Here is a 72,089-nt window from a genome sequence, read left to right on the forward strand (position 1 = left end):
AAACACGTTACATAGGGCTGTTGGATCCGCCCACAACCGGTCGTCACTTCACACCAAAGCTGCTATTCTGCTAGTAGGATTAATCTATAACTATTATTTTATATTGAACGATCTAGTTAAGAGCAATTCTTAGATAGGAACTTAACACATAATATTTTCATGGTGGTAAATATTTTATCTTTGATCCTAGGGTTTACTCTTGTGCATATCAGTATGTCGTACAATTATATCGTTTGCACATTTACTTTATCACACTCCAGCTTTTAATGATTTTAAATATAATTTAAGTTAACTAACCCCACCTATCGTCGAGGCGAGGAGCATCTATAGACTAGAGTGATGACTAAAAGTTGAGGCTACTATAGCAAAAAGTATAATCGCAATAGTCGCAAAGCTTCAAACACAGGGGGGCAAGCATTCCGCCGGCGCGCGACACGCACGGCGCACGCGTGCGGCCACCCTTTGTTTACGATCTCACGTCACTCGCAACCTCTTGTTAGGAATGAACACGCAAATCCTTTTCCTAGCATTTTCAATAATAATGTGAATTGTTACCTAAATAATTTATTGGTGCAGTGTTTAGTGTTAACTGGTTAAAGGATTAAACCCTAAACGGCGGTAAGTTTGTATTAATTGTTATTTAATTAAACTTGCATGATTATTTAGTTTGAATTTATGCAAATCGGTTGGTCAAGGGAAGGGTAATGGACTCTGGTAATTAATTTTATTCAATAAAGTTAATAATAGTGTTAAGATAGCTAAGAACGATTATGTTTATTACGACGTACTTATATTTAATAGTAACGTTTTAGTTAATTCTTGCAAATTTTTAAAATATTTCATATTGTTAAGTTGGGCGATATAATACTCGTACCTCAATGAAGGTACGAGTAGAACCATAGAAATTTATTTGTTTGTACCTATTTTTTTATCTCAAATATTTTAATTTTAACAATACAATACCCAATTATAAATAAATGATAAGGAAGTTAAATTTGTCGCAAGTCAGTAGTAAACTTTTCGTACGATAGAGATAGCGACAATATAGATAGCCTTAAGTTTTAAATAAGTAAACCATATTGCGAGCCTTCAACATACCTATACAAATCGTGATGGTACCAAAAAATATTTACTTAAGTAATTCCTTAATTTTTAATCCCGGCATACTCTATGTAGCGTTGTAAAATTGTTAAAAAAATGTAAGAAATCTTTAATAACTAATAATAACTGGTCCGCGGGTGGTAGGTGGTAGTGACCACTTATTGCTACTTCAATTTTACAAGGAAACATATTTTTTATTAACATCATCAACCCATTATTGTCCCACTGCTGGGCACGGGTCTCCTCTAAGAGTGTGAAGGATTGGGCCGTAGGTCCTGGCCAAGTATTGACAGACTTCGCATACCTTTGATTTTTTTTAAATCTCTCAGGTATGCATGCAGGTCTGTTGATATGACTTGTCCAGTTGTCCACAAATTTGGACTAGATGCGATGTACTGAGTAAAATACCTAGAATTACCTGTCATATAGCCCAATAATTTGAATACAATACGTTACATAATTGATTATTCATCGACAAACGTGATTATATTCACGCGTTGAGGACAAAATACAACTCCCTAGGGACTAGGAAAATGCATTAAACTGTTTTGCTAATGTAGCAATTTTGAATTGGAAGATTATTATTTTATAAGTATTAATTTATTACGAATCAAAATAAGGTATTTGGTGTATGTGTCGATTGTTCCCATATGCAAATATATCGTAAAATGATCCTCTACGAAGTGACATAAAATGCTATATTTTCAGCTTGTCCCTTCTTTTCAAAATTGTTTACTTTACGTACCTACGTTTGAAAGGAATCTCTTGTATTTCGTCACGCAATTCTTTTCAACATCAATCCTTAACAAATCGTACCAATGCACAAGACTCGATTTATTCCAATTCGTCTCTATTTGATAATTTTTAGTGATGAAGTGATTGGTTGGGTTGGAACCCGTCGAAAATAAATTTTCGTGTGATAATTTTTGCGGGGCACACTACATTAAGAACATAAATTAGGTGAATCTATTTACATATCCTTCCCGCCATTACCACCCTATTACGTAAATGTTGAGACCTCAATCTACTTTTATTAGACAATGTCGAATGAGTAATCAGAAAATCAAGTGTTTCAGATTACAGGGCACGCTCTGGTAGCCACAGAGGACAGCTGATCGTTCAGATACTTTATTAAAGAACACTATAATAATATCTAATTTACACAACAATTATTGACACATACAAAAGCATAATTATTCGTTTGCGCTACCGAGGTGAAACCTAGGATTAATATAAAAAAGGTCTAAATGGAGTAACTTTCGTTTGTTTTAATTGGCAAACAAGTTAATGCTCATAATACTTGAATAGCTACGTAGATTTGCACTTATGATTTGAGGGCTCTACATAAGCAGATAAAGCTAAATTCTATAAAATAAGTTTATAGAACCTAACGTTAATGGGACCGAATCAGTTACTTAATATTTTGTTATATTTATTAAATTTCATGGTTGTTTATTTTTGATAGTATTGTTTGTACTTAAAATTCACAAGCCAAATTTAATTGTTTAATTCATATCGCGCGCATAATAATGATACTTAAATAATTATATTATTGTTATTTAAATTGGTACTAAATTATTTCGTTACCTTGAGTGTTTATCTGAGTAATTTTGTTCCTGCTTCTTATATAACTCACATTTAACAAATTATATAATTATCAAAGTAGTTATTGAAGGTAACTATGTATTAGCGGTAGCTAATTTTTTTATTAGTACCTATTATTTCTGTCATAATTAGTTACTAATAATAAAATAATTATTTTGTTTAATCATGGATTCTATAATTTAAAATCAAGTCAGTTATTATCACTTCTAGTACCCACTTATAGGCACAGAAACAGACGATTTTAACATTCAGATAGAGTGCATAATTTTCGAGGCTTGCTTCAATTTGGTAGAGACCCGTGAAAGTGGAAAAAAGGGTTGAAGTCCAATCGCGCTACCCAAATGGGGATTTGTCAACTCTACGCTTTGAGAATATTATAAGCCAGTAGTCTACGTTAGGACAAAACAGTTACCAGTAGTCCGGTGCTAAGTACCTATGTTTATAACTATATTCAAAACTTATTTCCAAAACTGTTTAGCCGCTCCTCGTGTTACAGTGTAAATCATTCAGTCACGAATATCAACAATAGTTGATCGTAACGGACTTTAAGGTCAACATGTTAGCCAAGTAACTTATACTTACAACTCAGGTAAGTAGAATTGAACTTGAAGGTTCACCTATGGGTATGATTAACAAAGTATTATTTTTTTTGTCACGTTTATGATTTTCAGGTATCTCTATCTACACGAGAATATTTTTATATACGTAGGTAATTAATAAATATGTACCTTCATAATTATTTGTTTTATATGTTAAGCAATTTAGACATATATAAATGTAGTTAAATACATTCCTTTGGTTGATTACTTAAAACTTAGTTTTAAATGTAAAGTTGAATTCAAATTTTTAGGTAAATTATGTAGCGCAATGCATACAATTTCTTAGAAGTTATTTAAATGAAGTAGTTACTTTCAGAAAACCACTTAAATCAGTATCGTTCAACCCAAACGACTTTGAGCGGTACGACAACAAATTAAAGAAAATCGATGCCTTTCGTGCCTAGATTACCCGATTACCGTCCACAGACGTCAGTTATTACAAATATGCATAATTTGATGTTAGGAACAGTTTACATTTGACAAGAAAAAATCATACAATACCATTTATTTTCACAGCGATAAATGAAAACGTAATACATAATGTCTCAATGTACTTATAGAAAATGAAAATAAATGCCTATAACCGAATTTAAGGAAAAGTAAATTAAGAGATAATAAAAAGATTTATAAATCTTATAGAAGTATACAGGGCGCGAATATTTAATTTCAAAATTATAAGAGCGTTGCAATCGAGAGTTCAGAAAAAATAGTATTTAGGTAATAAAAAATTATACTTTACAGGTTTTTCCAAAAAACACGTTCACGCGTAGACGGAGTAAAGCGTAGACCTTGTAGGTGCCTATAGGCGGATATCGGTATTCGCGGGAATAAAATAACATATCTAAACACAAAATATAGATACACATTTTTTTATAATATTGAATTAGCAAACAAGTATGCAGTTTGAGGACAAAGTTGTAACGCCTCGCATAAGTACCTATGCCTTCCTTACCACACCCTTCAAGCCGGAACAAGCAGCACTGCTGTTATTAGATAGGAATAAGTGTGGCGGTAGTACAAAGTTGAACCACAAAGAGTCTTCAAGCTTCAATACTGGATGGATTCAAACGAAACATCGAGAGTCTAGTTTTATAAATCTTTTAAAGTGTTTTGGTCCCTCGATCTCGACCATGTGGAAAAGTCTACATTTTATAATAAATTATGTACTTCTGCTATAATTATAGTCCTCTACATTACCTAGCGATAATTGTAACATTTTTCTCATTGACATTGTAATGTATCGCGGCTGGGGACATGTCGCCACGTTTTCAATTACAAATTAGCTTAATTAATGCATAAAAGAATAATTTATTCAGTTGAAACAATACGTGTGAGTAAGGTGTCGTGAATGGTAGTCGATTTTACTTTTTCGTTTGAATTACGTACAGTGGTTTTAAAGGAACGTATTCTATTAATATTCATAGTTTTATCTGCAATAATCTATCAATTGCGTGATGCGTTGTACATGACTAAATGATTGCCATTTTGGGCTGAGATGCAGAAAGTTTCAGGTAGGATTCCTGGCCGGTTACACATTTAAAGATGAATTTAGATTATTGCTTATCTAGTTAATCGTTTATTACCTTTCTATATTAGTGAAATATTAATTTATTTAAATATCAAAATATGGCAAACATAACGAGCATTCGCCTTTCGTAAGTAATATGTAAATTTTCATCTTTACGCATAGAAAAGATTTCGCGAATTTTATCATCATGTATTTTTTCAATAAGTATGGATTGGATAACAGTAAAGCTTTATACCATTTTCTAAGGCGCCGGTCACTGTCGACTTGAAATCTTTCTTGAGATTTATAACTCTTATCATTTTCCTTATTTCCGTAACATTTGTAAATAGAGCGAGGTTGTCCAAGTCGCTAGCAGCTATCTTCGCGTGTCACAATAATCCGCTTGCCACCGTTTCACAATCTAGCACACTTCAATTAGACAATTTACAGCGTATTGAGTCGTGACGTCAATCTATAGCCGAAACTTCTGTGTATGACGTAGACATTATGAGTAAGAGGTTTTTATTTCAAAAGTGCTTTTTTTAAAACAGACAATTGGAAAACTGAAACTAGTGCTGAGTAATCGTATGCAATATATAATGAATGCAATATAGTAAAACAGTTTGATACTAAAATAAGATTTTCCTGCTAGGTTTTTCATGTAGCAAATAGACATGTAGCTCATTTTATATTAACTAAGTGGTCACAGGAAAGGAAATTACATATAAGCAATTAGATATATGGTCAGGTCATATTTGAAGTCGATTACCTATCTACAAATGTAGAGGAGAGGTAGTAATAATTTTCATAAAATGACCGCCTTGCCACACTCTTCCAACCAGAATGCAAAAGGGCTTAAGACTGCTCTTAGAAGACAAAAAGATGCGATGGTGCTGTCGCCGCCATCTCACCACGAAGGCATCGATAAAATTACATAGTATGTTATTAATAGGTATAATGTGTACCGTTGATTGCAGGTGCTAGTACAAGTGCTCATTAGCACACAATGCGCAGAAAGGTGTTAGGCAATACCAGACGAGGCTCTCTCACGGTGTTGTACGCTGTGACAAACGTACGGATAACGTAATGTAGTTATGATAAGGACAGGTGAATAGATATCGGTTTTTTTATTTCTCACACCTAGATTCAGAAAAAGTGTAGGCGGCGTCTCGAACAAATCTTATAGCAAACCAAATTGTGTCGTTTCCACTGCAGTAGGTACATGAATTATGCATAGGTATACATTTAAATACTAAACGTAGAGTACGTTAAGCGAAAGGCAAGTCTCGAAGGAACCGCTACGTCGTGAAAAACGCCATTTTATTATTATTTGGTGTGAATACATTCGACATGATTTCAAGATTATAATTGGAACAATCGTGAATTTTACCATAACGCTCAATGACACGCACATATTTACACACTCAGTTAATTAATTTAGTTCTAATCGAACCTATTTTAGTTTCCCTACGTATATTATGTCTTTAATTTAGAAAACGCTACTATGTATTTAGAAAAGCAGCGTGTGGCTCTAAAAACGGATACTTAAGTGCTACAAACAACCATTGTCAATCTGGTAGGCACGTGTCCAGCAGTGGTAATTAACTGATGGTAGAATAATAAGATGTGCTCATATCAGTCATATCACACGACGAACACATTTGGACTCATTTTGCGGTAAAAAGGATATCCTCTTCGCCGCCACTTATCCAGATCACGCTAAGATTCCGCAATTTGCGTGCTTCTGGCGTTAAAGTTGTGATGAGCTACTTATGTAGCGTTTATGTGGATTGAACAATTGCTACTGATATGGCTTCAAGTGAGTAAATCCCGGTTAAATTGCTGCCATTTGCTTAGAATAGACCTGACCTTTTTTTTTCTCGAGGGGGAAACCTTCAAAAGGTACCGCACGACGTGGGAGCGACGCCGAGTTATGTGGGATTTTTACCGCACTAAAACACCCCCGGTGGCCGTCCTCAACACTTGTTGGAGAACTCCGGGATCTCCGACGGAACACAACCGGAGCCCTCCAAGCGCGATGCCCCGATCGGGCTCTACCCTGTGGGAGCAGTTTTTCGCTCCTCCCACACCATGTAGTGTTTACGACGTTATGCGACCACACATACCGCCGTCCTTCCCGGGGTCGCTTGCTGGACGGTTCGAGCTCCCACTCTTGCCGCCCGCAACCCCGGAAGCCCCCATTTAGTCGCCTCCTACGACAGGCAGGGGATACCGTAGCCCTATTCTAGTCCCGGAACTACAGGGACAAGAATAGACCTGACCTAGGATAACTTCTCTCTCATATGCCTATGATTTACGTGATAATTGGATGCGTTCGAGATTTCGAGTGACTCCACTCTACATTGGAGCAGCAAGATAGGAGTAGGGTCCTCGTCTCTCATTGTTGCGAAGATAGTTTCGAACTTACCAATGGCCCCAAAATGGGTCCTCGGGGTCGTTTGCAGCGCTCTCTGGTGGCTTTCTTTTCCTAAATATTGTATTCATCTTACACTTAAATAAAGTCAAAATACACAGCCGACCTGAATAAAAGAGAAGATCCTGTGTTTTCATAAGCACCGGGTTGCCTCGTGGTTGATTATTTCATGCTTTTATTTATAAGGTTTATGCAAATCATGCATGAATAATTTTGTATTAAAATTATTTCATTTCACCGAGTTGCCGTTAACAATTATCCAGACGTACGGAACCCACGCTACCGAGTGACAGCCTGTCATGATACTACAGTGGAACCCAGCGAATTGAAAAATAACTTGAACTGACGATATAATTAAGTAGGTTATGAAGTAGCTAGAGTTATGTATCTTGTATTATAAATAGTTTTAAAAGCGGTAAGACTATGTATTTGTGGTCCGACTGCGGTGGCACGTGTTCAACTAAAATACTATATTATGTGCTAGAATGTATTTTTTGCCTCAATCATAAACAAAGGCTTTATTTGAATGAGGCGCTTCAACTTAGTTTCCATTAGCTTTAGATAGGACTATTTGTGACGTCAAGAAAGGAACCATTAAGCAGTTCTAACACCATGAAAGGTAGATTAGCATCAAATGACTACAGGAAGATGTGAAAAAGTAGTAGTTATTTTTTATTAATCGATGTACCTAGGCTCTGATTTGAAAAATAAGTAAAAATCGACTACAAATCACTACAATTATACAAAGGTTATATGTAGTGAGTTAATAATTGTAGTAAACAAGTAAAGAGAAGATAAATAGATAACACATAGTAAATGTACACATTGCACACCTTTATGGACAAGTAATGCATCAACGCTAGCAACAGTAAGATGTACGTGTTTGAAATAAAATCATCTTAAACATAATAGTCTTACTTGATTTATAGGTAGGTACTATCATTTACAATGCCTCTTATGCAAATAAAAGCTTTGTTAATGGTGTTACTTGTTTTACCAACTAGGTTAAATAATATTGTGTATCTACATACTATAAGATGTGTACTTTTATAAAGGGCTTTGTAAGGGGAGTATGGGGTGGAGACCGCGTCTAGGCAAACGTATTGTGGGACGCCCTCCTGCAAGGTGGCGCGTCGATCTGCGCCGGGTGGCGGAAACTAGTTGGATGAGTAGAGCTGAAGATCGGGCTCAGTGGCGTACCTTGGGAGAGGCCTATGTCCAGCAGTGGATTGATGTGGTCTAAATATAGATAGATAGATTTGTAAGGAGGCTCTACGGGATATATTTATGTTTTAAATCTTGTTTTTCTTGCCGTAACCTGTTTTCAATTACTTTTTAAGTGATTTTTACGAAAGCACAACCATCTTTACATTTTAACAATTTAGACAATTCGTGCTAATGGGTGAGAAATAGAATATGAGTTATAAATATTATTATGAGGTATAAAATTTTGATACGACATTAGTAGCTACCACGTACCTACTTGATGCATGAGACATATTCTTTTCACGCTAACGTTAGCGATATAGGTCGTCTATAGAAACCAGGCGGCTACTATACAATCGTTATCGGCGGGGTTTTGAATGGCGCTTCCATACCTTGTAGGTGTCAGCCGCCGGAAGTGACATAGGTGTTTTTATATTATGGAAGTTTATTTTAAAGTAGCAGAACTGCTAGACATCTCCGATACTTATACTCAGCAGGACTCATGATCTACATGCAATTATGTACTTACTTATTCTTCATAATCGTTTGCAATTTTCATATGATAAAAAATAAAAACAACTCATCGGGTTACATTTTCATTTTTTCTGATGTTAACGGTTAATTTTGACTTGTATAACAGATGCTGTGGTCTGGATTGAAGGTGTAGTAAGGCAGAGATACCAATATCAGGCGATCCAATTTCGTTCTGAAGGGTTGCAACGTATTTGTGATCGACCGCAGATAGTACGACTTCCCTGCTCGGGGTCGGTTATCAGATAGCTATTCGAACTAATAATAATAATTTACCAGTAGGTCTACATGAGCATTTATTGCGTTCATTACATAAAAAGAGTTGTAATTTTGGTGCCTTTAATGATTTTGAAAAGAGAATTAAGCAGGTATTGTCTAATACAGGAAATCATACGAAAGAACATGATGTACAAATCGGTTGGTTTATTTAAATGTGTGACCTAAATTTGCGAAATAAAGGGGAGACTGCACCTGCCGGCTCCCCACAAGACAGGGGTGCCCGAGGTCGATGACTTGTCTGAAGGTCAATGTTCGATATCAGTGTTAAAAGAAAGAATACAGATAATAAATATACTTATGATAAGTTTTGCGTGTTATTAGTATGGAAGGGTTTGGACTATGGAGTCGGTACCCGGTCACTGCGCTTGCCTTGCGTACAGGCGGCAAGTGACCGTAGATGGAAATCTTCACAGAAAGAATGACGATCACCTAGACTGAATCACTCAGTTACCTTCTCCACATAAAGAAATATCGGCAATAAAAATATTGAAAAATGTGTACTTACCGTAGCCGTTACATAGTTAAAGACTGCCACACACAGTCGTACACACGATAATTTAATATCTATTGATATCTTATAGTCTATCAATAAATATCTGGTTATGTCTTTATAACGAGGTATTCAACGCAGTTCACTTTGAAATTTGACACCCAGGACGCTTCAGTTCCGCTTCCTTATGCTCCATACCAGATGAGTTATATTGCAGCAAATGCAAATATTATTTATTATTCACATTATTTAAAGGAATTCTTGCTTTAATTTTGGCTTGCAAGTTGTCGCTAAAATGTAATTGATAAATTCGAACTTCTTTAATGCTAAATATGTAATTTGTTTAATAATACCTAAAGTAATTTTTAACGCGATTATTTTATTTCGTAATAAAATGTTATTGTACCATTTAAACAATAATTGCATGACACAATTACCATCATCATTTAAAAACTTTAAAACTGTTGTTTTTACCATACTAAACATAAGTACAATACAATAGTAGGTATTACTTAGGTATATATATGTATTATATTTTATTAGCCGCCGCGGCAATCTTTGTACCGCCTCGGAATCTTTTTATGAAATATATTTCATATTTACTCACCTTTTAAACCTTTCCTGGACTTCCACAAATTGTTCTAAACTAAAATTAACCAAATCGGTCAAATTAGCCAAACTTGATTTTATATATTATAATGGTCGACAATTGTTAAGTAGTTTAGTCCTAATGTTGTGTTACTCTTATCCACTTGTCATAACTCCGCAGACAGAGCTGTCATCCCTCGGGAGTGACGTAAGGCGGGAAACGAAACATTTCGTGATAGGAATCTAAAACATCTGTAAGTTTCAAACCGTGCAATCGTTGGAATGGTTTGCAGTACTTAGCAACGCCTATTGTCTCTATATTTCAGATGAGACTTGAATTCAGATGTTTGGAGTGTGATATGTTTCTCAAGAGGGCTGTGTGCTGACCACCTGAATATAAACAACGTGGCAAATGAGGGAGTGAACAAATAGTCCGAGATTCTAGTGAATGAATGTGATTAATTGAGAATCCCTCTCCTTTGAGAAGTTGTTAGATTAAAAGAACTAAATATTACTAATCTTATCCGAACTATATTTACTTTTCTGAATTGAATTGAATTGTATTTTTTTTAAATATTTTAAGAGTTATTGTGAGTAAATATTAAAATTAATAGTAAATATTAATTATTGAAATAATTCTACTTTTAAGAGTTTTGCTTACTGAAATACCTTCATGAGCTAATCACATTCAAAAACTTCTCCTAGAAAATCTTTTAAAATAAAAAATTTATACGAAAGAAATACTTTGGTGTCATTTATACATGAAGCGTCATAATTCATTACAAATTACAATATTCTTTGCAATACCGCTCAGTTGGGTGGCACTCTGGCACTTACGTAAACAAGCTTAACCAAGCAAGATAACTCCGTGTTTGCTTAGACCCGTGTTACGCTGCGAGCTTGCCAGATATACGAATAGATAAGCTAAGTAACGTAACTTGCGACGGAAATATTATCGAAGTACATTATAACTTGGTTGGAAAAGTTTGTTTAATGATATTGAAAAAGAAAGAACTCCTTGAGTTTCTTGCCGGATAAGGCTATATCTAAAGGCAAGGAACTTCTCAGACATGTATAGGAGAATAATATTTTGTCTGCTACAGCATGCGTTTGACTACACATGTCTGCAGATGTAGATGTCCTTAGGGTACGTTTAAGTTGATGTCGTGTCGTGTCATGTAAATGATTCGGTAGTAATATTATAACTAACAATATATAGATGTTTCCATAGGTTTTAGCTGAAAAAAGTGGTTTATGCTTTCCATGAACTATTATTCAACATTTAGGACTGAACACGATCAACCATGCGTTACTCTTTGGCACTAAATTGTAACGTTGTAACGTTTTGTCAAAGTGTCTCTCCTTTATGACGCCCCTACAACCAGAACACAGCAGTAGGTAGGTACTTCTGAGAGTTGATATATAAGCATGTACTTATATATCAACTCTCAGAAGTCCAGAACATTCAATACCTTTTAATATAAAAACCACTAGATTCTCAGTATATAACGTCATATATAACCCTACTTAGATATTTATTATACTTCATTATTGGACATTGAACAGGAAGTCTCTTTGAAAGTCACTTTTGTTAGTCGCATTGCGTTCTACGTTTGCTATAATAATGACGTCCACGCTTCAACGGTTTCGAAGGCGTGTCGTGGGGTCAGCGGCTGTGACCACTGGACCATAGCGCTCACTGTTTGATATTGAAATAATAATAATACATAGATCATGCCTAATGAAAAAGTGCTCAAGGTTTCAAAGGTTGTAAATGTAGGATTTGTTAATTCTAGCAATCGGATTATTCGACAAATGGAAAGAATTCTAATTTAGTGTACATTGTAAGTTAATCCCCGAGATTCAACCTCTTTTCTCAATTACTCGTAACTAAACACTGCTTTGCTTAAATTGGGCTTAATAAGAAATTTTAAGAAATTACTGCAATAAAAAATATTTTGAGTTGGATTTAGTTTAAACAATCTTTTCTGTGTTAATGGCAGAGTTAAGCGCCAGCTTCTTTCTGTATTGGTAAAGCATTGCTACTTCTTACAAAGATATCCCATGGTCCTCAGGATAGCAACGCATCTGTAATCGGCTTCCAATCCCTATTGTCTTTGATTTCAGATAGAGATGTTTTTTATCGATAAAAGTCATTAATCATCCAATGCCACAGAGATGCTTAAGATAAATATTGTTCTATTTTCCGACAGCTATAAGCCATGGCTTAGAGATGAGTTACTGTATTTTTGCTATCATTTTAACAAGTGGCTGAAATCACTTCGCCTAGCAATAAACACTGTTATAAATCTCAGATAGTTTAATAGTAAAATGGTTCCTAGTCATAAAGTTCGATGGGCAGTCATGAATCCACTTTTAGATGGTGAATCTAGTAATAAATATTTGTTAGTCGATCATCACTTCTATATTTATTTATAAAACGCGATGTGAATTGATTCTTATACAAACAGTAAATAGAAAATTAAGCACGACTTAAAAGTTAAAGATTTTCTATGACATGCCGATAGTTGGCGTTAAGAAAAATAAATTATTTTTGTGTTATTCAAATTTCTTTAATTAGAAAATTTCATTAATTTTAAAGCGATCAAAAAACATCTGCATATTGTAATTTCTACATAGTGAAATTGAACCACAGCAAACATCAAAGGGACTTAACACGGAATTATTGTACTTTTTTATTTTACCTAATATATTAATTTATTAACTTAACAATCGTAAGAGTTAATTCAAGTACTAACAAGCTGTCAAAATCTTCTTATCGCTGTATAAGAGTGTACCATAATCCAAAATCTGAACGTTCGCCCTCCCAAAGGTTCAAGAGTCCACTGACCCACTTAAGGTCCTCAAAGAGTGCGTGATTGGAATATTAACTACGATAGAATATTCGTTACGTCGTGTCAAAATTTAGCGTCTACTCTACTTATGCTAAACCGGATTTGAAATCGTCACGGAAGTGATTCTAATTTATTTCAATCGATTATTAATAATTAATTTAATTTTCATTCAGGTTAAATAAAATGTAACTTATGAAAACGCTTTGTTTGTTTCTTTACTTAATATAGTATCCCATGTAGCAGTAAGATAACAAACCGTTATCAATAATCGACTTTACATAGATTATTTGGCGTCTCTTGCTCTATACCTACCAGGCTTCTATTGACTCTATCCATGAGGTTACAGCGACCGTTTAACCTCAAATAGGTAGCAAGTTTGCTTTTACAATTAAGTAAGAAAAGTGGCTTACGCGCATATATTTATGACCTGTAGGTTTTAAGTTAGAAATCGGACCTTAGATATATTAGTATAATAAGGCGGTCACATAGGACTTTATGTAGGTATAATTTGTATCTCACAGATGTTCATGGACAGCAGTACGAGCAGCGTTCATGTATCAGGTGGCACGCAACAGATTTTAAGTGAACATTTTCAGAAAACCACTACTTTGGAATGCTTAACGCAAGCAATGCACATACACTAGGGCTTACGATTACCCAATACTTATTCATAACCACCTGGCCACTCAGTTATCGTAACTCATTCTTTAAATACCTTTCAACACGACACTTGACAGTTGGAACACATCTATACCGCGCGATGTCACCGGCTGCATATCAACTGTGATTAGTTCGGATAAGGCTGTATACACACTGCGATAGAACTGTCTGGTGTAGAATAGACCTAATGAGGGCCCAACGACAGGTCGAATATGTTTAATTTTATAATTGATTCCTAAATTTACAGAATATATTTGAAATGTAATTAAAGGTATCGACATGAAATGATAATGTGTACGTAATGCGAAAATTGTTTTTTAAAGATAGGATTAAATAATACTGTAACGAAAAGAAAACAGAAGCAGTTGTTAATTACAGTTAGTCATCGTCGGTGATAATTACAACACTGGATATTGCCGGCAATCATTAAAGTTGACATTGAACTAATTGATAATCACGAAGAAGCACGATTCGCTATAAAAGTAACTTGCCTTAAGTTTCTGCTAAAATTGAACGACTTATTTAAGTGCCTTATTCTAATTTCTATTTGAGCTATTTTTTTCAGGCTATGCCATCAGAAAGCTACGAGTATGTTAATTAATAAAATTATCATGAAAAACAATCCGACTGCTTAAAAAATATTATTATTTAAGTTAAGAAGCCTACATTACTCCCACAATTAAAATTAATCTAACGATACCTCTTAATTGTTACAATCCGTCAAACTGTTAGGGCCGTATTGCGCGCCAAAAAATGCGACACACATACATTTACATGTGCTTAAAATACATTACCCTCCTCAATCGGATAAAAATAAATGACAATCGCGAATTTCGTATGTGTACATACCCTTACAGCATGGAATACCAGTTGCATTCGCAGAACATGAATGGGCGATAATACTCGCTTAGCATTCGGCGGCCATCCTCTGGAGGTGAAACGACCGCTATGAGACACCATGTCCCATTGTTTGTACATTAATAGCTACTTACGTATGGTACAACCCTTTGTGTAGCTTGAAAGTATGAGAGAGTGCCGACTCTCAGGGCTACCGCCTGTTTCATGTTACTTAAGTTAGACATTAAACGTATATATCAAATATTAAAACTGATGAACAATATCTAATTATAATAACACATATAATATCTGATACATATTACACATTAATGAATAAGTCTTAGGTCTAAAGTGGTATTTTTGTCGAGAATGAAAATACCAACAAATAATATTTAAAAAAATAACAAATTAATAAAATACTTAGTGTGGCAGCATCACCGCCACTTGACAGTTTAATTTCATCCAGGAGAAACAATTGGGTGGTCCGCAATTGGGTGCTCTCTATATCTAACACTCGAATATACAATAACAACATAAAATCTGATTGCCAACAATTTATTGACACGTTTATGTGAATAGAAATAAACATATTGATTGTGTTGTAAATTCTGTTGGCAATCTTTAGTCTGTTCCTCAATTTCACAGCTTTTATACTCTATCAAAATAGATCAAAGCCTTGGGCTGGGTTGGCTTCAATTTATATGAAAACACGGCTCCACGAAGAAGTATACAATTAGGAATCTACTAAACGAAATTTTGCAATTATGTATTTCAATACACGATTTAAAAATACATGGAAAATTTCTAGGAGTTATTTCTAAGTAACAAGAATTTTGGTTTTCGCGCGCGAACCAGTGGCATTATGCGAATGTGATTTTTATATTATTAAGATATTCAAAACTTGTTTAAAATATTAAATTTAGTTTTTTCACCCTAGGTGTTCTCAGCGCGTGGTGACCGACCTGCGATGGTATGGTGCGGCCGCGGCGAGGCGCGCTGCCCTTGCGGCTGCTCGCCACACTCGCGCTGCTCCTTGGGGCCAGTGGCGACGTCATCTTCAAAGTGCCGGAAGTACTGGTAAGTATAGCGGTAAAAATATCGGCAATGAAGAAATCAAAAGAAATTATTGTCATCACCCGTTACATAACAAAAAGTATGGGCAAACTGTGTATTCTGCGTTCATTTCATACTTAAAAGTTGCTTCGTCGTACAGTTCTTTATAATTTAAGTCTAGGTGTTTGAAGTCTAATAAATTTCACTTAACCAGTGTAACGGCGTTGAACCTATCATTTGAAGATGGTAGAGTTTGGAATTCGTTTTCGGCGATTCACAGCAACACCTTTTTCTGCTTTATATTGCTGGTGGGAGCGGCTGCATTTTTATAAGTATAGTAAAGATCGTTAAGGCATTTTACATAGTCCTCCTACTTCAATACCATTCAGGTTTAATAACAGAAGTCCATAGACTGCAGTGACTTAATATTAGGTTATCTAATAAGTTTGGTGATTGAGGAATGACTGAGAATGTGCAATCTACATCCAGTGCCAATTATAAATTATAACCTCTGATGCTTTTAAGGATTTTTAAAAGGAAATTTAAAATTCCCAACATAGTACTTCTCGGGACTGACAGTTTTATGAAGTCCGGGCGTGGATGCGAATCGAAAGCTTACAATCGCATGGTGTATTATTCATTGTCAGAATGCAGCGCTGAATATCAATTTCCGTCATCGCTCGTCCACATGATGACGCTCACGTACTCCGTCTAGTAGTAAGCTTTGTGCTGAATGACATATAACTGCACTCGCACTTCATTGTATATATTTGCCCATTTGGCTTGTCTATATTGTCGTCAGCTCATTACTGTCCCACTGCTGGGCTGGGATCTACACTCAGAATGATAAGGATTACGCCATACTCCATAAGTCTATCGCAATGGCCAATTGCGTTTTGGCAAAAACTTTTAATTCTTTTTAAAGAACTGAAACCGTTGAAACCTCGGACCCCTTGGTAGAGAGGCTTAATTTCAACCACTAGTCCATCACTGGTCAGGCAATCTTAGTTATAAGAAACTATGCAAAAGAATGCTTACTATGCGTTATGTGCCAGTGACCTGCGTATTTAAAATGTCAAAAAATCTCTAATAATGTATTATTTCTGGAAAAAATAGCTAAGCTAATAGTAAGACTGTCTTGTATATTAGTAGTCATAATTTGTAAAGTTATTATTGAAGCATTTTTTTCTTTTTAATATAGTTTACATTGCTTTAATATTGAAATGTAATGAAGTATTATCAATCAAAAAATATGTACCAGATGTACATTTACCTTACCAGGTGCGACATGCAGCGACATCGAAGCCAGTGGGCACCGGCCCAGCCAACAGCAGCAAAGTGAACGACTCCGAGCACTGGCACGAGCCGGAGGTGGAGGTGCGCTACGAGGAGTACTTCGTGGAGCATGACATCTCCACGGCCGCCGCGAGGACCGCCGCTAAGGCACTCAACTTGGATGACGGTGAGATTTCTTACATTTTATATTTATATGAATATGTGCTTTTGTATTTGTTTTTATTGGGTCTCTCCGAAGACTTGTGCCTCGACAGCTCAATTGAATACAATATACCATTCACTATTCAGCTTGGTTCAAAAAATGTTTCAGAGTAGGGTTTTTCTGCCACAATCTAGACAGAAAATACTTTTTACTAGTAAAAACGTGCGTTACTTTATTTTCAGTTCAAGGAATATTATTGATATTGTTGGAAGCATTTTCCTTATTACTGAGACTTACTCTGCCGAAATAAATCTTATAAATGAGTATCCCTCCAAATATTCTAAACAACAAAAAGGTGACTGAGATTGACCGCACTGCTTAATTAACCCCATTACGGATTTAAAGGAATTAGGGCAAGCTGGATTAAAATTACGAATTAAGATAATTGTTCGCCAAGGTCTCGGCAAGGAAACACTATGAAAGAAGCAAAGATACTATACGAAGGGTTTGGAGGTGTTCTGTAATACAATGTCATCCCGGGGACAACTAAACTAATTACAAAGTTCTATATACATCAAACAATACGTAAATCTTAAATATAAAATTCTCGTGTCACAATGTTAGTTACCATACTCCTCCGAAACGGCTTTACGGATTTTCACTAAATTTTATATGCATATTCAGTAGGTCTGACAATCGGCTACTATCTATTTTTCATACCCCTTAATGATAAGGGCTGTTCACCCTTACCATTTTTTTATTTATATGGCAACACAACGTTTGACGGGTCAGCTAGTAATATATACGTTCATTATAAGTGCGAGTACTACTCTAACTCTACTTATCCAAATTTCACCAAAAATTTGTTACTTTTTCAAAATTGTCAAATGTCGATCATTTGGCAGTCAAACCATTAAATTGATTGTTAAATCAGTATTTTTCTAACGCAAAACAATTTATTGGAATCCTAATCTACCATTTCTTCGATTACAGTAATCAATTAATCGGTGCGTATTCTTAATTGATACGTTTTCCCGATTACGTTCTCTCCTCGAGCGGGAACAATTGTGTTACTTCTAGTAACGTTTGGTGTTAATTATTCTTGATTGCCTAGCTGTGTTCTGAGTTATAAATATCTCGGCTATTACGTGTTCTTTAGCATGCCCTATTTATATTTCCTCAAGTACCATCTTGCAGATGGTAAGTATGTAAATCTGCAAATTTCCGCGTACTTTAAACGCAATTTGATGTTATTGTAAAACGCTTTTAAAAGTGTTGGAAGTAATACGAGTATATTATAGGATTAATTGAAGGGCAGATTAATGAAACAATGACAAACGCCAGTTAATTTTTAGATATTATCAGATATTTTATTTTATGCTATGAGCTTTTAGCAAAAGGAATAATCAGTTACGCTGACTGATCACCCCTGGGAACCTACTGACTCTGAATTGTTTCGAATTTAGAAATTATATTCCTGCAGGATGTGTATAAAACCTTGACAGCATGATTCAGGAAAGGTATTCACTAAGAGATGGCTTAGTAAATAGTGAAAGTTAGATATGTTTTTGTTTATATGTTCTTGTGATTTCATTCTTTGTGTCTTTATCATATTATATATAATAATCTGCATTAAAATAATATTGAGTGGCATGTACGATAAAAACCACTATCATAAAAATGACAATGCCTTAAAATATTACTTATTATTTATAATTATACTTGTAAGACAGCTTAGACGAATTAAGAGATTAATGTTTTAATTTTGAATTTAGATAAGGCTGATATGTAACCAATATTTATAACCACCGCTTAAGAGGCTTAAGACGATTAACGAATAAATGTATAAGGATATAAATAAACAATAGTTAGACAATATTTAATGTTTAATCGTCATGTTTTCACTCGAAGGTACATTTTATTTTCATATTCGAACAGTAAACGAAGATGATCACAGGTGTTAGATATAAATCAGATTCGAATTAATGTATATCGTGTTAACGAATACAACCGAAAGCGATTTTACGTTAGAAGTCTATTACGTGACTTAGTCTAAGTATGAGACTAAGCCAATTACCGAGAAGGGTCTCATTAGCGCCGTTGTAATTCTTCGCGACAACATGAGGACGAGAGTAATCACTTACGATGCTCGTGGCGCGATAACTGCAATTTTACTTAATTATTCTTCGCCCCTCGCAAGATACCAGTGTTCCCTAGTGATGGCGTAAAGGGGATTCTGAAGCGATATAGGTAATAATGACAGTTGAAAACTTTTCTACATTGCTCCACGGTTTCGTTGTATTGCAGATGACTTAGACATTTATTAAATTACACATTTAATTAATTAATTAATCATGAAATCATTCTACACCCGGTCCTCTTGAAAATTATGTACTCTTATTACATTAGACCGCAATGACCACAATGCTACGCAGCTACGTATAAGAATGCATGTAGTGAAAGATTTTTCTGATTATACCTAGGTGGTTTCCACTTAAGTCTAACTATGATTCATCTGAAATAGGATTGGAGATTTACTTGAAACTCACACAATCATTGTTACCTTTTAAGTCTAAGCTTAAACAAAAATCTTTAGCTCCGATCATGTCAGAATACAGCAGCGTCTAACACTGCTGTTATAAAATACGAGAGATATAGGCGTGAAGGTAGTGCCGCATTTGAATCACGAAGAGCCTTTGCCTTCAAACTTCTATACTAGATAAATTAAATCTAAATGACCTTTGGGCAGTGAGACTGTCATATAGATCTATACAAAAAACCTATTACAACGGAAGCCAAGCGGAGCTGCAGCTATAATTTCATAAGCCGTGTCATTAAATGACAGTGCAGGAGAGGACGTGGCCGCCACCCGCCCGTCTAATGAGTGACACATTCCGTGATTAGTTTGATTACAGTTTGTACTTGGGACATGAATGCTACTGAAAAGAATGACTGATACTTTTTGCTGTACACTTATGGAATGAAGTTTATGTTGTTGTTAAAATATTTTTGAGGATATTGCAAAATCATTGATTCAATAATTCACTGTAGTAAGTGATTATTTATTTGTAACGGTGTGAATTTAAAAGCATAGGGAAGATATGGGAAGTTGAATTGCATAATGTCCAGTGATGGAGATGGAATTTGCAAAATTGTATCACCAATTGTACGCATTAGTACTCAGCCAACCCCTGTGGTGCGAAACCCTCTTTTTAATTGCGCCTAGGACTAATAGATTTGTATCAGCTGATGGTATGGAACACAAAAACTTGCTTTCATAAGTTTTATATAGAAGAAGAAAATTTAAAATTTCGTATTAGGAGGGTGAAATGTCTGCTCCTTTACAATGACTATGTCCATAAAAATAAAACAATGTGTTGAACCATAAAACCCTGCGAAATAGGTTCAGCCCGTCCCCTCGTGTGAGCTGAGGCATGACGTCACAAGCACGGTGATGTCACTCCAGCCCCCGCGAATCACTCTCGTTAGACTCCTTGCAGTTAATTGGATAATTACTTGTGTGGGAGTTGCTGTTTGTGTAAAATGTATCTATATATATTATGTAGTTATAAAGGTGTTTGGTTATTTAGAATTGAAAGCGTCAGATACTCAGATGGTATTAAAAAGGAAGTTGAAATTTGTGGCGTATCTGCGGCGTATCACATAAGTATATCGATACCTTCATTGGCAAATCAGCCAACTCCTCTTTTTGTCAAAATGTTTTTTTTATTTATTTTGATAGTAAATGGCGTTGAACAAAATCGATATTTATTTTTGCCGTACAAAAGTTTTAGGTTCCGTATCCGAGTCAAATGGACTTCCTAGGGTTTGTAACCGCATTACTTGATGTCTGTGAGCCGCAAACTTCAGAAAATATCAATTGCTCTGTTCCTCTCAGATTAAGAATAATGGAACATTAGACAAGGTGTTCCTTGGTTTCATACATGTTCATAATATTTTTACGCAAAATGCGAAGTCCCGCGGTTTGTGTGGGTCGTAAGCTATGTAAAATATATAAAGAGACGTCGGGTGCGAACTGGAATTGGATGAATGGGTGGCCACGCAGATATTCGTCGCTTGTAAAACATATGTAAATTAATTACTTGTGCACATCGTTTTCAACAATGAGAGGGCGCCTCTTCAACCAATCGAAGCTAAATTCAACTTGAAATTAGTGTAGCCCTATGCATAGTCTTTTTTCGCTACTGTGTATAACCCAATGTGTACACTTGCTCTCATTTCAATGACAGTTTTCTAAACCGCCAGCTAACTGTATCAATCAACTGTACTGTATATTTTCTTTAGTCATGTTCTGTTCGGTTACAAAAAATATATATAAAGACGTCGGAGGTGTCTCTGCAAAACCTGTTGCTTTTTAACCTACTTTATTGTGAAATAAATAAATGACAACTCTTCAGGCGCTTCTTTTTACTTGGATTTGGGTGTTTAAGGACAAGTAATTGTTAACGGTTCAATTGCAATGGTACTGTTAGCTATTTCTAGGATACATCTACTGATAACAGTGATAGGATCCATCATGGTTCGACTTGGAGACATTGCCAACAATCTTAAACGCTCCTGCATAGATTAGTAAAGATTACTCACTCCTAACAAGAAAATGTAACCAGTTTTGACAATTCAAATTGTCACTGTCAGCTATTATCGTGTTTGAAAAATGTAGTTTTTAGAGCATTTACGAATGAAACGACATTTCTCCGCAACTTTCCTTCGACTTCGTGTTGTTTTTGCACCACCTTACTGCACATGTCGGCATTATTCCGCATAAATTACCACGATAGTTGGAGACGTAATGGCAAATTGGCTGACTGTTTGTCAGTCATTTTTTCGTTTGTCCTTCAATTACAAGGCTGTGAGATATCTATACTAATCTATGCGCTACTGGTTTTTTTTTTTGCTATTGCTTATAAGGATATAATAGCACTTGCGTGACATGTGCGCGTACCTCTGAGGTAGCATCATATAAATAAGCGGTTTCCAGAGTAATTCCAATGTTATTGTGATTGATAACAACTATCTTTGGGCGGCAATTATTATTCACCGTCAGATAGGCTAACTTCATAAGATGTGTACTCTACTAGTCTACTCTATATTATACTATTGAAATCTGTAAAATTATTTACGCTTTTGAATTACACGCTAGAATGATCATATTTTTTGCCCCACAAATAGTTAGGTGTAGCCTTCGATTTACCGTCACTTTAATGTTGTTTTTGTAGTGAATTATAAAAAGTGAGCAACTAGGTATAAAACTTATAATAAGAAATTCGCATAAAAAGCAAGAAATAGGAAAAATTTACGTAACGTAATCTACTTATGTCTGTCTGATCCTGTCTAGTCCTATTAGGGATGCGATACACCGTATACAAGTAGATATTACATTTCCTATAGTATAGAAGTAGCAAACAAGCATATAGTTCACATCGTGTTAAATAGCTATTTACCCCATGGAAATCTGTAGTGAATCCTAGATAAGGTTAGATTCCTCGTGAGGTCTCAAATGCGTTGTGTTACGATCTCTGATAACTAAGTTGCAACGCCTCGGATGAGTCGGATGTCTCCTTTAGTGAGCAGCAACGTTTAGGTAATATTGCTAGTACAACGCTCAAATCGGTGTTTCCGGACACGAACTACAAAGGGTTACCACCGTCAATACATAGCGAGTAGTCAGCTTTTCATGTAGTAAGTATAGATTTTATCTTAGCTGTTTTATAATATGGTATCTTTCTATTCCTAGATAGTTTTCAATGTTTAAAGAGCAAGACAGAAAAGTTGTATTTTTAAATTACAAATAAATATCTGAGAAAATATTCTGAGTAAATATTGTCGTCTGAGTTGGCGAGGTTACAGCCACATAAACAAGCTAATTAAACTAAAATTAGAACACGAATCAATAATTCTTGACATCCACCCCTATAGAAAGATAAGGAAAAAACATAACTCAATGTGGGTATATCATTTCCCCGCGTAGAGTCAGACGGGGCGGTAGCGCCCAGGTGTCTAGGCATCCTATAAATAGCTCGATTGATTCCGGCCGGGCAGGACCACTCGATGATCGATAGCGACTGCACATGCGTCCTTACTGCAACCCTCTGCACGCGGAACGCCCTCTCATCAGACATTCGCAGATAGTGTCCAGAGCTTCTGTCGTCACGATTTATTGCGCGTTAAGTGATTTATGAGGGCCATATAATAAAATTGTTGCGTGTATCCTCCAAATATACGTCTTTAAACAGTTAGTGTGATAAACTGAAATGCTTTGAGTGATTTTCCAAATCTAGTGAATATCGGATTTTTCTGTATGTAACACCTTAAGACGTTTGTTGAAAGTCCTTAGTTTTTAAAATAATCTGATTTTCGTGTTTTGAAAAAATTGTGCTATTCATTTGTCATCAGAAAATAAAAATGGTCATTTGTCTACGGTGTTTCGAACATGTGTATGATGGAATGCGATGTGTGATGTGCATTCGCCACTACCATTTCTTCTGTTCAGGTGTAACTCAAGACCAATACAATGCGATGGATCTGACGACGAGAGAGACGTGGCGCTGCTTTGAATGCCGTAACCGAATCAGGATGTTCGATCGCTACGAACTCAATATGAGCCGACACGTTTAATTTCGTCCGATTTAAGTTAAAATTATCTCAAACCTGAAGCCAGGTAGTAAGAGTAGAAATGCGGCGCATTTTCAATATAGTGCTTGGTGGCGATCTGCTTTGCGAAGTAGTCATTAATGTTGACCCTTCTGCTGAATCTATGTCAATCTCACACACAAATGAACAAGGACATTTACGTATAGAAGTGGTAGCTAACGACATTGAAGCCGCCCTGCAGTTAGATCCGATAGAGGAAGACTTGACATTCATAGGTATCATAAAACAATACATTAGCCGGTGTGTGGCGACGTTGATCAAGTCTGCTTGCTCGGTTTTCGTAGTTTACTCGCAGTATCTGGACTAGATTGTACGTAGCGTCAATTAGGACTCCTGTCGCCATGGAGATCCGTAAGCCAACGAGAAGGTTCGGCTATTGCTACACTTGCTCGGACCAGGTTTTCCTCGAGTTCTATGCAATTCATGGAGAATATTTGGAAAGAATATTAAATATAACGTAAGTTGGGTTTTATCATTTAAGTGATATCAAGTGCAATTATTTCTATAAGTTTACAGGGGGCGTTTTTAAATTGTGAGTTTGAATTATGTTTTTCAAACTTTTACCGGATATAATATAGACCTCATCAAAAGAAATTCGACAATATCCAACGGATATGCCGTTTTCCTTTATAAATATCAGTATTAGCCACATAAACAGCTACGTAAGTTTCTACAGGTACCTAAAAATAATTATCTCAATTAGGAATTAAAGGAAGCTATAAATTTGCGTATGACGAATTAGTTATCATCATACTTAGCCAATTTGATACCCAATAAGGGTAATCGGTCGTTAGGATGCCATATCGTAGAACATAATTTGCAGGAAATAATATATAGACGGAAGCAAAAACAATGGCTTGGTAGTCACGTCTACTGATTTTTTTAATGATTTTAGTACCTAGTTGCAAAAGTAGCGCTCAAATTAGGTTAAGAAATAACTTTTACATTATCTGTTTAATTCATAATCAAAGTCAGTTTATCCAGAATTCAATTTGATTTCTGCGACTTCTCGAAACTAGCATTACCGCGCATGTGTGATGTCGTGTAAAACAAAATGGCGTATGCATTTGCGATGTTTCTCCCATAATTTTATAATTCCTGCGAATGTTAGAAAATGCGATTGTAAACCTAATATTGTCTGGTACTATTTAATAACTTGCGCCAAAATTATATTTTGTAAGCTACTCATAATAAAACCGATGCCCTGAACGTGTTAATTAAATTTCCATAGACAACTTTATCACAACTTGGGAGAAATCATACGAGCGACATTAAGCTAATATATAAGCGGCAGTCCGCGTTGATAACTATTGCCGATTGTTGTCAACGATAGCCTGGCGTAGTCTGTGAAAGTTAGCGGCTACCGCTGACTATGGCTGCCTATCGCTAGCGAAGATCGCGAGCGTGGGCTATCGCTCATATACTAGAACCTCTACAATCCTTGAATATAACAATAATCGACAAGAATTTCAACCAAGCAATTAAGTCTCATTTTGGACTCACCATTCCAGTGCCAACGACGCGGGAGGGCTGTGGCGTCTGCTCGCGCAAAGAGATGGAGTACTGTGAGACGCGGGTGCTCGCCGACCACTGCTGCTGCGAGAGGCGCTTCTTCCCGGAGCCGTTCCCCTGGCTGCCCCACACGTGCTACCTGGGCCCGCACCGCTGCCGGCCCCTGGCCCGCGACTGCGTGCAGTACAGCCGCCTGAGGGATTGCTGTTGTTATAAGAAACTTGCTGAACGATGTTAGTCGTTTTTTAATTTGTCTGAATGAATTAGCAAATAACTTATTTTAACTACTGATTTTTTTGCATGTAAAGTGTGTTCACGCTTATAAATGTAAAATCCTTGAAATGTAATCCAACTATCGAATGCGCGATCCCTATACCAAGCAAAACTTTATCAGATTATATATTCTAAGATAGATTGTTCTTTTAGGGAAGGGAATCCTCTCCAAGTCGACGCGCCTGGGCGTCAGCGGCGTGTCTCTCCTGCTGCTGTCGATGCTGCTGTTCGTCGCCTACCTGTGACACACACACACACCGCAGCCCTACGCTGGGCCTGTGCACGTGTAACCGCGACAACCCTGGCTTATGGACAAGGACTTACTAAGTGATACGTGTGACAGCATTCATCCGTTTGGAATAATGACTGTGTATTGAAACGGACTTGCATTGCATCACGTTAATGTCAATCTCTGAAGACAATAATGACGGCCTTTAATCATAGGTGCGCAGCGTGGAAGCGGAAATATCTGTGCACCAGGCATTTTGTATGCACCGGATTTGATCATTAGTAAATTGGATATGAGTCGTGTAGCTCTTCTGATGCTATGGAGCTTAACACTTAGCTCAATTTATCAATATATCTATGATTAATGTTCTATGGTTAAAATGGTTTCTGTATTAACAGGTTTGTTGGATATGCTGTTTATACTTGCTTGAAAAAAATGTTTCTTCTCAAGATTTAAATCCAGTTTTTTAAAATAAAATTAGAGATTCGTTTTGAATCATCATTGAAATCAGACGACAAGACTACTTTTAAAAAGAATTGCTTAATCATCACCTATTGCATTATCCCTATTGTCAGACTCTAAATAATTTATAACCAAAATTATAGATATAAAATAATTATTAAGCGTCTGAGAGCTTAGTAAACTGTACAAAGTATCCTACAGGTTAACTCCTTTCGTCCTTTATTTTAAGAATACAAAAATCAAGGATCAAGTAAATAATTAGTAACGCCTACTGGCCACGTATTCCCCCTTTTCGGATCCTATATTAAATTTATTTTAGAAATCTTTTTCTATACAAAATTTGTATTTTCATATGCAGAAACCCTTGCGTCTATTTTCCTATCAGTATTCCGTGTTATGCAATGACACAACGCCTATTATTCCTAAAGCTAACCGTTACTCTTCTAATTACAATCACTATTTAGTGTAGGTAAATCGCTTCGTATTTCTTAGGTCGTATTAACGAGAATCTTTAAAACTTATAAAAATATGAAATTACAGTTTGTTTGTATTTGAAGACGGTATTATTGGGAGGTTCTGGTCTAATTAGCAGATCTATCTTGATGGAAACAGCATTAAATATCATTTGCTTAACATGGAGATGTCATGAGGACTTCTATATTCAGTGAGTGGATAAAGGTTGACGCATTAGAAGAAGATAAAGAAATAGCACTGGACTAGCGATGGTGAAGCGACACACATGTAACACGCTAAGATGGCTCTAGCTACTAAACTGACAATGACTATACATTACTGAAAAATACTATGACATTAGCAGTTCAAAAATTGGAGCTGCTTTCCTCACGTGTAACAAAAACATCAGGGATTCCAATTAAAATTTAACGATATATATTTGTCGTTCTTTACTTTATGTTGATCTTGGATGAATCAATTAACAACATACAATCAGCCGCGATATTTTGTGAAGGATCTATGGATATAATATAATTTCCTGACTATAGTTTCAGTTAATGCGGCCTAAGTATTGATGTTATTGCTATGTGAAATGACATTTTAAATTGTCTTTATGAATAGGAATTCAATGCCGAAATGACTTAGGTACTTTAAGATATTGTTCCATCCATCACCGTTTTGAGGTGTACCTACTACTGGACCTGGGCTATGGCAGTAAAATGGCTATTATAGCGTACGGATTCCATCATGACAGATTTTGCCGTGTAGCGAAAAACCAAGCATCGCTCACTCTGGAGCTCCGAGTTATTATACGACCTAAATGTCACTTAATTCTTATTCAAAGGCCTAAATGAGGCCTAAATCTTATTACCTTATAAGGCCTGAGTTCTAATCGAATCGAATGATAAATGATTACTAGTAGTAAGTCGTTTCGTCATTGATTTAGTACTAAGTGTTGATATCATTACAGCTGTAACTTTACATGAATTTTGGAAAAAAAAATATATAGGTATAAGTCAGTGTCTATTTAATGGATTTAAAACAATCGTAGCATATATGTATTACAATAATTTATATGTGTTAGGATTAATGGAAACCAATGATTTGTTGTTTTATTTATTTTATTGTTACGTAATTCAATTAGTGGCGCCAAAGGTGGTTTAGATTTTAAGTTACCATGTCATAAGTATACAAAAATTAAAATTAACTTTTTTTGTCAATTTTCTTAAAATTTGGAAATTAAAATAATAGTTATAATTTAAAGCATATATTGAAATTATATTATTGAGAACGTAAAAAAAAATAAAACCTCACGAAGTAGCCATCAGATTCATAACACACAAAAGTTATTTATTTACATTTTGGATCAAAAAATGTAATAAAGTACGAGTATGTAAGGTTCTCATTAATAAGTACAACACTGTTTTAACCAAATCAGTATTATACAACCGTATTGTATATGGATAATCTTTTGTAGTTTTAAGAGATCAATTTGTAAATTTAAGCTATTTATTGTAATACCGGATTCAAAATTTACCATTTTGATAATGTTTTTCGTTTTTTTTGCCTTAAGAAAAAATAGGCACAGAACAAAATGAAGTTTGCTTGTCTTGTCAAATTGTGGACATATTTGGAATTTAAAATAGTTACTACCTATTTTATAAAAAGAAAATACACCCATGTATGACTATTTTTGCTGTATTTCGATACATTAAAGTACCATATTTTGATGTCTACTTGTCTAATTATTCTAGAAATTGCTGTCTAAATGATAATGAAATGAAATAAATAAAGTTACCACTGTACGTGTTGTTATAACTTTTATCTGTATCCTCCTCTACATTCGATTGCCTATAACAAGCAATAAAGTTTTTAATGTGTTTTTAATGCCTTTGACAAAATTTAATTGGTTGCGTCTCTACAAACAGTCTTTCTATGAGAACAGACGATTCCACCTACCTGATAGGCATGGGCGTGTATATGGGGAAAGGGTACGGTGTTCTGAATAAGTATAGGCGGACAAGCGCAGAATTTCTATAAATTTAGGGATTAGTCGATATTTACTTATTGCTGTTTAAATTTCCCTGCCCTTTCCAAAATAAAGTTGCTATAATCTTTTCAATAGACTTAACTACACTAGCTATCGATTAATAAATTCATGAAATAGTTGTACCTAAATGAAGTTGATATAGCCTACCCGTTAATTTTATTGGTAGTCACGGCACGGAATCGCTGAATAATTAATAAATATGCCAACTACATGTAAAAAACACGGAGCTTTTGATATTTAATTGTGTTCATACACAAGACAAAACTTGGAACTATGAACAGTCCTAATACAAATAGAATATTCAGCTATCAGCTTCTGTCTATTTGTACGGTAGCCTATACTTCATGCAACCTAGTTTAGATTAGACTAGGTATTCTACTGTCACAGTTAGTTTACAATGGGTGTTATCATTTACATAGAAAAGCATTGGCGGGGTTGATAAGCGGTTTATTCCTGTAAGTAGATAGCAGACTTAAAGGCAAATTTATTTTTAAAATAGATATTTCTCTTTACCTCAGTAATTGTGATTTCTTACAGTAGCATGTTTTAAACATCGACATAATAGCCGAAAATTTTACCGCCTGCAATCCTTTCTAATTGTTCTGGATTTCTTCACAATGAGAACCATAGACCCTGAAGCATGGTACAAAAAGGTGAAAGATACGCAGACCAAGAGGAAAATATTTGGATCGAAATCAGCGACTGGTTTCGAAACTCGCTTGAGAAGCAGTTTTATAGATGCCGTTAAAGATTTCTGGGAGAACTGCTCCATAAAATGTATTAAGTATATGAGAGAAAAGAATATGCCTCGACCTGTAAGGTAAGTTGCAGCACCATCGACAAGTCCTTAGGAATGGCAACGTAGCTATGATCGCCCTTAGATAGAACCTGTTCAATAGGGCCTGGGCGATTGTGATCGCTTATCTTCAGGACTGATAGCTCGTTAGCTACGGCTCATAAATAAATTTTAATAGTTTAATGATGTAGTGAGACAAAAACGCTTACATGAAGTGCCAAGTTTATTCTCACCGCTACTGGCTAGCAAGTTATGCAGGCCGAGCGGTTATTGGATGGGAAAGATTTAACATATTTACATTTAAGTCGACCATTAAAATAATTCTATTAATATTGATAAACTTTATAAGTTCGAAACATAGTGCGCCTTTTAGAAACAACGAAGAGACACATTTCCTCAATTATATTTTTGTATTAACCATGCTACAGGCGCTGTTACATAATGTTCGTTTTGCTGCTGACCGTAAGCGGGCTCGTAGTATTAGAGAGCAACTGGCGGGCGTTCCGCAGCCAGCCGCCGCTCCTTATCAACCTGCTCCCCATGCAGCACCCCGTGCAGTACGTGGACTTCCCCGCGGTGGCCGTCTGCAGCTACAGCGTCATCAGCAAGACAGCGTTGAAGGGATATGCAAGTTATTTGTGAGTTTCGGAAGAATATCACTTGGTTTAACGATGAAGGAAAACATGTTGAGAACACCTGCCTCAGAGTTCTGTTAAAAAGTTCTTAATGGTGTGTGAAATCCATCGATCTGCAATCGACCTTTGTAGACTATGTTATGGCTTAAACGCTTCTTACTATAGAAGAATACCTGTGTGTAGCATTAAAATAGTATTGAGTTGATCATACATCATATTTGTTGCAATTCATGATAGATGGTGACAGTAACAACCACGGTGCCCCTGTGATTGACTGATTGACTTATTTATCTAAACTGTCTTGACTAAATTGTTGCTATTTATAAATGCTAGGCGCTTTCATAATATAATATTATTGTCAAATTAATATTTTTTATCTTCGTTCTTAATTAAATAATATATTCAAATTCAGATATAATCACGACACGTATAACATTTATTTGTTTAATGAGTAGCGATTAAAATAATTACGAATATTTTTTCTTTATAAAATTAATGAATTTCTTAGGTATCACTGAATACATTTTTTGTACCCATTAATTAGGCACGCAATAATCATTATAATAGTGGAATATTAAATTAATTGGTATAAATTTGGTAACATTCCAGACATTCGCTAGACCGCAACGGCACTTACACTCTGGAAGCCATCGAGAGGAACCTCCTGACCTTCGGCGCGCTGCTGACTTGGAGCCTCCCGCCCGTGGACGTGGCCTTCATGCAGTACCTGGCCAGGGTCGCTCATGAGACAAACGTCACTAATATTATCATTAAAGTGAGTCTCATCCACCGATCTAGGTCATCTAAAATAATATGAAAGTAAATCAAAAAAGGATATTTTTTGCCAAAACATGTATTATAATCACGAATATATAACTAACTAGTGGTGCCCGCGGCTTCGCCCGCATTTTAAAGAAATACTGTGACATACATAAAACGGAAAATTTGTACCTGCATTGGAATGACAGTGGTGCCATCTGTCGAAAATTGGTCTTACGAACTCCCAAACCCTCGTGGGCTCTTGGACAACAACTTTGCTAAAGATCATCACTTGATCAAATGCATAGTTTCCGATTCTATTACTTACGAATTAAAAATTAATTTAAAAATCCTTTTCCCACAGACTAAATTGTGAATCTAAACCATTCTCAAGTCCCCTTGAACACACACAACAAATTTCATCAAAATCAGTCCAGTCGTTTAGGAGGAGTTCAGTGACATACACACGCACATAAGAAATATATATATAAAGATTAGTAAAAAGGTGGTCATCAAGCGCATTGTGACTTTGACCAACTTTCCCAGGTAGACGTCAACCTATGTTTCGCCGACGATGGACTTCTAAGTTCTAACGAGTTTTAGAAAAGTTGACTACCTGCTCTATTTTCTAATTACGTTATTGTAACTTATGTTTTCTTTGCTTCAAACATTGATTTAAACTTTGCGTTGTTTCTTATTAAGTTAGTATTAAGTTTTCACATACCTGTACTCGGTACAGTTAACACCAAAGTGCTCATCGTTTCTAAAACGTTGCGGCTGGCGTACGGTGCGCGTGCCGTGTGACCGGCTGTTCGCACTGCGCGCCACTCCGCACGGTCTATGCTGTGCCTTCAACTCCAGATATCAGTAAGATCATCATTTTTCTTTAATTACAGCATTACTTATAATTATATCAAAACACCTAAATTGTTACGAATCCATCGATTTTAAGAATCAGTGCTGTATGTACTCGTACATCGTCGAATAACTTTAACAATTATACATAATTTATGAGCAAACATTAAAACTTTATGGTATTCCAATTACATAGTGTTAACAGTAAGTTAGGTACTTACTTATGACCAATTCAGAATGTCTATTTTATAAACAAATGAATTTTAAACATAAAATTATGAGTTATGGGATACCGAAACAATTTTTCGAAAAATACACTAAATGTCTCTACAACAACTATCTTTTCAGAGACGAAGATCTATATAATCCGGTGCAGAAGCTGAACTTCGTGGGGGATGATTATGGACTGTCGCTGGTAGTGAAAAAAAATGACAGTGACGTAGCGTACATCAGGGGACCGGGGGAGGGGGTTGAGGTGCTTATTATATGTATGATAAATATATTTCTGTCTTGATACTAGTATGCTGACTTTCGGCAACTTGTTAAGAGATGGCGCTACAGTTTTCTGAATCACGCTATCGAAATTTTCGAAACATCTTACCATGCGTGTTCCAAGCTTCCTCCATGTATGTTTCCATGGGCTAATGATGAAAAGGCACATTGTTATCTGTTTAGTCTGTACATCGTCTATTGGCTCATAATATTTTGTTTATATTCCAGATATTACTGTTTGATGGCAGTGAGTATCCGTTAATTGAAGGTGGTTCCCCCAAGATCTACTTGACCCAGCGTAATGCTTCTGCATTCTTCAAGCTCAGCGTCCGGGCGCAGTACATCGCTCCCGGGCTGAAGTACTTTAGTGAACAATGGGTAAACGACACTCTTTCTTTACTTAAATAAAAGACGCTTAAGATCTTTGAAGGAAACTTGAAATGTACTCCATATCATACCACGACAAAGATTAGAGATCGTGTCATTGTGTCTGACGGCCGTTAATAATAATATTCAATATTTTTTTTGCCTACCAAAGGTCGAAATTTGTTAAATTCTGCCTATAGAAATTATTACATTTGGATTACTTTAGATCAAAAACATTGAATTGGATTAGGATTACAAAAAAAGACCGTAAGTGGGAAAAAAAACAATATTATTTTCAGCGCGGTTGTCGCATACGTAAGCCACGAAGTCGTAACATTGACCACCGCAGCCAGGAATGGTGCTTAGCAAACTGCAGGCGAAGCGCGGTCCAAGCGCTGTGTGGTTGCGTACCGCATCTGCTGTTCCCGCAAACCGGCGACACCATCTGCTCGCCTGACCAACTTGCTTGTTTGAATAAACACAAAGGTAAACTTTGCGTAATATGGTTGTATTTTACTTATTGTCTTTAGATATCTGTAACCCCCTTTAAGTAGCACTGTTATCCTATTAGCCAATAAATTTAATTTAACTTTAACAACCCTTCAAGCGTTTTTAAAGGGTTGGTTAAAAAAATATTAAATTGTCGGTAGCATTCTGCGCGATTCAACTGCAGCAGCATTATTGCCAATGCATCCTATTTCTGTCATGCAATAGTGTTATAAAGTCGCTGTTCTCTTGTGACAGACGTGCTAGTAAGGACCGTTACAGCATAATTCTTTACAGAATTCTGTTCTATTCGGGTCGAAAATAAAAGTACTTAGTACGTACTTACAACGGTGGCTACTTAGTGTGAGGGAAATTCATTTGCATTTGAAGTGCTTTCAAAACATAAAAATGTTGTCAATTTTCGATCTGAATTCTAGAAAAATTAATGTACTTTTACCCTGGTGATTACGCCGATCCGAGCCTCAATGAAGAGTCATCCGACTCCCTGAACTGCGAGCACTGTTTGCCGGACTGCGGCCGCATCACCTACTCCGCCGCTGTCAGTCATGCTGACTACCAGTTCACACAGAAGCTGTTCTTGAATAATTTCCTGTGAGTAATATGCAAATGAAACTAAATTTGATTTTGAATGAAACAAAATAATTACTCCAACATTAATGCATTTGCTGGTTAGAGCTGTTTTTTTAAAGGATTGTCATGGAGCGATATCACAGTTACTTTTATTTTGGATTGAGACTTCATTTGTCCATTCATTGTCTTAATTTATGAACTACTTAGTTTTAGAGTCACGTTTAATAAATAAATAAACGTTTTTTTGCCTTTGCATGTAAGCAGTCATCAATGTATTTCATATATTTATCGAATTGGTATTGATTTATAGACAGGGAGCATCATTGGTGAATACGACAGTCATCCGCATTTTCTACGCGTCAGAAGACCAGCATCTGTTTATCGTGGAATCTAATATGCGCTGGGTTGAACTGATCGGTGAGGATATTTTCTATAAAACGTTTAAGTACGAGTATTCACTATTTACCAAAACTCTGAATGAGTTATGGTCCAATGTTATGGGTATCTGCGTGCTATTAAGACCCTCCTTGTTTAGGTAGTTCTCTTGTCACTGAGAAGAACTCTGAAGTCACTTTTGTCTTTTTTATATTAAGTATATGGGGTGGGTTTAAAATCAATGGATTTGAGTATTATAAGTAGAATGCTTATTTTTTTACTCTAATTTAGAGGGCACATATGACACGACCATGATTGTGATCATCGACTTCACGTAGAATCACTTTTGTATATAGTTACAGATGTTAATGGGTGATAGTGATTACTAACTATTAGGTGGCAGCAGTCGTTTGTTCAATTTTATTTAAAAATTAAAGATGTATAAACTTCTTCTTTTCCTTCACAGCGGCCTTAGGCAGTCGGTGGATGTTTGTCATCGCCGTAACATCAGTGGGCGCGATGGAAGTGGTATATCACGTCACTATCCGATGGGGTTACCATTATTTTCGACGCAAGCGTCTCGATCGAAAGCGTAACGTAATATAATGTGCGCACTCGAAAATTCGATGCGTTTCAACTTAGCCATCAAGGGTAGCAATGCATCTGTAGCCGACCGCGGGTAGGACTGTAATCTTACCTAGGGTTGATTACAGATAATGGATATCTGGTCGCAGTAGACACCTTCCATCAGGTGGACTGCATACTTGCTTGCCACTCTTACATTATAAAAAACTCTATGATGCGAAGAGTAAGATTTATATAGTAAAACTTAATAAGCTTTGTTATAATACAGAAATAATATTTTAACCAGATAGTACTTTAAACAGTAGTGACCAATGTATGTAAATGTTCGTTCAAATACAGCCTTCCTTGACCCACATATTATACACATGACCGTTCACGGTCAGTCATTGTACACTGACGAAATTGATTTTAATATGTTTGATTTATTTTTATGATATCCATGGTACTCGTATATTATTGGAAGCATTGTAAGCTCTTTACAGATTTTTTTGTGTTTGTTAATATCCTAACACAGCTTAGCCAGAGGTTACCTTTATAGTAGTAGTAAGTAAGTATAGTAGTAGAAAAAATAAACTCAATTCCCCTGAAAACTCTCCCTCTTTCTCGTGCCTAACAGTGGGACTACAAAGTATTGCTGACGACGATGACACGCAGAAATGAAATCTGTTATTGACCATTTGTAATGTTGTTTATAACTTAATTATAAATATAGTTATAATTACTGCTTAAGTTACTTTATTACTCTCCGTATCTTCCTTCCGCTTGTCTGTTTCCTGGCCATTTCCGTATGAAGAAGTGATTGTAAAGTTAATGGTCTGTGAGATTTGTGATTATTTACATATTTCCGACATTATACTTAAAATGGAAGATAAAATATAATAATAATACTTGCTTTCTACACTCATAGTCAAAATCCAAACACTGACATCTATCAGGAATTGAACCTGGAAACGATTGCGTGTTAGACTAGTATGGTGACCGTTCCATCATGCTCGAGTCACCAATATTCTCAGAGTATTATTATACTAAGTCAATCAATAGTAGAGTGAGGTAGACGGAGGAGGGAATTATGTATTTTATATGGGTTTCATATGTCTTGAAAAATGAATGAAAGTACTATTTATCACCAATACTTTATTACACTAAACGAAAGTCGCATTTGCTGTCCCAAGTTTATTGTATAGTTACTATAAAGATGCTAGTAGACTATCGATGTTTACATTGATTTTACGTTGACCGGATCGTTAGGTATCTCTGTCGGAGGGCACGGGTAGCTGCTGGGCGGAGGACTGGGGGGCGCATCCCCAGTTATGGCGGGTATAACCTGCGGAAGTAATAATGAAACATAGAAAGAATGAATAAATAAATAAGAATGCTTAAAGTGAGTTGAACCACCGCTGCACTTGTTTCTACCTTAAATGACAATGTCAAGAGTTGCTTTCTGCTTTGAAGGCTCGAGTAGAGGAGAAACACTTATACACCTCGTATAGTTAATTTTAGTTAATTTATCAGTAGTACATACGTAATATGATAAGGTATGTGTCAAAAAATGTTGGTATTCGGATATGATCTCATGATTTAATTAACTAAATAGTAAAATAATTTTGAGAGGCCACAGAATCATCAAACCATCAAATACATTATTTTTAATAGGCGTATTTCATCTGTATTCTTTTACCGGAATTCTAATTTACAAAAGATAAGGATTTCCCTTTGCTAATTTTTATTTGAGGAGTGTAGTGGGTATTGTTCCCGAAAATCCCCACTTATACATGAACCATATGCGATTTCAGCATTAAAATATAGGTCTTTGCATTTCATACCAGAATAAAATATGTACACCACTTTAATTTAAAAACGTACCCTATCCGAGTACCTGTTCTCCTAACGTGATGAGGATCTGCGCGACCTTCTTGATGGTCTCCAGGTCCTGGGTGGTGGGGAGCGCCAGGCGCGGGTCCCTGTCGCCCTGCTGCAGCCAGGACGCGCGGTTGGCGACGCGGGTGTTCAGCTCCGATACAGCTGATGTCAGGTCTGACACTGCTGCTAGGGGACCGCGGTCGATGTCATGGCTAAGCTGCAGGAGAGCCACTTTGTTAGAGTAATCAACCTCGTATGTAACATGATCGTTTTGAACACTAAGATAGAACGTAGGTCAGTGTAGTTTTTACTACAGCTTGAAGGTGGTAGAACCCTTTGTGGTTTGACTCCGACGGTACTACCGCCACACCTATTTCTGACTTTTAACAGTAGTGTTAAGCGCTGCTGTGTTCTGGTTTGAAGGGTGTGCTAAGGAAGACATATATTTCCGATGCGTTCTCGTTTAGTCCTCAGGGCGGCGTTTCTGGGGTTGATTACATATGTCCATGGGCGGCAGTAGCCACTTACCAGCAGGTGAGCTGTATGCTCTTCTGCTACTCCTATATTATAAAAATAAATATCCTTCAAACCTTTGGTAAGGGATATAAACTTATTAGGGGCTTTCAGCTTTGCAGTAAGGGTTAGCAACGCATCCGTGGCCGATCTTGGTTTGGACTCTAATTTTATTTGGGGATTTGGCTACTTTTCATTCGATAAGATGCATGCATGTTTTATTTATATAAAATGTTACAACTTAAATGTGCTAAGAATATTGATATAATTATTACAATCGAAGGTTGTGTAACTTACCGGGCCACTCCATACGGATGGCACAGCCACCAACAACAGCAAACATCGAATGCGTTTCGTTAGCATTTTGTCAACAATTGTTATACCCCTTCATTCTGATATTCTTATATGTTCTCGTTTAATGGGTATATTATCTTTAACAAGCCTCGTTTGTCTATCATCCTAATTGCTTTGAAGGCTTTGTTGTAGTTTCAGACGTGTTCTGAATTGTCCAGGAGTTTTAGAAAAAAAAAACATGCAATAAGTAAAAACTATTTTATTACATTTTATTTTTTCAATCAGTCATGTCGTAAACAAACGTCGTCGATATGGCCGTCGTTTTCGTGTCGTACTCGTGGTCGTGGTGCCCTTAAACGAAAGAAATAATACGCGTTTGTATTGGAATTTAAAAATCACATATACTGCAACATGTCCTGCTATCATTATAACAATTGCATCTCATTTTCTTGGGTATTTCATGGCCTGAAGTTTTATATTGACTCAATTACGAATTTACCTACGCTATTGTTGTTGTGTGCATAATCAAATAGGACATTCGATCTGGTAATTATTTTATGCTGGTCAAGTATAGACTGAAATTATTTAAGCAATATTTGCATAGTAGTAGTAGTATGTACTAAATAATTTAAATGTTCTTTAAATGTGAGTTACGCCACGTAGTATATAAAATATATAATATATCTGTAAAACCTGTATACATTACAGTATTCATCATATTCATCTGAATATTATCAGATCATTTTAAGTAACACTAGTGATCTAGTGTGTGTTACTAATTTGTACTTTTAATTATTATCCTAATGCTTAACGAGCCATAATTAAATATGCTAAACATCAATAAAGCTATCGGCCTAAAAATCTCATCTAAATTATATATAACTAGTCTTGACGACTTCAGTGATACCTAATACGCATACCTATTTAATTTTATGAATGTGTATGTTAAACTATGATATTAAGATACTTTGTTTCGATAATTTACGTCAATTAGTAAAAAAAAATATTTAAAGTAACAATACAAAAACCAAATGAAAAAAATTGTTAAAAATACTTGTTTATTTTCGGTGATTAAAATTATAATAATTTAATTATAAGGCGTCAACCTTGCCGGTTACACAGATATTATGAAGAGGCCTTTAATTAACTAAAAAAAAATCACAGCAAATATGCGGACTCTAGAAAAAAATTGCCTCCTAGAAACTGTCAAATTTCGACCCTTGGTAAGCAAAAATTGGATAGATTGATTACAAATAAGAGGCGTTAGAGTTACAATCCAAAAAATGTACCCTTAAAAAAGTTAGCGGCCCACCTGCTGTTAAATGGGTACCTATAATATATCCCAAATGATACGAGAGTCTTATCATTTTTTTCACAATATTATCAGCTGCTGGGGCAGCGAAGAGCATATGTTGAACTCATACCGGCTAAATCCCCACGGTGTTCCTCTGGACACCATTTGTAGGGTCCACGGGTATGCACGGGTTGTAGCACTCGTCCGTGGTTGTACCGAAGTTGTATATTAAAGGTGTCGGTGCTAACACTGCTAACTTAGAGGAACATCAAAGAGTTCTACTATCTACCATGATTGCTCTAATTACAAGCAAGTTCCACCTACGCACGACGCGAATGACCTCATGAATATTAAGACGAGCCGTGGCCGTTGAGTGACCTTTACTTAGATAAATCTTCATTTTACAAGGATTTCGAGCGTTATTGTAGAAACATTGTAATGTTATTTTAGGCTTTAGTAGTCTAACATAATGTTATTGTTTCTATTTTCGTAAACTCTTGTTTCAATCAATTTTCAATCGTATAAACTGTTGTTAGTGTTCAAATTAACAGTACCTACTTTCAAACTAAAACTATTAAACTTATGTAAAGTTAGAGTATTCATTCTGATAGGTCATTAAAGTATTATTGATTATTTTTTATATGTTTGTTTAACCTTCGTTTCGGCAGCTATGTCTGTGATGTCTTTCAAAATTAGATAATTAAGTAGTAGGGTTTCAGCTCATGAACAACATAAAAAATAAACGTTATGTTTTTATGTAGCTTTTTAACGTAAATCGATATCATAATTTCGTCGTTCTAAACAAAGTTTGCAATTTTGACTGGGTTTTGGCATTGAAATATAGCTCTTTTTTAATTTGAAATAACTTATAGCCTTAAACAATGCATGAGGATATATCCATGTATATTATTCTCTTTGAACCGCTGTTAAACATAAGTAGGTACAATCTATTTAACAAAATTACAGTTTAAAATATACTCCTAATATAAAACTGCATTAAATTATCATCAGTCATCATTAAAGCAGTCTGAACAACAATAAACCTTGACAAGTTACAAATCTACGTTATTAGGTAACACCGGCATCTCATGTGGTATAATACTTGTAACACTAGCCTTCCGTCTAACCTCGTCTATTTTGTTAACACATGTAATTGTAGCGGCGTGATTTTTAATCTGTGGTGTGGTGCGGTCGAAACATAAATTTGTAAGCACTACAATCGATGATAATGATGACGATGATCATAGTTGAAGATGGCAATTCATGAGAAAGTATTAACATGATTTAGTTTACATTAATGACGATACTGAAGATCTGACTTAAAACCAAGTAACACTAACTGATTGTTTGGATTCCGCAGTGTTTCAAATTATGATTCAATGTGAGAAATATAGAAATAGAAAATACGATGCATCAAGTATTTAACAACAATACTCGTATAGATAATATTAAATAATCTAATGTCAGACACTTCATCTGGCGCTCACCTTGCAAACTAACAGAAGGTCGAGATTCGCGAAGATGACGTGTGATTACACAATATTGGGGTCAGGTTCACTTCCCAGTTCAACCACATTATAAATTGAATTTGGCATTTGTATTCATTCACCATTTAGGCTAGATAAGTGTTCAGTTTATAAGAATCAATGACAAGAGGAGTATGAAGGAGGAAGGACAAGAGGAGAGGAGGTGATCTGCTACATAACCCTATCCACTTCTGTCCCCATGGCTCTTTTCCTGGTTGGTCTAAAAAATGACAATCGAAGAAAGGTCAAAAAGAAACCTTATCGAACAAATAAAGTTCCCATGGATAAAAGTCGTTCTAATCTAATAACTATTTTTACTTAAAAACAAATCCGTACCGTATCTCGTAGGTACCGCAATTTAGTAAAACCAGAAAGAAAATCACCATATGAAATCAGGCATTTTAGTCCATTCTTCCTCTATTCAAGAAACTTTATAATATGATTGAAACCACGTAGACTTAATTGTAGATACAGGTAAAGTATTAGGCAAATGATAATTTTCGTATTAGTCATCAAAGATCATTCAAATCTTTCGTGTTAGTTCCAATTCATTCCCCGTGGCTATAAAAACCGTATCGTATCTCGAAATCAATCTAATGGGCGTATTAGCGGCGATATTGGGCTATTGGGGACATTTGCGGACTTGCCGACCGATAGGCACGTAGCAATAACGGTGATACATCGACCGGTACTGGTAGGGTTGGCTAACGGCCAAAATAAAAAAATAATCTTAAATAAAAAAAAATGTGAGCCGTCACGGGACGCCTGGCAGATGTGAAACATCGACATTATTTTGTAAAAGTAGGTAATATGCAGAAAAAAACATATTAATTTTTTAATGTTCATATTTATAACAAATAAGAAAAAACTTTCGTGCGCTGCACGCCATCAGCTGATTTTGAAATACAATTCTGTCAGTCTTAATAAATTTATTCTCTGAGAAGAATGACATTAAAATTAATTAATAATTTAAAAACATTGTATGCAATGATTTTTATGTGAATTTTAATCTACCAAGATAGTAGATTTTACATTTGCTGGCGCTCAAAACACACCAAATATACGCGTGCTTAATGCACAGATAAATGCATACTTTAATTATAAAAAAATAATTAACTTACTGATGACTTGATGGTGTGTCATAGTGTGATTTTGCTTTCTTTGCAGAAGGCTGATCACTTTCACTCTCTAAATTATCACGGTCAGACATTTTATTATCAGAAAAATAAGCGGGCAATACTTAAAACATACAAAATACGTCAAGTGGTGTAAAACGAGTTAAAACGACTCCAGTCGCTCTCGCGCGGCGTAGTAATACACACGAATGTCACTGAACACGTTAAACGTCATTATTTTGAATTTTAAGCCTCAAAATGCCTTCTTGTGCAATGCATAAATGCAAAAATTATGCTCGAAAAAGAAACAAGATTCATGGAATCACCTATCACACGTAAATGAAGAGAAATTATTAAATTTTGTTTATTTTTCGTGTTCGATCCGCCATGATTACATGAGTAACCAGAAAGAGACAAAGTATGTTTTTGTCAATGAAAGTGATAAAGACGCAAAATGCATGACCATGCATTTTGCGTCTTTATCACTTTCATTGACAAAAACTTTCATTGATTGAATTGAACTGTCATAGCTCAATGAAAAAATTTTCATTGATCTATGACCATAGATCAACAGAACAGAAGTGACATTTTATTGAAGCTCACGATGTTCATACGTGTATGTTATAGTTTAAGATCCCACTGCTTAATTTTTATATTAGTGTGTTAATGTTTATTTAGTCAAAATATAACTTTTTATAGTTTATTTTAATAAAATAAAATCGATATATGGGAAATTCTGTATCCTAATCTCTAAATTTTCTTCGATATCTGTGGTAAATAATAAAAAATATTACCATAAAATTTATATAGGATAGTATACGGTATTTTAAAATTTCTTTAATTGAATAAATTAACCTAAACATAATTTAATAAACAATCTTTGTATAGCCAGAAATTAATCCTCAAAAAGACCACGGTAAGATTATATAAAATTCGCATGTCACGATGTTAGTTACTGTACTCCTGCGAAACGCTCTTACTGATTTTCATCAAAATTTATATGCATATTCAGAAAGTCTGAGAATTGGCTACTATCTATCTATTTTTCATATCTCTTAAGTGATAAGGGTTGTTCACCCTTAACATTTTTTTTATTTATATGGCAACACAATGTTTGCTGGGTCAGCTAGTACATTTATAAAATGTACACAACTTTGCAATTAATGGTCGTGTGTAAAATAAAACTGAAAATAATAAACATAAATTAGTAAAGATACTTCGCCGCCTTGAAATTGAATGAAGCCACAAACGGCTTATTAGTAAGTTTTTTTTGAATTCTTGACAAATAAAAACATTTTTAGAGAAAATTTACAAATAAATAACTAATACTGCGTAATTTACATAATAGATAAATAATTATTTCAAATATTTTACGGACATTTTAGCACGGAGACGTGGCAAAACTTTTTTACGCAACTATTTCAATTCTCAAAACTGGGTACATTTTCTTGTTAGGAGTGAGTAATCTTTACTAATATACGATAATAAATATAAACAATTTTTAAATCGTATATTTTAAACCAGTCGATACATCTGTATAGATACATTCTTTCATCAAATTATATATTTATATAATAATAATTTATTTAGTTAAACTGTACTATAACATTTCTACGTAAACGATGTACTAAAACTATTATCGACAGTTCTGGACATTTTTTACCTTCTGTTCCATTATTTCATTGTCTTTGACAAGCATGAGTATCAATGAGAAATATACGTCCATACGTCCCGTTTTTAACGGGACAGTCCCTTTTTTCGATGCTTCGTGCCGTTGTCTCCGAAATGAACCGTTGCCATTGTCAATTAAGTAACAGTAAATATTATAATTGTGAAAAAAACATGGGGTGCTCCATTTATCAGTTTTCATAAAGCGCCCCACATTTTTTGCAAAATTATACTATTCAAAGGTGGTAGAACCCTTTGTGGTTCAACTCCGGCGGCACCACCGCCACACCTATTTCTACCTAATAACAGCAGTGTTAGGCGCTGCTGTGTTCCGGTTTGAAGGGTGTGGTAAGGGAGACAGACTTTTCCGAGGCGTTCCAGCTTAGTCCTCAGGGGTAGCGGCGCATCTGTGACCGACCTCAGGTAGGAATATCCAATCCTATCTGGGGTTGATTACAGATGTCCATGGGCGGCAGTAGCCACATCAGGTGGACTGCATGCTCGTCTGCTATTCTTATATTATAAAAAAAAAAAAAAATAAATAAAAAAAAAATTACTTTTCCTTAAATGATTCCTAGATTGAAAATTATTTTCTTGTTTTTAGTTAATTTTATCATAAAAGCGTGTTTTTTATTATTTCTAACTATATTTTTTCAAGTAAAAAGTATTTGACATAAAAAAATCGATGTCCCGTTTTGACTGAAGTAATCATTGGTCACTATATTCCATGGTCAATATTTACGTTTGCGTACACTTGAAACGCAAGGTCAAACACTAGTTGTCTTTTTTTATCACATTGTTCTAATAGCTCTGTCCCTTATAGAACATTTGTCTATGTAGTTAAAGGTAATCGTCGCCACGCCAGAAATCTTTTTTACGTGCGGCTATAGATGTTTCACATCAAAAGATGTGGAAAGAAGCGCCTCTCAGGTATTCCCGGGGCGCTATGGCATGGGGCTCTCCAAAAATGTGCAAAGATAGTTCTCTGCCAAAGCCGGCGATGCATTGGTGACTCCCTGGTGTTGCATGCCTTTAGACAGAACGGTAATTACATTTCATCAGTGGTAGTCCGTTCGTCTTATCCCTATGCTTTAAGCTTAAATTTTTACTATTTTTTATAGGTATTTGAACCTGACGATAAAGCAGACGTGCTACCTGATGGAAAGTAGTTAACGTCGCCTATGGACATTTGCAACACCAGAAGAGTCGCCAATGCATTGCCGGTTTTGAAGGAGAGCTATTTTTGCACCTTTTTTGAAGAGCCACAAGTCATAGATCTCCGGGAATACCTAGAGAGGAAGCTCATTCCACATCTTACACGACCGTGGCAAGAACGTCCGTGCAAACCGAATATATTTTGCTAGTGCTAGCCGAAAATAATATTTTGCTAGTGAAATTTATGTTTCATTTAATTTTTTTCACTTTGATTTAAATTTTGGGTGTTCCTCCATAAGTAAGTATTTAGAGGTCCATGCTATGTCTATATGTATAAAAAGAGTTTCCTGCTCTCTGGATTTTAAGGGGATTAGGTTTATGCGCCTTTGGGATTCCAGGAATTAAATTCCAGGCTAGAAATAAATAATCACAGTCTTCCACGTTTTCATGATAAAGGATAATTAAAACCCCATCCAAATTGGATTAGTAGTTTTGACGAACATCGCATAGCGGTCGAATACAGAACCTCCTTTGTCCGTCGATTAAAAACAACGCTTTAATGTCGTGGTCCGTGGAAAGCCCCCGTTTCAAAGTTACTTGAGAAAAACAATCTAAAGAATGTGTGAAGTCTATCTATCCGCAATTAGCCAGCGTGGTGGAGTTACAAAAAAATAACTATAGGTAAATCAATCTAAATTAAAATCGCCAACCCTAGCAATCTATCTGAAGAATGTGGGCACAATATGAGATTAAATTGTCATATGTATGCGCGACGTGCCAAAACAATTGGAAAGAAATGTTTTTTTGTGGCAGCCTAACGGAGACACGTCCATATACATCACAAGTTATAACGTTACTTTTATAATACCTATCAAAATTTTCTTTTAACTTCTTTTTAACATTATTGAAATAATTCTTTATAAGCAATACATTTTTTTTAATTGCAAATTTGCAGCCAGATCCCCGCCAGTTATCGTAAATGATGACAAATTTATTTTTCCGGGTCTTGATGCTTGTGTGTCCGTCCTAATTTAATTAACCAATATGTACTTTAAAATGTACATCGCTTTAATGGTGAGAACACACCTATTTCGTATTACCTATTACCTAATAACAGGAGTGTTACGCGCTGTTGTGTTATAGTTTGAAGGATGTAGTAAGGAAACTTACTTTTGCGAGGCATTCCAGCTTAGTCCTCCGGGGCAGCGCTGTATACAGATAGGAATAGGTAGGAATCTAATCTGGGGTCGATTATAGATGTCCTTGGGTGGCAGTAGCCACTTACCTTCAGATGGACTGCATTCTCGCCTATAGCTTTATTAGTTTTCGACCGAATGGCACAGTGATCGGTACAACAAGTACGGGCCCTGAGTTCCATCCTCGGCCATACAAACAAATATTTGATTTGCTCTAATGACTTTAAATTTAAAATAAACATTTCGACGATTTTAAAGGTGAAGGTGAAGTTGTATTAGGTACAATGCCTCGCCGTGAGGTCAATGAGTAATAAACAATGTAGAGTTATTGATTATGTTTGTTATATTCATACAGCATAAACACTTGAATACGTTTTATTAATATTTTACGTACTTATATCAAATCGTGGGTCCAGGTGGACCTTATAATTTACATATGGTAGGGTGTTCGCACGAATTATATTACAGAGTAGCTTCTTTTAGTTTTGAAAAATCATGTGAGCAGGAGGTATCAGTATGATTAGCTTTCACTATATTAGGTCGATGGCAAGTTATACTTCAGGTATTTTCCACCGTATTACATATGATCTCCGTGTAAAATATTTAAAAATTATGTCATTAAAAAACCATCGCATGTTACTCGATAGCATGGTACTCAATAAACTAATTTCCGGCAAAATTGATTGTAGCCACTTATTGCAACAATTAAGTCATTCCATACAATTACCCACGACATCCTATTACCAAAAACTTACATGTATCACCTAGAACTCACCTCTTCAAACATTCGAGCCTCTCTGGGGTCTGTGCTGAATATAACCAAGTGGGTGCATCAGCCAATATAGACATTTTCCATAATAAATCTTAATAACAAATTGTCTACCTTCCTCTATAGATTTGCTTCCTAAGAAAATTAACGTATTGTTTAGATTTTTTTCTTTGTAATTAACATTCTTTGTATAAATATAATATGTCTCTATTTCTGTAAATGTAGATGCCTACAATTGACATGCATACCAGTGTATTTTACCTTATCACAAGAAGTTATTTGTAAAATTTCTATATGTTATGCTGTTGGCATGCCAATTAAATAAATAAATAAGTTGCGTGGTGGTGATATCTGTATTCAACTCGAAAAATTGAAAAATATACCGGATATCGGTTACAAATGTATTGTTACTCCTATGGTCCGTTTTAACGTCAAAGTATCATTGCGTCACCAACACACCACATCCTTCTAACCAAAACATGGCAGCACTTAACACTGATTTTATAAGACACAATAGGAGCTTAAAATTGCGTTATAGTTACAAAGTTAAAAATAACTAATAATAATATGAATTCTATTTAACGTTGTTGTTGCAAAAATAAATATAGTATTTATGAGCTATATATATCGTTATTTACGTAACAATGGTGCACGCTATTCAATTTAGCTGACTAAGGACCTAATGTTTATTAATGTAACACCAAAATTGTATCACATGAATGGCATATAAATAACAATAATTTGAATTTGAAATTATACAGTACTAGTATAAATACTTGCTAAGTAAGAGTAGTAAACATTGCCTGTAGTATTTTTATGTGCTACCGAGGGGAAAATAGCCTTGATGTATCTACACACAATAAATGTAACTACGTATACTCTCACCTTTTTAATACGCTTTTATTAGCTTCAGACGTATGTATGTTAGTATGTAACGGAATCTTTGAACATGATTTTAACCCCCTTCAAAACGTCGGATTAACTTGAAATTTGGCATACTTATTAAGGACCGATGACAATTCAATATTTTAAACATTCTGACCCGTTATCCTTACTAGGATAATCAGGATCAGCGATTTTTGTCTTCCTGAGACCCGGAAGGTCTGCGTTAAGACCAATAAAGGAATCTACCAGGCGCGCCGATCACCTAACCTAACCTAACCTGACCTGTCCTGACCTGACCTGACCTGACCTGACCTTGACCTGACCTGACCTGACCTGACCTGACCTGACTTTGACCTGACCTGACCTGGCCTGACCTGACCTGACCTGACCTGACCTGACCTGACTTGACCTGACCTGACCTGACCTGACCTCAACTTCGACGCGTCCGTTGTTAATAGCATCATGAAGCGGTGTCTCATCATCCTTATTCATTCAGCACTTCAACATCTGCCCCTTCCTTTTTACAAGATTTCCACTATTTCATTGTTCCCATTTCTTGCTGCCAAATGTAAAGGCATATATGATTTCAGCTCATCGTCATAGTCACAACTTATATTATTAACTCGAGCTGTAAAATTAATTAAACTACTAACAGTTTTAAAATCTCTGCAGGCAGCAGCAACACAAAGAGAAGAAATTCTAGAATTATTTTTGATATTAACATCATCATGCTGTAATATTAAATCGATGATTGGACGACGTCCTTTTGAAATGGCTAGATGTAAAGCAGTTGACCGTTTTTCTCTTGAGTATTGCCATCAGCGCCTGTTTTTAAAAGATGCTCTATCATCCTTTTTCCGTGGTTACTTTTATCCAAGATAGAGGACCTGGGATATGGTATAAATTATGAAAGAAAGCAGTTAGTATTGGCAATTCGGATGTCATTCAACAACTCCTCTGGGATTTTCACGTTAACAATAAAAATAAACACCAATGTAAAACACCACTTCATACAGCTGTCTTAAACAATGACCCAATATTCATTTTTGCACTGCTAAGCAAAGGTGCTGATACTGATTCGAAAGATAAACTTGATAATACGCTACGTAATAATCGTTAAAATAATCGCTAAAATAATCACTAAAAAATGAAAAATAAATAATAGTTAAAAAAAACTAAAAAATACGCTTTTATAAAAAAATCGACCAAAAAATGAAAAATAAATAATAGTTTGAAAAACTAAAAAAATACACTTTTTATAGAAAATCCAACTAAAAAATAGAAAAAAACTTTTTTAAAATTTGAATTAAGAATAGTGTAAATAAGATAAAAATATTTTTTATTGTAAAAAAAGCGTGGGGTGCTTTTTAAGATATTATCAAAATAATAATCCTTCTACTCAATATCTATCAATAAAATATTTATAACTATTGACACCATGCACCCCACGCTTTTTTTACAATAAAAAATATTTTTATCTTATTTACACTATTCTTAATTCAAATTTTAAAAAAGTTATTTTCTATTTTTTAGTTGGATTTTCTATAAAAAGTGTATTTTTTTAGTTTTTTAAACTATTATTTATTTTTCATTTTTTGGTCGATTTTTTTATAAAAGCGTATTTTTTAGTTTTTTTTTAACTATTATTTATTTTCTAAGACTGTAGTATCAAATGCTTTGTCTATCACTTCAATGATGGTAAGTAACCCTTGCAGCTCATAGACATCTTTCACCAAACTCTATGTAGAGCATTGGTTGTAGTCGAAGCCAATCGCAGATAATATGTTGCCATTCGTAAAGAATTAGTTGAGCACTTCTTAAGTAAGTTAGGCCACATTAACGCCTTTCATCAAAACGTAAGAATTGTTTTATCGATTTTTATTGAAAAATATGACTTAATAATTGTATACTCTGTAAAAAAACACGTGTCTATCTATTACAGTTAAAGATTAAGAGTTCTATGACAGACGCACCTACAGCGGAGGCTTAGTAATAGGGTCCCATTTTTACCCTTTAGGGAAGGAACCCTAACAAATTAAATGCAGAATTAGCAGGTAGAAACAATTCAAATCCACCCTTAGGTCGTCGGTATCAGCGACGGTTTGTTGAGATGACGTTGCCCAGGCTGAGACAGATGACCCACACACTGCAAGATCACGGTCACACCACACCTCTCTATATTGCAGCGTCGCCGCGCGCGTGCCTCAGTCGTAATCACCTCTCCAAACAATATACACGGTACATTAAGTGACGTGATTTTATAACTATTGTCTTTCTTCCGTTTGATGGGCTGATAATCATTGTTTTTGAATTCTGTGACGCGTTGTTGGATGAACAATCTTGATTTATGGTTGACACATTTTCATGAAATTTGCCAATTATTACGTGAAAATGAACTAATGAAATTGATACTTGGGTCTCTTGTAGAAATTCTTACATTTTCTTTTGGGATGATGATTGAACTCTAAAGTGACCCGTTAAATCTTTAAATAATGATAAAGCGATGACAGATGAAATTGAAGTTGAACCAATGATCAGCAAGTTATAACAGTAGTGTTTGAGGGTTGAACGGTGTTTGTGGACACATTGTTGCGGTGGGCGGCGATGGGGGCGGCGCTGGCGGCGGGCGCGCTGCTCGCGGCGCCGCTGCCGCCCATCCTGGCCCAGGGGCTGCGGGCGCTGCTCACCGCCGCTGCTAATACTTGTACGTATTGACCAATTGTGTAGTTACATATATGAACTCTTGAAGGTGAACCCTTCGTGTTTAGCCTCTGAAGATATCACTGTCGAATTTATTTCTGTCTTAACTGAATTGTATAAAGCATTTGCATAAAGCGGGAAATCGTTGAAGTCTGAGTGACGCCTATTAAGGAAGACCTATGCCTAGCAGTGGACCTGAAAAAGTCGATTGAAGGATGGGTGGAAAGAACAGCGGTGTTAAACGTTACTATGTTTTGGTTTGGTAATGGAGAGACATTTAGTAATTAATGGTAGCAACGTAACTGTTGCCTACTGCAAATGCTAGGACTAGATTTGGGGTTAATTAAAGATCTTGGACGGCACTCATCATCAGACTCAAAAGATACTTATTCATACCATATTTTAAGTTTATAAAAAACATATTCTATACGTAAGCCAAATGTCCAACAATAAAAAGATATACTCGTACATATATTCGGTATAGAAATATAGGACAACAGATTGTTGTCAGCTGCATATAAATACCTATACTCCTATCCAAATTCATAAATATAGATAAAAAATTATTAAAAATAAAACCTTGCGAATCCATCAATTATGGGGCAACTAGTTCATACAAAGCATTATAACTGGTGATTTGAACTGCTAAACGCATCCCATGGCGTAATGGCCATTTCCGCAAAGGATGGCCGACATGATTTCGCAGGTCAGCGTAATGTCTGCAATTATAACGATTGATGAGTGATCTGACCATAAAAATGATGGTCTAGTTAAGTTACTGTCGGATCTAAATGCATTACTTTTATTTCCGTGGATGTTGAAATACTAAGGGATCCTAGGGGATAAATTCGGGTTATTGCTGTGCTGTCTTCCTGAGAAATTGAATAAGTTATGGATGAATATCTATTTTACGCTGTTGCCACACCAAATTGCACTCTTTATATTAGGACGCCCTGTACTATAGCGACATGGACAAACATAAAGATGATTATATTAATACGCAAACTCTAATCTAAACTCATCTGTTTGACTAGCCAGGGTTCGAACCCGGTACCTTCTTGTTGTCAAACGAGTATCATCGCACAAAGAAACGTAATAGGAAATATACGTATAAAGTTATGTTAATATTTTATCAGTTAAGTACTATTTATTAACCGTTATGTTATTATGAAGAACTTCGTTCAGTAGGGCCAGACCGCAATGCGGAAATTATTTTGTTTTATGGTAATATCATTCTATCACGTTTTTTGCAAATTAAGATTATAATATGTTGTTCATGTCATTATAAAACTTTTATGAGAAGTATAAACATTAATATGTATAGAGACTATAAATATAAAATTGTTTTTAATTATTGATGAAACTTTGTAAGTTGTTATAATAGTATAGTAATTTTAGAATAGGTGGCGCGCGGCCATTTTATATACAGCGGAAATCGTTGGATCTAAAAGCAATTCTCGTAATTTTTAACGTTAATAAGCCTTTTTTGTAAATTCATTTCGTCAAGGATTGAAATGGAGATTGAGAGTGAATTTGATATGACAACAATAGTTAATTAAACCTAATCGCGTGCAAATTCCACTTATCCATAAAATCATAGTCATAAAATTGGTATTTAAAATTTTATTATTCCTTATAATATTATTTATACATTAAGTAATAAAATATAATATTGCATACAGACTAAATCAACACATAAATTAAAACTATAACTCGTAGGTAGGATACCTATAGTGCAATCAAGCGTAAAATCAACATTGTATCGAAATATTTTTTAAGTTTTATTAAAATGAAAACCATATAATGCGGTATTAAAAAGCGTTAAATAAGTGTGATTCATTTTAATTTAATAAACTTATGAGTCCAAGAACTACATCGTAATCCTAAATAAAAAAATCACGTATTATCACGATATTTTCGTACAAAATATAAATTCCTACGTCATCGTGGACATGATTTGTTAGCAGAACGTGATGACCTGCACGGGTTGAATTTATTCTTCGTGATAATGTTTATATCACTATTTTACTCATAATAGGTAATATCGTGAGGAAATGACGTTTATCTAGATTTACTATTTAAATTATCGTAATGAGACGATTATGACTGAGGCTATCCGGAGGGCTAAGTAAGAGATATTAATGCAGAAATAGGTGTATTGTTGGTACCGCTGAAGTTATACTTTAAATACTTCTAGTACTGATAAATATACTCGTTAAGTCGTTACCTATCTGTTGACAAATGCATTACTAACCTTTGTTTCCTTTTATCTCTTCAGGTGAGACGCTGCCACTAAACATTCTATACTCAAGAGATATCTCCCCGGACTTAGACGTAATGGAGTACACTAGGGATGGCCGAAGGACTTACAGCTTAGCTCAAGCTCCCGACATCATTTGGAACAATATTCCTCATCCCCTCATCATTTACGTTCCTGGCTGGTGGAACACACCGACGGACGAGTCATCTAAAACTTTAGTGGACGCTCTTCTTCTCAAAAGTCCTCTAATACTTGTATTGGACACACGATTAGCTTTCTGTCGAGGATATGTCGGTTCCGCGTCTCATGTGAACAGCCTTGCACATCGATTATACAGATTCATCAAAACAATACACAATAAGGGATATCCTTTATCTTCCATTCATCTAATAGGATTTAGTTTAGGTGCCCACGTCTCCGGCATCACTGGGAAATTGGTGCAGAATAAGTTCAAGAAGAAATTGGAGAGGATAATCGCTCTCGATCCAGCGAGACCATGTTTCTCTAAGCCGTCACAGTATAGGTTAGGGAAACATGACGCAGCATTCGTCCAAGTGGTGCACACGAGTGCTGGTGCTTTGGGATTGGAAGACCCAATAGGTCATACAGATGTGTACATAAATGGCGTGTCGGTATCTCAACCGGAGTGCAAAGATCGCCCGATCTCTTTAGAATGTGACCACGCTCAAGCCTGGAAGCTGTTCTCCGCGTCCATCATGAACGAACGGTCGCTGATGGCGAGGAAGTGCCGCAGCTGGGAGGAGCTGAACACTGGAACGTGCAGTGGGAATGAGACGATGGTAGGGTATGAATGCAGCGATACAACAAGGGGCATGTTCCTCCACAAGTCGGACAAAGTCACAGAGCCTCAATTACGTGTATTTAATCCGTTTGATCCAAAGACGTGGCTGGCCAGTTGATAGTAATTTATTTTAGTGTTTATACATTACATTAATAATTTGGTGCCTATGTTGAATTAGATGATCGCAACTAGTATTTGTAGATATACCTATTTAGGTACCTATTTCTTTTGATTCCATTGAATACCCCATGTAAAGAGTAAATAAGTAGGTAATAAAATTTTTAAAAATAAATTTGTGTATGAATTAAGAAAACGAAATAATTATGTATTTTTTTTTTTTTTTTTTTTTTATAATATAAGAGTAGCAGACGAGCATGCAGTCCACCTGATGGTAAGTGGCTACTGCCGCCCATGGACATCTGTAATCAACCCAGATAGGATTAGATATTCCTGTCTGAGGTCGTGTGCGTACAGATGCGCCGCTACCCCTGAGGACTAAGCTGGAACGCCTCGGAAAAGTCTGTCTCCCTTACCACACCCCTCAAACCAGAACACAGCAGCGCCTAACACTGCTGTTATTAGGTAGAAATAGGTGAGGCGGTGGTGCCGCCGGAGTCGAACCACAAAGGGTTCTACCACCTTCAATAAAATTTTATGTATATATAACCTATCTATAATTTAAGAATCTTCTTAAAATATATATGTTCCTTTTATTTATTTCTGCAAGTAGGTAATAACTTCTTACGACGTATTAAACGTTCGAACTTCTTGCTTTTTCGTTTCTATTTTGCCTTTTAAGTACTAAGTACAAGTTTTTATCACATCTGTAATTTTATTACAGGTTTAATTTATGATCATTAAGAAAATATATTGCGTAGCCGTGATAATTTGAATGAAAAACAATATTATTTAAACTTTATAACTTAATAACTATTTCATAAAAAGAAATAAAAAATGTTAACCGATCAATTATCGCGTCTGAACAATGAAAATATTTGTTATTCGTATAAGAAAAGCCAAGCAAAAAGCAATTACCCATTTTTTGTATGTAGTAGTGACATCTGCTGTATAACCCATGCAACGTGTTAGGAGATGCAGTCTACTTACTACGTAGTTCAGCTTGCGGGTCACAGATGTCGCTAGAAGCATATAAGAATGTTTCCATAATGACAATATTCAAAATACCTTTGGCGCAAAACAAACGTAGCCGCTTCGTATTTAAATCTTTTCAGTGTTTTAGTGTTATGGAGCAGAGTTTTATATTGGTAATGTAATATTATTTAACTATACAACTTTCTAAATACAAAATTCATTCTTAATTGAGTCAAGCGAAGTACCCTGTAGGTAGATAACCCTTACGTCAAATATTTACCGAAACCCTCAAACGCGGTGGCACTCGACGAATAATTGGTGTCTGGGGGCCCCGAATAAATACTTTAACTGAAACTTGGTCCAATTAAAGTTGGTTCGAGTTGCACGACTCACGTCGTGAGCGCCTGGCGTTTAATAATCAGCATTACTTTGTAGTGGATACATTGAGGTTGACTAAAGCTACACTTTACCTTTAATATTTTAAAATTACAAAACTTTTAAGTGCTATTACTTAATTTACAACAAAAAAGAAATGTTTTTTATATTAATAATTTCTATAAAAATAAGTTTTGTTTTGACGTTTAGGGATACGTAAAATATTGAATGGCAGAGGCTCCTAAAGTTGTTATTCAATGTGGCTTATTCAAACGTGAAATTTTCGGAGGCTAGCACTAAGGTGGGACCGCAAGTGGTGGGTTAGAATTAATATTGATTTATATACATTGAATTATCAGGTAAATGGACGATTCAATACTAGGAACTGCGTAGCATTTTGAAAGCTACGAAGTTTATGCAAGGATATGTGATGTAGAAGTACGTAATTTACGTAATAGTATGTAATGTACGTAATGTAAATAATAAATTTAAATACAGAAAAATATACGGTATGGTGGTAGATAGGTAAACCTAATATATAATTTAACTATTCCTACAATAAACCAATACGGTTTATTTATAGGAACAATCTGTCAATTCTGACTATAAATATGAACTAATTACGTCAAAAATAAACTTAATAATACGCTTTAACTTTCTCAGTCACATTGTAATAAATTCGTTTGTATTTGTACGAGTATTGAAATTTAGACATTCTGCATAAATTGAATAATAACAACTGTATATAAATATTATAATATATATATATATATATATATATATATATATATATATATATATATATATATATATATCAAGCTATTTATCAAGCTTCCATACAAAGGAAATAGCTAGATATCGGATACATCAAAGCGTTAGGAGTGGGTCCGCATCCTGGGGTCTTTCATTAGGCCGTCAGAGGCACGCCAGGGACGGTGCCAAGCGGCAGCGTTTAACTTCGATGAAAAAATACTGTCATTTTCTGCAAGCTGCTTGGATGAACTCCAAATACAAGTACTCGCTTCTGGCTCCAAAGGGGTCAATTAATTGCCACTTTATATAAGATAAGTAACACTCGTGCTGGCCACCTGATTAATATTTTATTAACTAGGAATTATAAAGCAAAACACTCGATTGCTCAAAAATATCAGTTCTAATGTAACTTCCAAAATTTAGATGATTCCAAGATCATATGTTAAAATCCGTCGAGCAGTTTAGCGTCTAGGGCGTGTCAAGGAATGAGGCACCTACATAATTGTGAAAAATATTACCGTCTGCAGTCGGATGAAAATACACTATACCCAATGATATTTTAGGTACCTCTTACATCTATGAATATACCCGTGAAAATTTGTAACAAACACGGGAAGAAGTTTGAAGGTTGGCGGTAAGGCAAGTTCTTCAAAGTGTACTACATAAAGCACCTACGAGTATCTACTCGTATGATCGATATCATCTAGGAGCTGTTTGTTATGTAATTTTATATTTTAAAGAAAATGTCACTTAACTAGCAGGTCTCTACATAGCTGCATGTTTACTTACTTTTCCTTTAGTCTAAATAATAGATAGATATCATTACCTTTTAGCAACTGCCTAATATTAAAAAACATATTAAGTACAAGTTAATTACATTTCGTTCGATTCTAATTTTAGCTAAACACTTTGAAAATTGGAAACGTAATCTCTTTGAAGCTTAAATTTTGATAGCGAGGTATAATTAGAGATGGTAGTAAATAGATGGAGCAGTGGGTGTGGCCCGCCCCTGGGGACCGAACATTAATCTGCTGTCAGGAGCAGATACTCGATGTGTTTGTAAATAATTACCGGCTTAAAGCTGCCTCATTGCTGCATAGGTCTGTTTGGTAGATGTTAGCTTAATGCTAGGCTGGCTTTTATTTTTAAATAGATTTTTGAAAGTGCTTGGGTTCGTTCAGCTCTTAAGGTGTTGATGGGTTTCAATTCAACATATTTAATCAAAGAAACAGAATGTTTGAAAATGGTGACCTATTTCGTTGCAGTAGCAACTCAATTATTAATAGCTCTCGTAAAAATAAGTAACTATATGTGTCTTATTCTGTCCTTATAGTAGTTTGTTTTTTTTTTCTAAAAAAAGGAAGATCTAGAACTCAGTTCAGTTCTGGATGTGTTCTATACCTGTGTTCTGGTTTAAAGATGATAAAGGAGGAGTGATGTCCACTTTTAAAGCGTTCCACTACAGTTTTCAGGAGTAGGGGGAGGACAAATGATCAATTTCAAGTAGACGTTCGTAACTACACAGCAGGTGGGCAATATCATTTGTTACTTCTATTAAATAAAAAATGAGTACTTTCTAGTTGAATGAGAGTGTCCCATCTGTTCTCTAATGGTTCTATCGATCGCAATCTCACTAAAAAGCCGGCATCCGTAGCTCTATTAATTAACCTCTTATAATTAGTCACGTTGCGCTTCAAGGGGGGACTTAGATAAATTGTGCACTGACGATAAATAATGTTTTACAACGTTACTTTGCAAAATGGTGTTTTTCCTCGCAAAGTTTGCACCTACCTGGTATTTTAAGGAAAACTCAGTAGGTTCTGCTTTCCCCAACGAAGTTGGAGTTTTATAAAACTTTAGCGCACCCATTAAGATTCTTTTAAACTGAGTTACTAAGCGGGCGTGCATTTCATAATGTCCAAAATATTTTGTAATCAACTACAAGAAGTAAAGAAGGCCTTGCCCAGAAATGTAAGCAGTAGTCTATGTGGAGTCTCGTTTGTGCCTTATACGAGTACATCAGAAGTGGCCTCTCAGGGATATACGAGTACCTATTGCTTAGCTCTGTTCAGGTTTTATATTTTAACTAAAGATACATTTGCTGTATTGAATGCGCTATGCGAATGTCATCTACTATTAGTCCTCTGAAAAAAAATATAACAGTAAAACTGTTGAAGGTAGACTATACGTTTTGATATTTGTGACATACAGAGTTGCACAAAAATAAGTAGATGTTTTATTTTTTAATGCAGGTGAAACCACGGATACAGCTATAAATGTTACAATTCGAATAGATATCATTAAAACAAATCATATGGAAAGAAATATTGCCACATATGTTAACAAGTATATTGCTTTGCACTCTATTTATACCTTTCCAAATTAAAAAGCTGAATCATTTAGGAGTCTACCACAACTTATTTCCATGCACGAAACCTTTACATTAAATAAATAGGCAGGAGTCGGAATAAGAACAGCCATGCATATGTATGACAACTTCTTCAAAGTTAATCTAAGCCTTATATCTTTGGAATAGGGTTGGATTTTGTTGGAAAGTGGTGCAATGTCTAGTTCCCTTTATAAGGTAGCGTAGAACACAAAGACTCAATTATATTTTGAAGCACGTTTCAGGCATTTCAATTTTATATCGGTTGTTACGATGCGTATTGTGCTCCGTCGGCGCTAGGGCTGCCACCTTTATACAGCTTGAGTGTTGTGTAATAAAATTGTACGTTTATCTATTTAAAAAGTGTAGAATAAAATATACTTTGTTTCACAGTTGCACGTGTGGATGAATTCTAAAACTTTATTTGAATATTTTCAACGTTATTATTAAGTAATTTTAAGTGAATAAGGAAGGATTTCTTGACATAATGCGCAGCTGTTGTAATTCGTAGACCAATTTAGTACTTAAATTGAGGTATGTTGCTATTATAAGAACGTTTAGATGATTTTGATGAGACTAGTGACGTAGGAGAAAAATTTGGACATTCTGCATTAATTGAATAATAAAAACTGTGTCTAAATACTAATAACGCTCCAGTTAACCTAACCTTAACTAACTAGAATTTGTTGTAAACTAGACATACAGAAAAAATAGAATCCCAGACCCAGAAGACATACAAATAATTTACCAGATGATTGAACCTAAAACCCTCTACGCAACAGACCAATACTCGTAAAATTGTTATAGGGGTCCAAAGTTTTAGAGCCCGAGGTTGACAACCCCGCAGGGCGTCTGCTCGGGGAAAAAATGTTTAGAATATATGAAACCGTTTGCGGCAGTGCACGTGACAGAGAAATTTTAATAAGAGATGCGGTGCCGGCCGCGCTGCCTCCAATTAACTCGGAAAATTAATATTAACGCATTTATTTTGCTCGAGTTCTGTATAAAGAATGAGAAGTCTTTGCTTAAAGGCTATTTTTTGTGTTGTTTAAGATTTATACATCTGGAAGGTTTTTGTATTGCAGACTTTGCATTTGAAACGTGGTAATAGGTTTTTGTTTTGCAATGTTTGTAACGCACTGGTTTCGATTTAAAGATAATCGTTGTTTGTTGAAATTATTTATGGGAGTTTCAGTTGTTGGAAGAGAAACTTGCCCAGCGGCAAAACCTAAACTTAGAGCAAAGATTTTATTTAACATTTTCCAAAACTGCCTATTAGAAACTTATCCTTTTTAAGAAAAATAAATAAAAAGCCTATGCAATAGTATGAGAAGCCGCAGACAGAACTAAGTTAACCCTAAAAAGCTCAACCTTATTAAATCATAACACTTAAGTTCCGAAAGCTATTTCCATGGGGTACTTGACGCCCTCGGTGGGAACTGCCCCCTGCGTAATTGCAGGGTTCAATTATTTTTTTTAATGCTAGGGTGAAGATACAAGGGTGGCGAAGATTATAGTCCCCAAATACCGGGATTGGGGTTCAAATCGGTCATTAAAAGAAATATTTGACATGGGAGAACTTGAACTCATTAAACGTTTCTGCCTCGGGCCTGTGTAAATTTGAAAATCTTTGTTCCTTTATTGCATACTGTACTAATAACATGAATTTATTTTTCATCTCTTTCTTCCAATCGTCCTCTCTTTCTCTCTTTAAATTATTTAAAATTTTAATTTGAAAAAGCAACGAACGAATAGTTTTCTGAAGGTAAAATAGCAAACAAGTGTGCAGTACTTGATGGTAAGTGGTTGTGTTAACCCCTGGGTATCTATAATCAATCCCCGATAAGATTGGAGTCTTATTTGAGTTACATCACAGACATGTGCCATCCCTGAGGACTAAGTTGGAACGCCTCATGTTAAACTCTCTGCCTTACCATACCTTCACACCAAAGAACATCAGTACTGTTGTAAAACATGAAAATACTTAAATATTTACATACAAATGATTTGATACTGTTGTATTTAAGAAGAAGGTAAATCATATTGCTGTCCGCGGGAAGCCCACCATTGTGACTGTGGTCTACGGTATGATGTCGTTAAATAAAACAATGGCGCAGTGTCAGTAGATCTAGTTATTATGGCAGCGGCATGTGAGCGTAGTTTAGCTTTAATTAGGGAGATAAGGCATATTATTACTGTAATGACCCTCATTACAGACAAAGAATTAATAATATTCAGTAGTTCAACTATGTATGTTATTACAGATGCGTAATCAGGTGATACCAAATTATATGAAAACTGGCGAATTCAGAAATAGATTTGAACTGTTAGATAATAGATTAGGAGTGTTTTCAGTGTTTCAGATACTACATAAATTGATAGTTGATAGAGATATTACGTTAAATCTATAATCTACTTTTGTATATGGGAGAAAACAAATTATTTAATTTAATTTAAGGAACTATAGAAGCTAAGAGAATATTGTTTGTAATTTGTCTAAAGTTTTACATCAGTACTAATTTACGTTGTAATAAGCCCAAATTAAGTCCAATCCAAAAGAAATATATTTGTAGACCCATTGATGGGGTTATATGGAAACTAAATATTATAAAAAATAATAATTCCTGACAAGTCCTATTAAGTCCTACGAAAGCACCTCTTGCCTCTCTGCGCATACTTGTTCTATATACATTAACGAAGTCGGAACACCCTTCTGTTGCTGGTGTAATTGCTGCCTTTGTGTCCAAAATAAATGAGTCGTTATCGCATCCAGCTCGGCGATTACGGCGCCAGTTACACCAGATGACGGCCTTTGTATTCTACTTTCTTTTTTTAATAAGCGAGCTGTAGGCGTAGTACCTTGGGTGTCCTTCAATACGCTTATGAAGGTGGAAATCGTTGCTCTTCCATTCCAAAGGTATCTATCTGCTACTGCCTTATACCAGTGTTAACACTATTAAACCAACTTTGAAGGTGGTAGAACCTTTTGTGGTTCTACTCCGGCGGCATATCTGCTTCATAACAACAGTGTTAACCGCTGCTGTGTTCTGGTTTGTAGTAAGGTACACATACTTTTCCGAGGCGTTCCAGCTTAGTCCTCAGGAGAGCGGCGTATCTGTGACCGACCTCAGGTAGGAATATCTATTCATATCTGGGGTGGATTACAAATGACCATGGGCGGCAGTAGCCACTTACCATCAGGTGGACTGCGTGCTTGTCTGCTACTCCTATGTTATAAAGAAAACTAACCGGTCATAATCAATATGTTTGGTGGGGTGTGGCAAGGGAGATAAACTTACGCGAGACCTACGGGCTTCGAACTTCTCGGGCTTAGAAATGTATATGTGGCTCACCTCAGGGAGTATTCCAATGATATTTCAGGTTAATTACAGATGTGGCCGGAAGTGATTACTAACCGTCCATATTATATATAGATGTACAAGATTTAAAAAATCCGAAATTCATGCTTGCTATCTATGTGTGCAGCAAATCATATGATATGCTTGTTGCTTGTGTATACGTTATAGCAGAACGTAAATATGTTCCTTAACCATAAAACATAGTGTAATGAACGAACAAAATTAATTGTACAAATAAATGCTGATTTGGATGACAAATATTTATTTTCCCGATGAGCGACTAACTATTTAAACTCACTCGAGAACACAAAAGAGAGTGTGTTCCACGTCTAACACATACGCACATACTCTACATTTTGTAGAGTCATGTCTTACAAGGCACGTTTTTGTAGCAACATTTACATAGAACATTTCAAAACACTTGTCCAAATGATCCGTGGGCGTTCGAGCTGGGTTCAAATTTGAAGCAGGTAGAGTTCTACAGGAGTTCTGCAGGTAGAGTCCGTATGACTAAAGGAATAGAGGTAAAAATGCGCTGTAAATTACCAGTTCCTACAAACCGAACCGAATTGTGTCTAATTAACCCACATACACTTATAATCGTATTTTAAATTTATTTTAAATACAGAAAATTGTATTGTAACGTACGGTTATCTAGTTTTGGTTACATGTAGCCTGATGTTTTAACTATTATTTACCTATTAAGCTTAATCACCATGGCAGCTGACCTGTTATTTGTTACATGGTTTGAGTAGAAACGTTTTTAAACGCTATTTATACATTTGTAACAGCAATTTTGAACGCAGAGCATATGATACCACTCATAATATCGTATTTGGACTTATCTATGCACTAGTTGATTGTGTTATAATGGAATTTCGTTTATTTATTTCGTCAATAAAAGGACCTACAAAATAACATTACTGTGAAGTATTTCTCCCTTATTCCTTTTAAAAGCGGTAATAGTCTGTAATCACGACAAAGTAGACCTCTCAATCGAGGGTCCCATAGTTCGAATTTAATACACGTATTAGAAATTTAATGGGCGTATTTGAAATTAATTAATAATTCCCATAACGGTTAAGGTAATATCGTACGGAAACCTACAGGCTTGAAGGGTTTTTAAAAATTCTCAAGTTTAAAAAACTCTGAATCTGCATTTAGCTAACGTGGTGAATAATGGTCTAAACCTTTCTTACTCTGAGTAGAAATCCGTGCCCAGCAGTGGGACTGCAATAGCAACTACGTAACGATACAAACACCGGCAACATCTACCTTTATTAATTGAATAGGTAGTATCATGTTTCTTCGTGCAAACATATTGCTTTTTCATAAAGTATAAAGCAATACAAACTTAATTAAATCCGAGTGTATGGAGACTACTAAGTCATACCTTTAGCTTTTCGTGCAAATCTCATCTCGCATTGTATTTGCAAAAACAGGTGATATTTTTGCGAATACGAGAGCAGGTGAGCTGTCAGTTGCTGTCACAGGCTTTGTTAGAAAACCAGGCTTTCACAATACGGTATTGAAATTCACAATGACATTCGATAATCTTGTGGAAAAACTGACGGCTGGCTACCGCAGGTGTGATGCTTGCTTATTGATAGTATTGGAGTGTTCTAGGTTTGATTCTCAGCAGGTGCATTGTTGGGTTTGATACTGATTTGACTTTCTAGAGAGTATTCTAGTACTAAACTACACCTATCTTTTTCTTTATATTCAATGTTTCAAAAGTGTGTACTTAAGTATAACGGAAATATGTCTGTCTGTTTGTCTTATTGTTCTGGCTAGTCTTCAAAACGGCTAGAACAATTTTAACGGGAATTTACTGGTAGTTATCTAACTGTTGTTATAAGGAGAAATGTAGGCATTTTTTTAAGATAAAAAGAAAAATAAGATTTTTATTTTTAAGTATTTACTTTTAAAGTCTGTTGAAACCGCCGGACCCTCTTTTAATTGTAATTATTTGAACGGTTACCCGCGGGAAATTCTAACAACATTTTAGGCAGAGCGGTCATGCCGATGAACGCAAAGCTTATCGCAGTCAACCCAACAGAATAATAAACATATTACCAGAAATAGTAATCCAGTAGCCATTATAACTTGAAATTGCCTCCTAAATGAGTTTTATTCTAATATAGCCGTTAAAAGGTCACCAGGCCGTGGAAATTGTAAACCTTGCGCAAGATTATGAAAATAATAATTATCTCCACTATCACGGATGGTGTGCCCATATAAGGCAATTTACTTGTAATTTAGAATAGGTTAAGACTTAACCGTTAAGTGGATATAGTTTAAGTGGTTTGAAAGTTAACAAAATGTATTCGTATAACAATTTCAGTTAGTCATCGGGTTTTTTGTGACTAAACATATTCGTAGAACGCCAGTTATAAAAGTATTTGGATTTTAATATCTCCGGATTCCAGTGAACTTTGACCAATTCGTCATGAACTGTTTCTAATTACCCAAATATAGTGCTGTGAGGCATTGATATGTTACCCGCGTCATCTTTTATCGAATTTACCGTAGAATGAGGTTGTTTTCGCTTCAATTGGATACGTGGACCATTGTGAGGTGTTATACAAACTTTTATTGTTAATTGTTTACAAGAGGAGCAGGAATTTTATAATTTTCCTATACTGATGTATGTCCCCTGATATGATCATAAGCAAAATTGTATAAACTTATCGGAAAGATATTAATCACAGAGACTATATTCCTTCGTAGTACTACGATGCACGAATCAACCGTAGATGTATTGACATTCAAAAAAAGTTCGGTATATAATCTATTTTTAGTCAAAAAAATAATTTGATTGATTTTAACCCGATGATAAAACATGTACATTTGTAGTGGTCTTCCACGGTTTGATATGCGCGTTTTTTACATGAATAAGATGTGGAACAACCTTTCTTTGTGTTATTTTCAAAATCTTCTGATATAATAAGGTACTTTAAAATATACTTTAAAAGAAAAGCTCTTTTTCTTCAAAACACGCCGATATTGTCGACAATTGTAGTGTTCTGTTTTAAAAAAGACATGAAAATAAAATAAATATTTAACATTATTTGGAATGTTTAGTAATGAACTAAAAATAAACAACTGAAAAAAATGTAAATACAACCAGTTGTTGCAACATCATCTAGACGATCTAGAGCACTTTTAAACCTTTAAGCCATTCAAAAATTTGAACTACAAAAACCCTCAACGACTACTTTAGCCAAAAAATTATAAGACCTTTAGCCAAAAAATTATAGCCAATAAAAATAAGATGTTACAATTCAGCGGTGCTTTAAAAGAAAAATGTCTATAACGTTCAAACACCTTCAGGTGTATTGGTTGTTAGTTTACGTTTAAAAAAGAGTTTTAATTTTTAAGTAATATCATTTGAATTTGAAATTTAATCATATAACGGTTATTGTATTTTAATGATTGTCGTTAAATCTATGAATAATCTTAACAAATGAATAGGAGTGAATTAGCTCTTATCTTTATAAGTATTTTGAAGTTTTTGTGTAGTTCCTTAATTAACTTTTAAATATGATTTATGTGTTTAGCGTACTGTGATAAAAATAATGGAGTAGACCTGAAGTCATCAAGTAAAATGGGTTATTAAAAGGCTCAATAGAGACTGCAATAAAATTACGACGTCCAATAAAATTGTTACCTTTCTCTTAACTTGTACATTTTTACGACTTTTCTAATCGCTTTAAAACTTCCATTTGTTTAGGTTTACAACTAGTACGGGATTGGTACCAGACCGCTTTTTTTTGCAAAATACTACTATAGTACTTATTATTCTGTGAAAATACCACCTTTTTTTCAAAATGCGGCTCTTTTGATTATAGTTTTTTCTATATTTACTTGAATAGGTGCTATAAAACTTTAAAGCTTCGTTTACAGGTTTATGTAATTTTTCATTGTTGAGTAGTCAATAAATTTTTGTCACTGCCATAAAATTGGTTCAGAATTTAAACTTCATAATGTAGATGATTCATGAATTTAGTTTATTCTTAAAATCATCGACTTACCCTTAATTAACTCACAACCTGATATATCGCCAAGGCACTGGTGCAGTGCTGGGCTGGAGACTTCTGTTGGAGTGAGGGTTTAAAGCATAGCCTACAATGCAGGCCAAGTCCGAATTGATAAACTTCACACACGCTTAAGGGTGTGCGAAAGACTGCTGTTGTTAAACCTAGGAGTCCTTAAAAGCGATTTTAAACATACAACATTGAGTCGGAGTTTAAAAGGAATTAGAGCTATGTAAACTAAACATGTCAGGTATGTTTTATAAAAGTATGATGGCAAATTAATAATAAAATTAATCATGTACTTCAGGCTTCAGAGAATATTTGACGTATGAGTAAGTATATACTCTTTCAATATATTTCCATTGTTCACGTTACTTTTACGCTTTGCTGTTTTTACTGAGAATTATCTGTTTTGTCAAGTTTTTTTATTTATTTTAGTACTGAACTGTACAAATCTCTTGTGAGCGAGTCTGATGGCAAAACTTTTAGAATAAACGGTTTTTTAGTTTAGTCAATTTAGTTTACCTATAATACTTATCTAGGTCTTATATTGTGACTAAACAAATTCATAACGTCTCCGAATACAAAAGCGTAACAATAACAAATAGAAAATGTTGATAACAATATGGTAGAGTGAGCAATATTTAAGAAATGGTATAAAATATATTTTTTTAATTAAAACATACTTACAAAATTGTCTATAGGATAAAATTTACTTCTATTTTTTTAAAATAACACAGAGATCTGGATAAACTGAATGTAGTTGTACCTACTGGCTACTTGTTACTGAATGTTAGCACGTTTTAGCATGATTTCCATAACAAAACGTGTTCTTATATACCTAACTTTACGAATTGGGTATATAACGCTCTTACAAATCCCTCAACGGCGAACCTTAAATACGTGACATTAATTCTTTTATAACCTTTCCAAAATAAACAGAGAAGGGTGAGAAACTTGTGCTCAAATAAAACCCTTAAGACCCACGGCTTTATACTCGCTTTAAGACGCTGTTAAAGAGATTATTGCTCGGATATACCTTGAAAGAAACTTGAAAGTAATATTGCTAAGCCTTTCAGTTTTGGATCATAAATTTGAAAGTGGGCATAACTTTTGTAACCACCCAATAAATAATATCTTACGTTATTAGTGCTGTTAAATTTTACACAATATTGTGGACGTTATGGAAAATATTGTAGAGTTCTTCAACATTTATAATGTTGGTACCACGTTTATGTTATATTTCATTTATTTTAAAGTATTTTTCTATCAATTTTGTTTTATTTTTCAATCTGCTTTGTAAGATATTACTTAGATATTATATAATAATATAACTATAGATTAAATAATTTCGAAACTACATTTGTGTGAAAGTATGACTAAAGTCTACAAATACAAAAAAAAAAAACTAAAAAATGTTTTAAAGTATAATGATATGTCACCAGTGTAACAATAAGGTATCAGAAATTTATTATACCTTCGATTAACAAAGGGTGCGAATCTATAACAAATGCGCCAGCTTCGATATACGGCATTAGCTATGGAGCATACAATTACTCTCGCAATAAAGGATTAGTTATCGCGTCACAATAATACTTTTAAAAGATTAGATCCGTTCTGCTCCGCGCGCTCGGGTAACATGTGAACCGGGTGTCATATGAAATATCCCATTATCGATAAAAAATCACAAAGATTTCTCGATTCAATAACTATTAAGATTGCATGTGTTGTTAATATACACACATGTCACAATTGTATATAGTACGTACTACAGTCATAGATGAAAATTTACCTTTTTAAGTATTTCATGTGCATTTTATAGGTATAAGGTTTAAGTTTCTCCTATCAATTTCAGGTTCACAGACGCTTTGATATTCTTGAAGACTTTTTACAACGCCTCAAACGGCTACTACCCTATGACCATTAATACAATAATACAAAACATTGACAATCATTATATGGAAATTAAATGACCGCATAGTTAATTATTCTTATGTATAAGTAGGTTGAAATCTGAATTTCTCTTCGTATAAACTGAACCATGAAACCTTTACCATATTTTGCAGTATTCTTATTTACTTTGGTACGTTACAAACACTATATACAACCCTTCAATCATGTTTGTAATAATTGACAGTTGTTTAGTGTCGATGCATCATTCACACACATATTATTCCATTTCCTATCATACACACATAATACAAATTACAGTTCTACAATATTTCATACATAACATCAAATACAAAAGAAACGTGAGCAGAGGGGCAAATATTAATAGGAACGGTACCGGTTCGATTTTTCTATTACGCCGTCAGGCACAGCTGACGGCGGCTCCCGGATTAGCCGGGCCTGACGACTGACGCCTGACGAAACCCGAGCACTACCATGTCATGCTTAATTGATTTTCATCCCCCACGGCCGGGTTTGGACGGGAGGAGAAATTGGTATTATAACAATGTTTGATGCGGTCGGTTTTTCGGACGGGTACAAATTTCGTCTTTCTGTCTGTTATTTCACAAATGTTGGCAATGGTTTTGATACAACTTTCAAATAAAAAGAGCGCGTCCCTACCGCGAATATTTAGGTATATTATTAAAATCGGAGTAGAAAAATCTAGGTTCATCAGTTTAGAATAGAATAAAATTTGATTTAAATTGCTAAGCTATATTAGACATATAAGTACTAGCTATAAGTATTTGCTAGTACTCCAAATTCCTACAATTGTACAGAATACGAGAATATAGTCGTATACAGTAACATAATGAACCACTTACTTTGTATATACATACGTACATATTTCTAAACTGAACTATTGAACAAACTTCACATATTTTAAGCTGTGCCATTATTTGTCTGTTGGAGTGTAAGGCCGAAAAAACTTTGTTTGTACAACTACTCGTAACGTTTCAATATAATGTCTGCCCCAAGAGTGCTTTGTCTATATAAAAAGGAGAAAGATGTACGTCGTTACGTTGAAGGCAAATATCTTTTGTGGGTCGAGTGTTTGTGGTGAGCGGCAGCGGGGATTCTTTAAAGCGGTGCGATACTATGCCATTCTGACATGAAGAGGACTTTGAGTTGAATCATTTCACATTCGTGTGTAAAAAGTGTCGTTTATCCTCTATTTATTGTACTGATACAATATGAATCCTAAATCGCTGATCCAATACCATGTATATTGATAATTAAAAATCGATCTAAATTAATCCCTAAAGTTTTATACAACTTTTGACTGAAACGATCTTAAAACTTACCGATGAATTAGCTTAAACCAATCGGAATTTTGTAAATGCTATCATTAGGATCGCGACATACTCTTTCTCCTGATAATAATATGAATTGATAACACTTCGCTCTCGCTTATGATTGAGCTCTCGCCCCAATGTAAGCCATTAGTTCTGTCCACCATTTCAAAGAATAATGCTCACTCTACAATATATTTCTTTATAATGTTATCTAGGTGCTTATTTGGTAATGGGTATGTAAGTATGTCCCCTTACTGTCGAGCATGTAGACATTACGTTTTTTACTCGTCAAAGATAAACAGGTTTAGAGCCGGTGGGTTGTTCTTAAAGGATTTCTTCACATACTTCAAGTTTTTAATGCTTTTCACATAGCCTAGGAATCTGCGTAACGGATGAGCACATGAATATGTGTACTAACAACCGCCTAGACCTAAATCTATATTTATTTGGAAATGGAACCTGAGATCCTCTGTGTTAGTCATATTTGTGAGATATCATATCTAAATAAATATTACCAAGCTGAACGTACATTTTGTTTATACGCGTTAATGTGTGGGAAATACAAGTGATATTTAAAAAAATATTAGATTCGATAGGTACAACAATGTTTCCGCTCTATTTCAAAAATTGATAATTTAGAACCGAATAGCTTAATCTTTCTGTAGTATGGGCTGACGCACACGTGGGAGGTTAACGAAAACGGTAATCGGAGTTGTAAAGGTAGGTGAAACCGCGCGGTTATAACTAGTACTTACATACGAAGAATAACTCCAAAAGTATATTAAAGGCAGTATCGCACGAATCCAACTGTACTACCACCCGCCGAGGGTGAATATACCCCTATTATATTACAAAGGTTATTCCGAACAGGTAGGCAGTATCGTAAATGCTTATTGCCGCGTATTGACATTTGTAACACCTGAAGAGTCGCCAATATAAAGGTTTAAATGACTATCGCACCGTTTCTGACTCTGATATACGTAATACTGTAGGTACACAAATATATAATAAATTAGTTTTATTATTTCTTAAACTAGGCGAATACTCGTACTTTACAAAAATCCATATCGTTCGATAACAAAAATCCATATTGTTGTCACTCCTAATCCCTCATCAATATATTCAAAACATTATATAGATTAATTATTACGGGCGTAAGTATCTAAATAATATGAATACTCCAAGATTTCAGAAGCATGAAGCTACGGCGACGTCGAGTCGCGGGCAGAAATTATATCCATTAGCAATTGGGGCAATCCATTTTCCTTTGAAATGTGATCTCATCACCGCCCCTTGTTCGCTTTATCTGCACTCTAATTACATATCTATTCACTTTTGATATCTATTTATTTATTTAAAAGCAAAATACTATAGTAACTCGAAGAAAGATTTAATATCTCAGAGAGTACTACTGAAACCAAAATCATGAACTTTGGATAACGTGTTCATTTTATGATGCAGTACTAAGAAATGTTTTTTGATACTCTACCCCTTTATACCTTTATATAAATAAGGTTAATGTAGGAATGAATGTTATTATTATATTATGTTACAATTAATGTTAACTTTAAGTACAAATAAAATTACATGCTATCCGATGTGTTTCCTACAGAATGGATGGGGACTAGTAATTTTCGAGTTTCATGGTCCTTTATTTTAAGCATTAGGATAAAATTACACTAATAAACAAAGGAAACTAAAACCACTTAGTAGAGCAAGCCTTTTTAATTAGCAAGCGTTTTTAACGTACAATGCTAATGTTCACGTTTCGTCAACAATTGCATTTATTCGAGTATTTGTATGACGGCGTCATTTTGATTGGAAATTTTTGAACATTCGGCATCCACCCAATTTTTGTGCGTGTCACGTGACATTTGTTCGATCGTACGTCATCATTCTATGATGGAAGTCCATTTCGAGTTATCGATGCGACTATTCTATAATAGTAAAAGAATTTACTCCAAAAACCTATTATCTAGATGAATAGAACGTTTTGGCTAGAAGCACATATAAAACATACTTTAGATTTTCGTTTTAGAAACCATTTTTTTACATTTACGATGAAAGAAATATTGCGAGGAAACCTACTCGTATTATGTAGGAAATGGCGCGTGAGGTTTTTCTCTGAAGTCGAATGCATTTGGGTAGCACGCAGGATAAACTAAGCTTTTATCATTATAAAGGGACTCCATACAGATAATGAAGATGTAGGCAATTCATCAGAATTTATTATTGATAAACTTTAAAAATGTTATTAAAATCTTTTAAGGGTTACGATGAAATAATTTAATATCAGTCAGGTTTAACCAAGGCACGTTAAATAACCAAAAAAAATAAGATTTAAGAAATATGATTATAGAGTGCCATTATAAAATGCAACAAGGTAGTAAAATCTTAATTATTCTACATTGTCGTTATATTATCTTTATATATAAAGACGTAGTTGGTAGTGCGGTTTTGTAGTCAGAATGACTGTCCCGTGACAAGAAGATATCGCGGCGTGACTAATAACTAGATAAGGGGGTTTATAACAAAGTAGCACAATAGTAAGCAAGCTTTAATTGAAAATTAGACGAGCTTACCTGTAAGCGAAGTCTGATTATAATTTTATGAATGGTGATCTGAAATATAATTGAGAATTACAATGTAGTATCCTTCTTCCCACTCGTCGGCATCGCGATTGTTTAGCCTTTAACACGTTCACTGCGGTTCACCCACAATCGGCCCGACGCGGTGCCAAACCAATATGCGCACAGGAAAAATAGGTCTTTCTCGCTAGTGCGAAAACTGTTTCTTGGGTATTTTTACGAATATGACAAAGAAAAATATAGTTTTCGATTTGTGACCAACAATGTAGAAATATAGCAATCTAATAAAGCGGCAGGCCTTTTTCGACCTCCGCCGCATAGAACATAAAAAAAGTTATCTCAGTGCGGGGGCAGGCCTGTTTTGGTGGATGACCGCTCGCGACCTGATGCCGCACTGTGCAGATGCGTACGCGTTGAGCCGCCAGTAGTGTTGTACTAGCTTCGGGAGGAGGACGCGCTCGCGCTACTCGGTTTCCTGCAAGTTTCGTTACAATGGCGCATCGTAAAAACAAAATAGTTCTAGAAAATGATAGTGATAACGAAGAAGAATACGGTGGTTCATATTTCGAAATCCCTAAACGAAATAAATACAGAAAAATATTTCAAAAACAAGAAGTTAAGCCATCCACCAGCAGAATTACAATAAACATCGAAGTTTTTTTAGCGATGACAGTGAAAGTAACGAAGAAATTTTGTCGAAAAGAAAAAAAAATGAGTCTCCTGGTTCTAGAAATCATATTTACGTCAGCCCCATTGGGACAAAACTTCATGTGATGAAATCTGTCTCCAACTATACAAACACACGTAAGTTTAAATTCAGTAGTGTTATTTAATTTGATTTATCTATCAGTAATTATTAAAAGAGTTTGCATCATCTTACTTTTCAGACGATCAGAGATTCAGCCTGCATTGTATTAACAAGCTGGGTATAACTAAGACAGTGAAATTTTAATATATATTTATATATTATACATATTATATATAATAAATTTAATAAAATTAATGACTCGATATTTTCTTTTCTTTTACTATCCCATCACTACAAAAATTACACTCTAGTGCGGTATCGGGCCTTATCGACCAGACATTTTCGATTGCTAATTTCTCATTTTCTATTTGGAGGAGCCAGGGGCGGGACTAATGTATAGACAAGTGATTCATGAGGATTTAAAAAGTATAAAAATTTGTAATGTAAAATGCGCCTTGACTAAGATAATAGGGTTTCAATACCACCCAGAGGTGTCGGGTCGAAAAGGCCTGCCACGCACAATAAGAAAGTCAAGTGGATGCATTTTTGGACTGCCGTCGCACCAGCTGAAAGTTACTGTTTTTTTTTACGCAGCCAACGTGTTAAAAACAAAAAAAAGTTTAAAGACCACTGACACTGCGTATGACAGTGACAGCTCCGGATTCCTCACTTAATTTAGAGTCTATCATTTCCAA

The 72,089-nt window shown here is 35.2% G+C and overlaps 4 protein-coding genes and 2 long non-coding RNA genes across 6 annotated transcripts in view; 4 read left to right on the plus strand and 2 right to left on the minus strand.

Moving 5' to 3' along the window:
• The first annotated feature begins 395 nt into the window (after positions 1-395).
• LOC140742998 (uncharacterized) lies at positions 396-28,589 on the plus strand. Its single transcript, XM_073074122.1, has 5 exons — positions 396-618; positions 15,630-15,769; positions 17,027-17,207; positions 25,367-25,600; positions 25,794-28,589. Exons 2-5 carry the CDS (start codon positions 15,665-15,667, stop codon positions 25,883-25,885), a joined length of 612 nt encoding a protein of 203 aa, XP_072930223.1. The 5' UTR covers positions 396-618; positions 15,630-15,664; the 3' UTR covers positions 25,886-28,589.
• An 862-nt stretch (positions 28,590-29,451) lies between these two features.
• Positions 29,452-34,527, plus strand: LOC140742575 (sodium channel protein Nach-like). Its single transcript, XM_073073480.1, has 10 exons — positions 29,452-29,654; positions 30,059-30,268; positions 30,875-31,040; positions 31,764-31,891; positions 32,228-32,354; positions 32,600-32,749; positions 33,037-33,223; positions 33,661-33,835; positions 34,125-34,231; positions 34,481-34,527. Exons 1-10 carry the CDS (start codon positions 29,452-29,454, stop codon positions 34,525-34,527), a joined length of 1,500 nt encoding a protein of 499 aa, XP_072929581.1.
• Positions 34,528-35,952: 1,425 nt separating this feature from the next.
• On the minus strand, positions 35,953-38,041 carry LOC140742527 (uncharacterized). The gene is made up of 3 exons (XM_073073428.1): positions 37,445-38,041; positions 36,651-36,851; positions 35,953-36,098 (listed from the first exon to the last, which is right to left on the minus strand). Exons 1-3 carry the CDS (start codon positions 37,508-37,510, stop codon positions 35,991-35,993), a joined length of 375 nt encoding a protein of 124 aa, XP_072929529.1. The 5' UTR covers positions 37,511-38,041; the 3' UTR covers positions 35,953-35,990.
• Positions 38,042-47,057: 9,016 nt separating this feature from the next.
• Positions 47,058-48,111, minus strand: LOC140742529 (uncharacterized). Its single transcript, XR_012102296.1, has 3 exons — positions 47,469-48,111; positions 47,404-47,418; positions 47,058-47,321 (listed from the first exon to the last, which is right to left on the minus strand). It is a non-coding gene; the product is annotated as an uncharacterized LOC140742529 (long non-coding RNA).
• Positions 48,112-49,293: 1,182 nt separating this feature from the next.
• LOC140742528 (phospholipase A1) lies at positions 49,294-53,066 on the plus strand. Its single transcript, XM_073073429.1, has 2 exons — positions 49,294-49,753; positions 52,028-53,066. Exons 1-2 carry the CDS (start codon positions 49,654-49,656, stop codon positions 52,927-52,929), a joined length of 1,002 nt encoding a protein of 333 aa, XP_072929530.1. The 5' UTR covers positions 49,294-49,653; the 3' UTR covers positions 52,930-53,066.
• Positions 53,067-72,002: 18,936 nt separating this feature from the next.
• Positions 72,003-72,089, plus strand: part of LOC140743000 (uncharacterized) — a 2,714-nt gene continuing 2,627 nt past the window's right edge. Inside the window, exon 1 of the long non-coding RNA XR_012102320.1 lies at positions 72,003-72,089. This exon is cut by the window's right edge and continues 146 nt beyond it. This is a non-coding gene — a long non-coding RNA (uncharacterized LOC140743000).

The sequence above is a fragment of the Epargyreus clarus genome, unplaced genomic scaffold (assembly GCF_041222505.1).
Source record: "Epargyreus clarus isolate Ecla_fem2 unplaced genomic scaffold, WU_Ecla_fem_2.2 ptg000006l, whole genome shotgun sequence".
Classification (NCBI taxonomy): domain Eukaryota; kingdom Metazoa; phylum Arthropoda; class Insecta; order Lepidoptera; family Hesperiidae; genus Epargyreus; species Epargyreus clarus.

Coding starts and splice junctions, on each gene's coding strand:
- LOC140742527 (XM_073073428.1), bottom strand. CDS start 37,510: ATGCTAACGAAACGCATTCGATGTTTGCTGTTGTTGGTGGCTGTGCCA. Junction 36,852..37,444: donor CATCCGTATGGAGTGGCCCG/GTAAGTTACACA, acceptor GCTCTCCTGCAG/CTTAGCCATGACATCGACCG. Junction 36,099..36,650: donor TCATCACGTTAGGAGAACAG/GTACTCGGATAG, acceptor TTACTTCCGCAG/GTTATACCCGCCATAACTGG.
- LOC140742998 (XM_073074122.1), top strand. CDS start 15,665: ATGGTGCGGCCGCGGCGAGGCGCGCTGCCCTTGCGGCTGCTCGCCACA. Junction 15,770..17,026: donor TCAAAGTGCCGGAAGTACTG/GTAAGTATAGCG, acceptor TTACCTTACCAG/GTGCGACATGCAGCGACATC. Junction 25,601..25,793: donor TAAGAAACTTGCTGAACGAT/GTTAGTCGTTTT, acceptor TTGTTCTTTTAG/GGAAGGGAATCCTCTCCAAG.
- LOC140742528 (XM_073073429.1), top strand. CDS start 49,654: ATGGGGGCGGCGCTGGCGGCGGGCGCGCTGCTCGCGGCGCCGCTGCCG. Junction 49,754..52,027: donor CACCGCCGCTGCTAATACTT/GTACGTATTGAC, acceptor TTATCTCTTCAG/GTGAGACGCTGCCACTAAAC.
- LOC140742575 (XM_073073480.1), top strand. CDS start 29,452: ATGAGAACCATAGACCCTGAAGCATGGTACAAAAAGGTGAAAGATACG. Junction 29,655..30,058: donor AATATGCCTCGACCTGTAAG/GTAAGTTGCAGC, acceptor ACCATGCTACAG/GCGCTGTTACATAATGTTCG. Junction 31,041..31,763: donor TCACTAATATTATCATTAAA/GTGAGTCTCATC, acceptor TACTCGGTACAG/TTAACACCAAAGTGCTCATC.